Below are 70,608 nucleotides of genomic sequence, written 5' to 3'. Positions count from 1 at the left end.
CAGGCCATAGGCCCATCTAGTCCAGCTTCCTGTATCTCACAGCGGCCCACCAAATGCCCCAGGGAGCACACCAGATAACAAGAGACCTCATCCTGGTGCCCTCTCCTACATCTGGCATTCTGACTTAACCCATTCCTAAAATCAGGAGGTTGCGCACACACATCATGGCTTGTACCCCATAATGGATTTTTCCTCCAGAAACTTGTCCAATCCCCTTTTAAAGTTTTGCTTTCTCTGTGTCTATTCCAGGGCAGTTTCCTCACAGCAGACTCCACCTCGAAAGATGGCCTTTCCTGGTCCCCAAGCCCCAGCTTCCTGCACAGGAACTCACCAAGTGCCAAAAGGCTGGCAAGACTAGGGGAGATTTGCTGGGGTGAACCTTCAGCTCTTAGAGGACTCACAAAGGAATAGACATTCCAGCAAATGTAGCACATCAGTGGTTGTTTCTTCCAGGAGGGAGGGAGGGAGGGGAGCCTTTCAAAGCTGTGGTTGCCCAATCAAGGTGAAGGAGAAGGCAGGGACTGAAGGACAGAACAATGAAGCGAGGACTCTGGGGCTCTAACCATGTCAGGGATTGACCCAGCACAAAGGTGAGACTTTCCCAGTTTGAAGAGACACTTTGCCAACAGACTGAGGCAAAGAGGCAAAGAAGGAAGGCCCATAGCCAGGGAGACAGACCAGGGACAGACTGCACTTGCTCCCAGTGTGGAAGGGATTGGCACTCCCGAATCGGCCTTTTCAGCCACACTAGACGCTGTGCCAGAAGCACCTTTCAGAGCGTGATACCATAGTCTTTCGAGACTGAAGGTTGCCAACAAGAAAGGTGAGACATGATATATTGGCACGTTAGTATTCTTCTCCCTTTCCAAGGAGTTCACCTCTGGACCGTTATCCTTGCAAGAACCCTCTGAGAAAGGTTAGGTGGGGGGGGGGGGGTTGCTCTGGATGAGTATCATGGCTGAATGGGGCATTTGGATTTGTGTAAGACAAAATGGATCTCCCGCGCAAGCTTTGGAAATAGTTTTACAATAGTCAACAACCAGTGAAACACTTTTTCACTGATAAGAAACTGAAAGAGGGAATACATTTTCCAATCACAATCGAATGAAGACAGGACCAAGGCAGATGCACGGGGCTTGCACCGACCTTGGGCAGGCACATTGTTCCACATACAAGTCTTATAAGAAGCGCAGAAATATTTAGATGAATGGACAGACGTGTTTTTCACAATGAGTGTTTGGAAAATGGATTTAAGAGATAGCAAACTAAGGAGCCTGCCAATGGCCAACCAGTGACAGTTCTGGGCGCTCTTTATTCCATAGCAGTGCATGATCATTTGGGGCCAAACTGCACCATATGATAAATCATGTCGTTTGGACCATGTGCTTTTTTTTTTTTTTTTTTAAGATAAAGAGTCACTGCAGAAGTCTCATCTCTGGTGAAGTGGGATGCATGTTAGAAAATGGAATGACAACACACAGAAAACAAAGTGCTCTCAGGCAGGGCGGTCGCCTCTTTTCCACTGCTGGTGATCCAAGGTTTACTGAAAAATTATACTGTGCTTCATGGCTATGATGGATACCTGTGATGGATTTTTCCTCCAGAAACTTGTCCAATCCCCTTTGAAAGGTATCTAGGCCAGATGCTGTGGCAAGGAGTTCTACACGCTGAGTAAAGAAATATTTTCTTTTGTCTGTCCTCACCCTCCCAACACTCAACTTTAGTGGATGTCCCCTGGTTCTGGTGTTGTGTGAGAGGGAAAAGAGCATCTCCCTATCCACTCTGTCCATTCCCTGCATGATTTTGTATGTTTCAATCATGCCCCCCTTAGGTGCCTCTTTTCCAGACTGAAGAAGACCAAAGTCTTTCCTTATAAGACTTAGCCTTTCCTCATAAGGAAGGTGCCCCAGCCCAGTAATCATCTTAGTCGCTCTCTTCTGCACCTTCTCCATCTCCACTATGTCCTTTTTGAGGTGTGGCGACCAGAACTGGACACAATACTCCAGGTGTAGATTTGTACAACAGCATTATAATATTAGCTGTTTTTTCTCAATACCCTTTCTAATTTATTACTTTATTATTAATATTTAATATTAATTAAAATTATAATTAATATTAATAAAAAATTAGACTTATTATTTTAAAGGGTTATTCTTGATGGAGACAGACAGAAGAAAATATTTCTTTACCCAGCATGTAATTAGTTTATGGAACTTTTCGCCACAGGAAGCAGTGATGGCATCTTGCCTCGATGCCTTTAAGAGGGGATTGGACAAATTTCTGGAGGAGAAGTTCATTACAGGTTACAAGTCATAGTAGGTATGTGCAAACTCTTGGTTTTAGAGGCAGGCTGCCTCTGATTGCCAGATGCAGGGGAGGGCACCAGGACGCAGGTTGTGTCTGTTGTCTTGTGTTCTCCCTGGGGCATTTAGTGGGCTACTGTGAGATACAGCCAGCTGGACTAGATGGGCGCTCACAAGTAAACACATGATATGGCTCAGTTTCGCTTTCTATAGGGCTCCAAGCATTTTTTTGTTTCTGGTTTTTTGGCCATAACTTTTGATGGAAAGGCGATATTTCCCTCCAGTTTTTCCAGTGCATTCCACTGGAAATTCCACATCCAACGGCACATAGCATGATGGGGTTACACGTAACCTCTGCGATTTTAGCGATAGGGTTAGGGTTAGCGCGATGTTAGCAATATTGGATCATTTGCGGTGTCACCCCCCCACGCTGGTACCTAGGGTGGATCACCCCCCACCCCTCACTAGCTATGCTGCTGCTGCTGCTAGTGAATGTAGTCCTGCAGGTGTGGTGTCTCCTTCCTAGGCATGAATTTACCTGTTAGCAAAGCAATGCGCTTGGCATTCATAGTTGGCATTCATAACCAACAGAGGGCAGCAGCAGGCTGCTCTGGTAGTCCTCAGAGATATGACCAGCAGGGGTGAGGAAGGGCACCAAAGAGCATATGACAAGAGCAAGCTTCTCTTGCAGGACTCCCTGCACTGCTGACTGATATCCTGTAACCCCCAGACTTGAATTCTGGTGCCAAGTGATGTGCAAATTCTCTCACATTTAAGGACATAAGAACAGCCCCACTGGATCAGGCCATAGGCCCATCTAGTCCAGCTTCCTGTATCTCACAGCAGCCCACCAAATGCCCCAGGGAGCACACCAGATAACAAGAGACCTCATCCTGGTGCCCTCCCCTGCATCTGGCATTCTGACATAGCCCATTTCTAAAATCAGGAGGTTGCACATGTACATCATGGCTTGTAACCCGTAATGGATTTTTCCTACAGAAGCTTGTCCAATCCCCTTTTAAAGGCACCTAGGCCAGATACCATCACCACTTCCTGTGGCAAGGAGTTCCACAGACCAACCACACGCTGAGTAAAGAAATATTTTATTTTGTCTGTTCTAACTCTCCCAACATTCAATTTGAGTGGATGTCCCCTGGTTCTGGTGTTATGTGAGAGTGTAAAGAGCATCTCCCTATCCACTCTGTCCATCCCCTGCATAATTTTGTATGTCTCAATCATGTCCCCCCTCAGGCGTCTCTTTTCTAGGCTGAAGAGGCACAAACATTGGAGCCTTTCCTCATAAGGAAGGTGCCCCAGCCCCGTAATCATCTTAGTCGCTCTCTTTTGCACCTTTTCCATCTCTCCTCCTGGAAACAACAGCTTCTGTTCCTCTCCCCGTATTTCTCTGAAGTCAGCCAGAGAGTAAAGGTGGTGGATGGCCAGAAATGTCTCTCTCTCCCCTCCTCTCTTGCTTGCAGGAGGTCCAAACTCCTATGTTGCACCTAAAGAATTGAGAAGCAAAAGAACAGGGGACTGGACTGGACCATCTGTAGTCAGAGGAGGATGCAAGCCTTTCAGTGACACAACATGTTGTCATCCACACCGACTCACACAGGAGATTGGTATGACCATGAACGAAGACTGATACAATCAAGCGATAACATTTTATGGTGCAATCCTATACTTCTGAAGCACCACTCCAGGTGGCAAAAGATGCACCATACACCCTTGGACACTGGTGCAGTGACAGCCCTGCTGTGTTGCCCCAGGGCAGGGGTCAGCAACCTGCGGCTCTAGAGCCGCATGTGGCTCTTTCAGCCGTCTGCTGTGGCTCCTCCCAGTGAAAGTGGCAAAGGGGGTAACAGGAGGCACCTGTGTTGGGAGGGCAGGCTGCTTCCCTCCGCCCCCTGAGCTCACTGCCCTCCTCTCCCTTCACCCCCACCTGCCCCGCATTGGTTTCCCTTTTCAATTCTGCCCGCTCTGCAGGCTTAAGCCTGTTTTTCCCTTCCCCAACTCTCCAGCAGGACGCCCTCCTCCTCAGCCACTGCAAGCCCTTGCAGCCCGCCTTTCCCTGAGCAGGTCCCCACTCAGTGCAAGGAGAGGCTTTTCCTCCACAGCAGAGGAGACATCCTGTGTGTCTACTCAGTTGTAAGCCCCATTACAGCAGATGAAGCTTACTCCCAGGAAAGGGTGCCTGGGATGGCAGCCCTAGAGCCTGCTCAAGGCCAAGCGCAAGGACGGGTGAGTGGAAGCCTGCGCAGGTCTGTTTGAGAGTAAGCCCTGATGTAGTCCCTGAGCTACTCCCAGGAAGGTGTGGAGGGCTGTAGCCTCAGCCTCCTCCTGTGCAGGTCTACTCACAAGTAAGCCCCGCTGTAGTCAGTGGGGCTTCCTCCCAGGAAGGTGTGAAGGGCTGCAGCCTCAGCCCCCTCCTATGCAGGTCTACTCACAAGTAGTCAGTGAGGCTTCCTCCCAGGAAAGTGTGGAGAGGACTGCAACCTGAGAGCTCCAACCAACTTGTCTGCTCAGAAGTCCCATTGTAGCCAATGAGGCTTACTCCCAGGATAGTGTGGAGAGGGTTGCAGCCTGAGTGAGGGAAGGCAGGCAGGGCAGAAGCTGGCCTGTGGCTGCCCCCCCCCCCAGCTCTGGCTTCTTCTCTTCCCCACCTCTGGAGTCTGTGTCCTTTTTTTCTTCCAGCAGGGTGCCTCTGGAAGGTGGGTGGGGGGAGTTCTTTAGTATCCATGTAAGATAAGCAGATGTCATAACCGCCAGAACAGTGGTTATTCCAACATAATTGGAATCCTGGAAGATCTGGTGAGGAGGTAGATGTGGTGTCAGCAGTGGCCCCTTTAAGGGTAAGGCCTGGGCATCCAGCAGAGTGTGCTGCACAGCTGCAGCCACTTGAAGGCAATAGGGCCCTCAGGGATATAAGGAGCACCTGAGGCAGGAAGGGGGTTCAGGTTGTAGAAGGAGTGCAGGTTGGAGAGGAGACTGACTTGGCTTATTGACTTTGGCTTGGATACTCTGACTGATCTGACTGACTGACTTTGGAATCTGACCTTGGACTGTGACTTGGCTTATTGACTTTGGACTCTGCCCTGGATACTCTGACTGACTTTGTGACTAAGGGACTGCTAGAGACACTGGAGTTTGAAGTGCGGCTGCTGTGCCCAAGACCTGCTGACGATCCAGGGTCTGCTGTAGTGGTGGGAGGCTGCTGGCAGGAGAGAGGACCTCTGCAGGTTGAACAGGTGAGCTACCCTGGAGGTGGGGTCCAGCAGGACTGCAGGGCAGAACCAGGGTCATTTGTTGGGTGAAAGAAGGGGAGCTAATTTGCTTAAAGTGGGCATAATTCTCCAGGCAGAGAATAGCCTTGGAATCAAGCAAAACACCATAGAGGACCAGGCGTCTGAAAACACAGGACAAGAATGAATGACAAAACTAACTAAAAGCTACAAGAGGGGGCTACATTATAAAAATGGGGCCTATAAGAGCATAAAGGTAAAAAAAACTATATATGCAGTATTATCTTCATTTTAGATGTCAAGTGTTTTGTGGCTCCTGAGGGTTTTTTTCCTCTGGAAAATGGGTCCAAATGGCTCTTTGAGTGTTTAAGGTTGCCGACCCCTGCCCCAGGGCCACAGGATAAGCTATGGATGCCAGCACTGTGCTGATGTATTTTGGATGTCAGAGCAACCACTGCCAGGGCAATTCACCAAGCCATATAGAGACAAGAAGTCAACACATTTTGCCAGATTCCCAGTCCAAGTTTCACTTAGAGAATTACACCCACTTTAAGCTAATTAGCTCCCCTTCTTTCCCCAACAATGGCCCTATTTTTGCCCTGCAGCACTGCTGGACCCCACCACCAGGTAGCTCACCTGTTCAACCTGCAAAGGCACTTCTTCCTCCCTTCTCCTGCCAGCAGCACCTTGGTCCTCAGCAGGTCTTGGGCAAGGCAGCCACACAACAATCTCCAGTGTCTCCAAAGTCCATTTACCTATCAGCAGCTCCTCAGTCTCTAGCTTTCCTCCTTTTACTAACCACAAGCACTTCCTGCACCAGGTGCTCCTTATATCCCTAGAGACCTAATTGCCTCTAGTGGCTGCAGCTGTGCAGCACACCCTCTGCTCAAAGCCCAGGCCTTAACCCTTAAAGGGGCCACTGCTGACACCACATCCTATCTCCTTCTCCTAACCCCCTCCAGATGGCAGACATGCCCCAGGCAGCAGCAAAATGCTAAGTCAGTGTCAGAAGGAGAAGAGACCAGGAAATATCCATTCCCCCACCACCACTTAGATCAGTTTTTAAATGTTTTTAAAATGCTGACACCTGCTCAGATGTTGGCACATCAGTGCTTTGCTGATGCTTAAAGCACGTCCATTGTCCAGAGGGGCTTTAGGACACAGCCTGTCATCTTTTTCTCATCCTGCCCATATCCTGTGTCCTCTCTGTGTGAAAATCTGCACTGGCTCGTTGTGCTAGTGTCACAGGTGCAGCATTGTGCTGGCATCTGCCGCACGTCTGTTGACAGAACTGGAGTGACGATGGCAGGACTGCATTGGTTCCAGTGCAGCTGTAGTGCCTGAGACCAGGGGCATGTGTCAAATTCCATGCTGCTCAGGCTGGTGTTTCAGTTTAGGATTGCAGCCTTAGGACCCAACCCTATCCAATTTTCCAGGGGCAGTGGGGCGTGCACTGCATCCTGTGGTGGGGAGGCAGTCACAGAGGCCCCCTCAAGGTATGGGAACATTTGTTCCTTTACCTCGGGACTGCATTGCAGTGCTCGAAAGTTGGATAGGAATGGTCCCTTAGGTGCTGCAGTTGAAAAGGTATTTCTTGGAAGTGTCTGTGCAAGTGTCATGAGGGGAATTGAAGCCTCAGCAGTTTTCAAACACGACCTTGCTATCAACTGTGGGCGCAATCCTAACCCCTTATGTCAGTGCTTTCCAGCACTGGCATAGCGGTGCCAATGGAACGTGTGCTGCATCCTGCAGTTGGGTGTCACTCATGGAGGCCTCCTCAAAGTAAGGGACTGTTTGTTCCCTTACCTCAGAGCTGCATTGCGCTTATGTCAGCGCTGGGAAGCACTGGATTGCACCTTGTGTCGCCTCACCTCACCTCACCACCCCTCTCTCTTGCAACAGCAAACTCCAGTACAGTCCATCAGTCCTGAAGTGACAATCCAATGTCAGTCCAATGTGGGCCTGTCTTTGGCCCAAAGTTGGCTTGCCATGCAAGGCACCAGTCAGTCCAACGTATGCAGCCTCAACACCAGCACCAAGATAAGTGATGTCAGGGTGAACCAAGCACGGGGCAGTGGCAAGCTGAGGTCTGGACCCTGCTTGGACTATGTCACCCCCCCAGGAACGAGTGCTGCAGCAACAGCCACCACTGCCAGCCATGGGAAGGTGCTCCAATGACACCACGCACAAGACAAGGCCACAGCACCCTCACCATTGGCAGGAGCTGCCATGGCACAGATAGCGAGGAGGCCACCGCAGAGAACTGCAAAGAACCCAGCACCTGGGCTGGGGTTCAAGTTTGCTTGCGCCGTGCCACACGCACATCCAAGAAATACCTTTCCAACTGCGGGAGTGCAAAGAGAGAAGGCTCGCTTCCTGCCTGGGAAGAGGGAAGCCATGCAAAATAAGCAGGTGGCTCTTGCTACGGCAAGAGTGAGTCTCTCTAGGGAGCTTTGCCAGCTGGAAGGAACCTTTTTTCTAGGTCCAGGGCTGGGATGCGGCACCAGGACAGCCTCAACAGCGCTCGGGCAAGGCAGGGGGCTGGCTGCCCACTGCACAGAGACACGGGTTGTGAGCCAAGCAGGAGAGGCTCAAACCCAGCAGTGCTTTTACTTTTGGCATGGCTGGCAGAAAGAATCCACACAAGCCAGTCCATATAGAGACCCTCTGGCCACTCAGGCACAGCAGAAGACATGCATCCTCCACATACAAACTATGGAATCCTACAGCACTGCAAACAGGCACAGGGTTGGGAGGCTGTGGGACATGAACCAAGCAGAGGGAGCACTGCATGGCCCAATTACTGGGCCCACATGCGAGGCAGGATTTCTGGGGCAGCAGGCCATTACGCGCACACACAGCCTTTTGTTGGCACCTACTGCACAGGTGCGTGCAGGAGGCCCAGCGTAGCTGTCAGTATGCTGCCATCCCTGCCCCCCCCACAACTGCCTGCCTTATAGACATGGCAGCAGAGAATAGGGGCTTATGATCAATGAGGAACTCCCCCCCCCCACCGATGAAGCCCAAGGAGTGTGAGGATGCTGCAGACCCTGAGCCCTGTGAGCAGACAGGTTGCTCTTCTCTCTCCTGCAGAGTCCCTCCCCTGCCCCCCACCGGCCAGCTAAGGGAAGACACAACTCAGGTGGGAAGGAATGACTCCGGGCTCAAACCTGTCCTATTTTCCAGCCCTGGTGCAACTACAATGCAGCCCCATGGTAAAGGAACAACTGCAAAGGCATTCCTTAAGAAGGCCTCTGTGACTGCCGCCCCACTACAAGATGCAGTGCATGCCCCATTAGCACAGTTGTATCTGCACTGGAAAATTGGATAGGGTTGGGCCCTCCATCGGCTATCAAAATGACAGGTGTGATCAGGGCAAAGTTTGCAGGGCACAGCTGGAAAGATGGAGCAGCCTCTGGAAGAGAAGCACACAAGTGGGGTTGCCAGCAGCCATCTGGTCCCCACAGGGTTCTTGTCCCTTTGCAGTGTATCCAACAGACAGCCACGCAGCAGGGCTCACCCAGGTCTGGTTACACCAGCAGGTTGGCTGGCAGGAGCCTGTCTGGAGCAAGCAGCAGAGGAACGGCTGGGATTCCCGGTCACAGCTGCTGGGCATGCTGCAGGCTTCCCCATGCGCTGCCCTCTTCCCCTGTTGGACAGCTGCCTGGCAAGAGCAAACAAGCACAGAGGCAGCAAGACACAGATGTCTGCATAAGCCACGTGGGGTCTCTGGACTGGCATGCACACTCAGTGTTTGTGAGGAGGAGCTCTGCTGCCTGGGCGCACATGCAGCAGTGCCCTGCTGTGGGGGTCAGCGCAAGCACAGTGGCTCAGAGCATTACCTGTCCCTCTCCTGGGGCGGGGTGATGCAATTGAGCTCTGTGAGAAAGGACTGTTCTCTCCCATGTGGCAAGGCTGTTGTTCTGAAACCCAAAAGCCTTCCAGACGCGTACTTGGCCAGCAGTAGCAGCGGCTGGGGCAGGATGAGAACACTCACTGCTATTTGGGCAAAGGGAAGGATCGGGGAGGCAACACACTGGACAATACAGAACGGCCAGTACTTGGGAGCCGGGACAGAAGACGGATATGCAGCATCCAGTGCTGTGGCACAGGAGTCTCTCCCCTCCGTGGTTCACCAGCCTGGGGTGCATTGTCCTGTTGTGCTGGGGGACTTTGCGCCTGGGTGGTGTGTGTGGAGTCTTCCTGGGGCAGAGTCCCTGCCACCAGAATTCTGCAGTGATGGGTAATGGCCACGTGGCTGGCCATAGATATTGGGAGGGAAGCAGGCTGTCAGTGCCCAGTGTGCCCTAAGCACCCTGCAGTTCCCATCACTACAGCTGTTTCAGGACATGGGGTCAGAGCGATGCCTATGGCTCCAGGCTGCACACATTTCCATCTGGTCTTCCTGGCAGGGGCTTTAGTGCTGGGGTTGATGTGCTCTAACCGGCTGCCAACGGTCACCTGCATCCTAAAGTCTGCATCATCCAGTGCAGGAAATCGGGCAGGGAGAAGGAGTGATGGGAGCAGGGATGCCCTGGTGTTTTCGCCCTTCCCCGTTGTTGCCGTGGCTGCTTCAGGGCCCAATCCTAGCCAGCCTTCCAGCACTGAAATGCAGTCCCAAGGTAAGGGAACCAATGTTTCTGTGACTGCCTCCGCCCCACAGGATGCAGGACATGCCCCACTGGTTAGGCTTGGGCTCCCAGTTCCGACACCAGCTCCGCCATCTGCCCATCCTGGGGGGGGGGGGGCTTAGGGTTCTGTGGGTTCCTCCTGGTCCCTCCACCCTGTTGCAGCTTCCACCAGCTGCGGCTGGGTGGGCATCGGCACTGCGGCTGTGTCCACTGCTGTGACGCCGCGTGGGGCGTGGGGCCTGGAGCTGGAGCGGGGGGGGGCTGTTCTGCTGGGGCGCGAGGACAGGCGCAAGTCCCTGGTTGTACCATAAGCGAGTCATTTCAGAGCGACGTTGAAAGCGGTGCAGGGGCTGCCCGGCTAAGGGCCAGGAGCAAGGGCTTGGCGGCTGATGGAGGGGTGGTGATGCCCCCCGCACCCAGAGAACCGCCTGAAGAGCGGGACCGCGGCGCGGGGGAGGCAGAGCCCCCCACTGGGGTCCTTTGCAAAGCGCCGCCGAAGGACCCCGGTGGGGAGGCTCTGCCCCCCGGTGCTGCGCTGGGTGCCGGCACCAAAGGCCCCCCCCGGAGGGCCAGCGCGGCGCCGGGCCTGCCTGCCTGCCTGCCGAGCGCCTGTGCCGGGCCGCGGATGCCGGGAGGCCCGCGGATGCGCGGGGCGGGCGGCGGCTCCTCCCAGGCCGCGCTCCGGCGCAGCCGCGGGTGGGCGGGCCGGCGGGCGGGCGGCGCGGGGAGCCCGCCGCCCTGGCCGCGTCATCCGGAGCCCTCCCCGCGGCGGGAAGATGGCCGCTCCTGCGCTGGCCGGCAAGGCGGGCTCCGGCGGCGCGCCCTCCGGCCCCGGCCCGGGCTCGGGCCCCGCCGCCGCCTGCCCGGAGCTGGACTTCCGCTCGGGCGCCCGCCTGGAGGAGCTGAACCGGCTGATCCGCGAGTTCGGGCGGCACGAGCAGCGCGACTACGACGACCAGCGCGCGCTGGAGATCCACACCGCCAAGGACTTCGTCTTCTCCGTGCTCGGTGAGCCGCGGGGGGGGCGCCCCTGCCCCGGAGCAGCGCCGCCCGGCCGGCCCTCGAGCGCAGAGGCGGCGGCTCCGGGGGCCGCCCTCCCGCCCCGCGCACTGCCCCGCCGCGCCCGCTCCTCCTCCGGGGCCGCTGCGGCGGGAGACAAAGGCGCGGGGAGGGCTCGGACCGCGCTGGCAGCCGCGGCGGAGCTGCAGGTCCGGGCTGAGCTCCCCCGTGCCCGGCCCGGCCCGGCCGCCCCACCCGCGCTGTCCGCAGCCCGCTGCTGCCCTCCACTCCCTGGGAGCCGGCGGCGGCAGGTGGCTCGCCTGTGCCTGGTCCCGAGCTGCCCGCCTGCCTGCCTGCCGCGCTGCCCCTGGTTTTCCTCCACCTGGGAGGAGAGGCAGAGCCGCCCTGGAGGTGGTCGCCACCTGCCTGCCACTGACGGCTCAGGTCGGGGGCTCCCGGATCCTCTGCTGCTCCGGAGTGTTCAGGGGCGCTTGGGCCGCTGCCTCGGCCGCACAGGAGCCCCTGCTGCCCGCACAGGAGCCCCTGCAGACAGGAGCCCGCCGCTGCCACTCGCCCCTGACAACAGCCAAGGCCACAGTGCGCTCTGCAGGGCTGCTAGTGACAAGCTGGGGAACTGTGTGGCGTCTGGAGGCCACCTGCAGCGTGTGGCTGCAATGGTGGAGTCCGGCAGCTGGTTCTGATTTGGGCTCTGGCTCCGGTGCTCAGCATCAGTGTTGAAGTGGAAAGCCCCTCAGGGTCTTCAGCTGGGAAGGTGGGTCTCACCTTCCCATCTCTTTAAGACAGGCTTAGGAACCTACTGAGGACCTGTAGCGACAGCACCCATCGCCTCTGGGTTCTTTCCGCTGCTGCTGATTACGGGGAGGTAAGAAGCCCTACAAAACCCCTTTTCTTACCTCCCTGTTGGCAGTGGCAGGGAGAACCCAGAATCGATTCTGGCCCACCACTTCCCTTGGTGTGTAATTGGTTCCACTGCCGGACTGCTGTTGGTGTTAAAAGAGGTTTCTGGATATTTGACCAAAGTCTCCCCTCCTGCAGCTTCAGGCCAGTGGATCCTGGCCTATTACTATTCACACACCTGCTGATCACCTTTCAGAGGACTCCTTCCTCCTTAATCCCTGTGATTTTCCAGAGGAAAAAGGCAATGCTTCAGGCTTCAAGAAGTATAAGGTTGCTTAAAGACATATCCCAGGAGCGTTATGCTGCCTGCCGTAGTTTTGTCTAGAGCTGAGGCCTGCCTGAGAGCCGCCTTCAAGGGCCCAGCAGGTGAGAGGAGCAGGCAAGTGAGAGGCGGCCATAGGTTGTGGCAGCAGCTGGCCCTTCTTTCCTTCCAGGTGAGTGGAGGGGGTGAGGGCAGGAGGGCTCTTGCTTCTGATTCCTAGTCCTGGCTCCTGTTCAGGAAGCACAGCCCGAGTCTCCAACCCAAAAACTGCGACCTGCTGATGGTCTGGCTGTGGCCACTTCTGGCTTCTCTCTTGCTGCTTTGGAACGCTTGGATCTGGCACTGGGAACTGGACTGGATGATTCTTCCCCCAAATGCACTCTGAAGCATGCTGGGGGAGTTCCCATGCTGGGCACATGCTCCCAACTCTGCTGCTACTGGGCACTTGCATAGGGGAGCCCTACCTGAGTGGATTATGCACAGTGCAGTCTGCACTGGCCCTTGTCACGTGATCAGCTTTCCCAATGAAATCTGCTGTGGTCCCCGTGCTCTGAGGCTACATATGCAGGCAGCCCCATTGGATCGTCAAGCCCTGTGTGAATGTGCAAATAGCTGGTAGGGTTGGAAACCAGGCAGGCATGTGGGGTGGGAAGAGGGGCAAGGCTTGCTCCTGCTCACTAGGGTTTGTGCCACTTGGTGTGGGAAGCCAGCACGTCACCCCCAGGATGGGATTTCTCCCATGTAGCAGGCAGGGCAGCGCCCTGGTCAATGAGTGTTGCACCATTGCCCACCCTGCTGGTTTATTCATGGTAAAAGCTTTTGATGGAATAGAAATATTCAATGGGGTTTGTTTCATTGCCTGAAATTATACATCAAATGATATATAATATGATGGTATTATTCAAAAATAATAAGATTTAAATTTTTTTTGCCAGTTGTGGTCTCACCCCCATCACCCCCTCCCCATGTGCGTCACCCAGTGTGGCCCGCACCCTCTATCAGTGCCACTACTCCTGCTGCCTGCCACACTTGGGCAGGGATGGGGAAAAACATTTCCTTTCCGGGGGAACTAAAAGCAGGATTGCATTTGAAAACCATCTGGTGGATGTGTCTGCTCCCCAGGTGAGCCATTTGGATGACTGAGAGGGTGCCTTCAGGGTGCAGAAATTCTCCAGCCAGAGCTGAGGGTAGGAGGTTTCCTCTGTGCCCCGCCTTGAGCGGTTTGCTGAGGTTGGGCGTGTGCAGGCTGGGATCCTTCTTTGTGAGCTGTCCTCTTCTAACTCTGGGGGCAGGTCAGGAAAAATGGTTGCGGAGGTAGGCGGTGCTGCCTTGTGCCTGCCCTGTTCTTTCTCCTTCTGTGAGTAAAGAGTTTTTAAAAATGGGGTGTGTATTTGCTTGGGCAAATAATATTTCTGCAAATGGTAACTAGGATACTGTTGATGGTGGTTCTCGCCTCTCCCCTCATCAAGGAACTATCCTGATACACGTGATTTGCGGGAGCCCAGATTCTGCAAGCAGAAGGTGCAATCTGCTCGCTGCTAATGAACTCTGAGCAATTATTTCTTGGAGATCAGTTGTGCAACTTTATCGTAATCAGCTTGCTTGCTCCCTTTCTCTATTTCAATACTATGTTTAAAGGCTGGTTATTACAGACAGCTGTGCATAAGCTGGTATTCTTGCTAGTCTTGGAAGCCCCTCCAAAGAAAATCTGAGCAAGTTTCCTCCCACAGCTTGGGAATTCTGTGTGACCCTTTGGGGATTCTCAAATGTCTCCTGACACTTAGGTATGATTTTGTGTATCGGAAGTCTCCGTCCTCTTCCTCTGGGTTGTTGCCTTTAGTGAGACGAGCAACTTCTCGAACGGTGAATGGCTGAGTGTGAAGAAGAGTGCTTGCAGGGGTGACCTAGTTCTTATGTGATTGCAGAGAATCTGCGTATGCATGTAAGAGGCCACGTCTTTCAGGGATGGCCGGATGACGGGCGTGCCCTGGCTGCCCGTGGCACTGGGCTCAGTTTTGTGCCCTGTTGATCCATCCCAGTTAGACTTCATTGATTCTTCCAGTTGTATCCTGCTGTTCATGTCAGGTTCCAAGGTGATGCAGATCAAGAGTTGTTGATACAGAAAGTCCCTTTGGCTTTCCTGCCTCCTGGGATAATGGAGGCTGACAAGTTGGGTCTTTCTGAGGTGGTGGCACCCATGGTTTCACCTCCGAGGAATAGTGAGTACTCCAGGTGGCACATGTGTGATGAAACACACTGGAATTGTTTCTTTGTCTGGATGGGGTCTGGACAAACAAGGCCGTAGCTTCTCCTTGGCTAAGTTGCCGTGGAAGCCTCTGCTGCTTAGTCCAGTGATGACTTTAATCCTTTGTGACGTGCTGACTGTCAGAGCATCCCTCTCTCATCTCTGTCTGTGGTGCCAGGAACCTGAGCTATGGGGTGTTCTGTCAGAATTGGTAAGTCCTCTTGGGCACTTTGGAATGAATGGGTGGGCGTATCTTTGGACATTTGCTAACATAGCCCCCCGAATGAGCTGCATAAGCCAATCCAGTGCGCTGCTGGACCATGCGCTCTTTCAAGCAAGTAGAGGCAAGAGTGTGATTGCCTGCCAGTCATTCGGGGTTAGGCTTGGGCCATGTTTATTGCCACAAGTCTGCATATATCATGCAGGGTTTCTTGGTGAATGGCAACCTTAGGGTCACTTGATTTCAAGGATCTCTTGACTTGCAAGAGGGGGCTTGCGTAGGGGGCTGGGGACAGCATTAACTCTTCCACTGAGTTACGGAGTATGCATGGAGTGTGGATTCCATGCAGGATGTTGTTCTGTCTTGTAAGCTGAGCAAGGCCAGTTCAGTTCAGTGACTCTCACTTGGCAAAGAAACTGCACAGGGGCTGCCAAGTTGGAACGGAAGCAGGAACTTCTCAGCTCCGTGCAGAGTGGTGATGGCTCTACGGCAGGGCACAAGCTTTGCATTGGGACTGACTGGCTTCCGCCTTTGGCAAGCCTAGCTGAAAGATGCTGGTCCTGCTGCCTAGGAAGGACCTTTCCCCAGAGAGCCTGGATGCCCCTCTGGAATAGCTCAGAGAGTGCTGGACAAGCGAGGGGGCCGGTTGCTCTGCCTTCAGGCAAGGCCTTCTTTGCACCCTTGTGCGGTGCTGATCATCTTGGAGAGCTGGTGCTGGTCCCCCTATTCTTTCTTTCCTCCATGAGCTTAAATCACACAGTCGAGTCTCATGACTGGCATTCTCTTTATCCTTTGGCAGTCAAAGGGACTTAGCCTGCCTTCCAGAACATGTGATTACAAGTGGTCTTTTGATTTTGGTGGTTGGTCCTTCAGTTTCCAGGGTGGACTGCATTAAAAAAAAATCATTCTGTACCTTGGATAGAAGCAACCAAACATCTCTGAACAGAAGCAGGGGAGCCCTGGGTGCAGGCTGGTAAGCCACGTGGCACGGTCTTCACTTAACACTGCAGCCCTGTTGGCTTTGATCTTGCCCCTCCGAATGGCGGGAAATGCACCAGCTTTTAAAAGGCTGCTCCTCAGCAAGGAGCAGGTGTGTGAGGTCTGGATGCAAATGTTCTCGAACTGCTGTTAGTAGTTCCTTCCTGAAGCCAGAACTAGGTTTGCCTCCAGGCCGTGTATAGGAGGCCTCTGTTGCTTTGTCTGTCCTCTGCTGCCTGCAGCAAGCACTCTTGTTTTCACAGCTGGGGTAATAGGGGCGGAGAGCCTGAACTGTGAATTGGGACTCCACTGGTTCTGCCAGGAACTCACTAGGTGGTCTTTGCCAAGCTGCCCCCTCTTAGCCTCAGCTGCATTATGGTGATGATGATACCCACTTTGCACATTTGGGGTCAGGAGCACATCCGGGTGAGGCATGTGACCTGCTTTGCACACTTGGAAAGTGTGGGCCAAGTGCTGAGCAGGTTGACTGTCTTTGCTGAGCCCACAGGGTGCCAACAAATGCCCCAGGCAGGCACTGACGGTGAGCAGCTTCAGTCACAGCAAGGAGCATGTCTGTGTCCTCCCGTGGCCCAGGCACTGATCTCCAGCCCACGATTTCCAACTCAAATGGCTTCTGCCTGGGGAGCCAACACCACGTGGCCTTCTTTGAAGCTATTGCCCTCACTCAGGGCTAGTCTTTGTCAAGAAGTCCACTGGTGGGCTTCAGGCCAGCTACTCTTGCCCAGCTGCAGCTGCAATTTGTGGAATGAGATGTCAGGCAAGTGCGGGCAGAAGAAAGGATAACATACAGGTTGTGTTTTTTGCTCTCAGACAGGACAGGCAGATGTTTAAGTGCAGCAGTGGCATTTTTCTGGCCAGCTGAGGGGATGAAACAACAGAAACCACCCATGAGTGTGGCAGTGAAGAAGGAGTGGGTGCAGTTTGTTCCCAAGGACAGTGGCCAGTTATACAAGCACTTGCTGAGTCCATGCTTGATCTCCTGGGTGGTAGGCGCTGGACTCCTCCATGGTACCTGCAGACTTTGCAGCTCCCACAAACCTGCCCATCACTGCTTGAAATAACCATTTATTTGCCCCAAAGCAGGTTGCAGCCCTGGAAGGAAATGAGAGGAACCCCCCGCCCCAGCAGAGTGGCCGCTGCAGTGATTCTTGCAGCTGCGTGTGGGAGGGTGTTGCATCGGGGGAGAGACTTGGCTGGACGTGCCTGGCCTGGCTCGCCTCTTTCACACCTGCCTTCCACTGTTGACACCACTCCAGCAGAAGCGATAACCTTCTAGATGCTGCTGAGTGGAGGCACTTCAGTCCGGGAGGCAGTCCAGTCCTGGCTCCTTGGCGGGCTGGCAGGGCGACTGAACCAAAGACACGCAGTGGGGTTGGGTTTTCCTTTCCATTCCTCAGAAGGCTCCAGACTGGCCCTTGGTCTCTGGAACACCCTCCCAGTGAGGAGGAGGCCCCTGCCGGCATTTCAGAGCGTTTTGACTTTTCTTTTCCCCACCGGCTTTTGTCTGAGATTTTTGGTCTTGTTGTGTTTGTGACATTTTGCTTTTAATTGCTTTTCATGTTGATTTATTTGCTTCTGAATTGTGAGCTGCCTTGAACTTTCCTTTTCTCATTTGAAAGATGGAATAGAAATCCTTTAATAAAAGAAATGGTGGGAACTGTGGAAATGGGAATTGTTGGCAACCTTCAGTCTCGAAAGACTCTGGTATCGCGCTCTGAAAGGTGGTTCTAGAACAGTGTCTAGTGTGGCTGAAAAGGCCGATTCGGGAGTGACTATCCCTTCCACACTGGGAGCAAGTGCAGTCTGTCCCTGCTCTGTCTCCCTGGCTATGGGCCTTCCTTCTTTGCCTCTTTGCCTCAGACTGTTGGCCAAGTGTCTCTTCAAACTGGGAAAGGCCATGCTGCACAGCCTGCCTCCAAGCGGGCCGCTCAGAGGCCAGGGTTTCCCACTTGTTGAGGTCCATTCCTAAGGCCTTCAGATCCCTCTTGCAGATGTCCTTGTATCGCAGCTGTGGTCTACCTGTAGGGCGCTTTCCTTGCACGAGTTCTCCATAGAGGAGATCCTTTGGGATCCGGCCATCATCCATTCTCACAACATGACCGAGCCAACGCAGGCGTCTCTGTTTCAGCAGTGCATACATGCGAGGGATTCCAGCACGTTCCAGGACTGTGTTGTTAGGAACTTTGTCCTGCCAGGTGATGCCGAGAATGCGTCGGAGGCAGCGCATGTGGAAAGCGTTCGGTTTCCTCTCCTGTTGTGAGCGGAGAGTCCATGACTCGCTGCAGTACAGAAGTGTACTCAGGACACAAGCTCTGTAGACCTGGATCTTGGTACGTTCCGTCACCTTCTTGTTGGACCAGACTCTCTTTGTGAGTCTGGAAAACGTGGTATTTTTCGTTGTTTGGAAATGGGAATTAACTTGCTGGGAAAGTTGCTTCTTTTAATCAGTTTAATGTTAGTGTTTTGTGGGAAATAATATTTCCAAAGTGTCCCTGCAGTTTCCCTCTCCTTAGCTCTTTGCCTTCCGCTGCACACTGGAGGGGGTGAAATTTTTATTTATACTTATTTATACAGGTATTTGTATACCGCCTTTCTTTGGTCGTCAGATTTCTCCTCGGACTTTAATCCAAGGCGGTTTACATAGGCAGGCTGCTCTAAACCCCTGTAGGGATTTTTACAATTAAATAGTTCTCGTCTTTCATAGAACTCCTCGTTCCAGCTGGATTCCTTCCTGGTCTGGCCTCTCTCTGGCCCTTCGCCTCCCACGCTCCACTTGACGGCAACTCCTCTCTGCCACCGAGGGTCAGCGCATCAGTATATCAATGTGTCGTCAGTTCTCAGGTACTTCCAGTTGTTTCGAACTGGCAGCCTCAGATCTTCAGGCATACAAGGCGGCCGCTCTACCGACTGAGCCAGACCTCCTGGGTCTGAGATGTCCGTCTGAGCTTCCAGCTTGCTTCTGCCTAGAAAGGCTGGACTTCATTTGTGTGTTGGGACTCCTGGTGCATCCGCAAACCTGAATGGCTGCAAGCCATCCCCGTCTGTGGCTGCTGCATCACTGCTGCAGCCTTTGCTCCTGCAGCTCCGCCCCCTCAGTCGTGCGAAGGTTCCCTGCTGTCTCAGACAACTGCAACTTCTTGCTGCCCTTTTGACCAGAACGTCACCTATAACTAAGCCTAAAGTCTGTGTAAAGGAAATAAGTGCGTATCCTTCCTCTGTTTACTCCCTCCTCAGTCTCCCCTGTATTGAATCTTGGATTATAAACTCTGTGGAGCAGGACCTGGGACCTGTCCCAGATTGCTTTAGACGGCACTGTGCACTCCGATGGCACCACACAAATTAGACGAGAATTTCTTAAGGGTAAGAGAAGTTCCTGTCGGTTGAAGAAGGTGGCAGGAGAGTTTGCAGGGTTGCCTGTGTTGGAGGAGGTCAAGGAAGGGCCTAATGATATTTCTGATCCTTTCTGAAGTCAGACGTTTGGGCTTAGTGATCAGACACCTGCCATTCAGCTATGTGGTTCTACTTTTTGACTTTAAAGCACAGGTAAAGGGAGACTAGAAGTGGCACTCTGGACTGTATGTGTGTGTCTCCCTCCCCCCCCCCCCAAAAAGCTCCACAGAAGGTTCATTTTTGGCTTTGCTTCGTCTTATGGATTTGGCCCAGTGTAGGGCAAATTCTTCTTCCACCTGCTGTATTTGTTCTGCTCTGTTCCCCAAAGACCCCGAATCTCTTCCCTCTGCTTTGGCAACTTAGTTTATGTGAAGAGGTGATGAAATCCAGCAGTCCTGGTAGGCAGAGGGAGGTCTTGACCAACATCCTGCCTCCAGCTCTTGGTTGCTAATAGCAATGAAGGGAAACCATCTCCATGAACAAAGATAGGGTGGCCCATCTTGATCCTGCTGTGGCTGGCTAGGAGAGTGTGCAAGCCTGTGGCTGCCTCGATCCTCTCTAAGTGCTTTTTGGTAATACCTTTTTGGTATTCTGTGATTTGGGCTGCCTGCAAGGGTCAGCTGTCACCCCCCCCCCCCCGGTGCACTATTGGGGCATTTCTTGTGCATGTCCAGTGATTAAAGGACAGCTTAACCATCCATGGCCCTGTTCTCCTGGGGCAGGGATCAGGCACAGAAATGATAATCCCAAAATGCTTGACTGCAGCAATGCTAGCAAAATACTGGGAGTCCTAAGAGATGCTTTCAGTTTGACAACAGATTTGCACATTAGTCTGTTTAAAATGAGCATGTTGAATTCCGGGAAAGAAGGCCACAGGCCTGCAGATATGTCTAAAACTCTGTGAGAAGCATTATGAATTGATGCAACATGGGTGGTTAATGTGCAGGGTGTCTTGAAGTGTTCACACATTTGAGTGAGTTCTTAATTCATGCTTCATTGTAGAAAAGGTGCAAGACTTGAACGTCGAAGGGAAGCAGTTGAGGAGCTGTGCAGAACCATCGCAGTGCACACGTTGCTGGGTGTCTGCCGATCCCTTAGTCAGAGTGGTCAGCAGTGTAGGCACCAGAGGGGAACCTTTTGAGCACTTGGTCTGATTCATGAACTGGTTAACTGGGTCAAGGCAGCCGCTTCTGTGTGCACCACATGCAGTGTGTGTGTGAGTGATGGCATCATGGAAGGAGGAGGATCAGGTCACAGATGGATGCCTGGCCTCCCCTCACCGAATCCAGCAGTTAGGAGAACTGATATTCCTAAGGAAACGCCCCTGTTTCCTCTGGTCACATCAGACCACTTGCTGCATGGCCCTGTCTTCCCTTGGCACATCATGTGCATGATTTTCAAGGACTTGCCAAGAACCTCTCAGGGGTGAGAGAGAGAGAGAGAGAGAGAGAAATTGATTTCGGGAGCCGTTCTGTATCCTGCTGAGGGGGAACCAGTGATATATCGTCAGAAGAGAGGCGGGGCGGAGGTGGGTGTATTGTTGGAACTGGTGACCCTCTTTTCTTTGTCCTGTAGCAAATGCAACTCCCACCCCAGGCAGCGGTGCTGGTTGAATTCCTGCTTGGTTCCTTTGATTTTCTCATCCCTTTCTGGGCGCATGTTGAAATGTCTAGACAAAGATGTGCAAAGTCTCCCCTCAGCAGTCTGCCTGGAGCTGTGTGAGCAGCACACCAGATAGTGCCCAAAGAAGTTGTGTGCCCCAAGCCCCAGGGCTCGCAGAGGGCCTGCTGCATTTGTATTGACCGTGACCTTTTTGTGTTCCTTGCCTCTTGTGGGACACCTGCCCACAAGCATAGAGACTTGGCTCCAGGTTCCCGTGGGCCTCAGGCAAGGGGTTGTTAGGTCTCCCAAACAGGATTAGTGTCGCCCTCCAGCGGCCTTGGCACTACTCCCCCCAACTGTGGTGGGGACGGGCGCATTCATCCTTGGGTAGTTGGGCCCAGCTATGGGGTGCTGCTGCTGCTGCTTCAGTGATAATGTCTCTCAGCCACCTGCTTCCATGCACTTGACTTGGTTATGAAAATTAGGGTAGGGGTGGGGGCAGCCCCTGGTCTAGCTGTGTGCCAGTTGCTTCTTGCAAATCCTTCTTCTCAGGTTATATACAATAATGCCTCCAGTAATCTTCTTCCTTAAGCACTGATTTGTCCTGCTGTGATTGACCACTGTTATAGCCAATGGGAGCAGTGCATTCTGGGAACCATGGGGCCAGAGAGCACAAGTCTTCTGCCCTTCCTGGCTTCACCACAGAAGACAGTGCCGGACAGACGTCCAGGCCTGGACAGTGTTTACTCAAGGAGGGTCTGACAAACTAAGTCAAACCGAAGGGTCATGAGATGTGTCGTGGTATACAACACATTCTGACACATTAAAAACTGAACAGTCTTTTGGCCTTATGTCATCCAGACCGGGTGTTGAAGGAGCTTTAGCCCTAGGTCCAAACGAGGTCTCCTCAGTGTTAAAGGGAAAAACCAACAAGAACGAAGTGTACATGCAAGTCTTCTGCAACTACTCCATATATTCTTAAAGTGTGAGGCTATCTGAGTCGGTGTGTGGAATGTCAAGGGTTCTCCCCCTATATCTAGTGAAACAACCTCTGTGTATATATTCCCATAGATTGGGGGGTGTATGTTCACTTCTACCCCATATGAATTACTACAAAAACTTTAAAAAAAAACACAAAGAAAAATGCACTTCAGGCAGTGCTGAATTAAAAGTGGCCTTACAAATGCTGTTTCATGTAAGTGATGCTTAGGCAGAACCAGCCTGCGGCAGCAGTGAAAACAACAAGCACCATCCTGGGCTCATTAGGAAATGAGTCACACACCGGCGAGAAAGTTTCTTTCCTCACTAGCAGTGCTGGAACTCAGAGTTGCTCAGTTAAACTGAGTGGCCAGTACATCAAGAGGTGCCTGATCAAGGTCAGGCTGGGCGGGGGTCCCCTGTGGCCCAGCGGCCCTCCAGGGCGCCAGACTTTGGGTCATTCTTATGGCTTTGTCACCCCAAAGTCCAGTTGTTTTCTTGCTTCTGTTTGAAAACATTTTTATTACATTAAATATTTGGGACAATATAATTCTCCCATCTCCAATATGGTGGAATCCAGTGGGATCATGGGACAAGCTCAGCCCTTCTGTGACTGTCTCCGAGCGTCAGTCCGAACAATCCTCTCTTCATGTGTCTCTGATAACAAAGAACCCGGAGCCCAGTCCTATCCAGTTTTCCAGGGCAGGTGCAGCCATGTCAGTGGGGCATGCGCTGCATCCTGTGGTGGGGGGACAGTCACAGAGGCCTCCTCAAAGTATGGGAGCATTTGTTCCCTTACCTCAGGGCTACATTGCGACTGCACTGGTGCTGGAAAATTAGATAGGATTGGGCCCTTCGTTGGTATTTGCCCTGTCCCAAATGACAAGTGGGTGATGGAGACTGCTAGCTAGGAAAATGGCTAGCTATGAACACCTCTGCTCTTCCGCTTGCGGCAAAGGCAACCTGCCTCTGACTGAAACCCCCCCTCTCCTTTCTGTACCCCACCACTGAAGCACAAACAGAGGCACTCACTTTGGAGAGTCGACTGTTCCGTTACCAAATATGATCGTTTCTCTCCCTTGTCTCTCTCTCAGCTTATTAGGTTTTTGTGACCAGCAACATCCCGCCAGCTGGTGCACTTGCAGGGGGAGGTGGATTAGTGCGGGAGGAGAGCAGCCTGGCAGGACTTGGTGGCTCCTTTCCCGGCTGAGGTTGGGGTGGGGAGCTGGCCTTCTCTCCTGGAGCCCATTTTGCAAGGGGGCAGCATGGCTGCACCTTGGGAGTATCTGGCAGCCGACGGGGGGGGGGGTATTTGTGGAGCAGTGCAAGTGTGGCAGGGAAGATGGAAGCATCTTCCTCTTGAGTGTGTCTCCCTTTTCCAGTGTCTGAGAAGGAAGGTCAGACATTTTGGTTAATGTTGAAATACGTTTGCAGTGTCTGAATAAGAGCCCAGCACAAATGCAGAGGGTATTTTGGGACAGGGTGTAGACCAGCCGTCTGGTTCTGGAGCAGGGATGATGGAACCTCCAGTGTGCACTCAGGTATGTTAGAGAAAGTGAACAAATGTGGAGGAGGCATCGGAGCAGCATTCTTTTCCCAACAGGTGCAGAGCGGGGGATCGGCACACCACCCTTTCCTTTCTGAGCCGCTAATAGGAGTCTTCTTGTCGTCCTGATTTCTCAAGTCCTTGGGGTGCCCTGATGTGACTCTTTCCCTGGACTTATCAAGCAGATGGAAATGAAGGGCCTGTTCCTGGTGGGACTGGGAAAGGGGTGCTCGGGCTGTGAGCTTCTGCGCATTCTCTCACCCCTTGATTGGGTCATTCTGTCAAGTTTGGTGCCTTGTGTAACCAGCCTCCAAAACAGCAGCACAAAATGAATGGTGGTGTGAGAGCTGGGTGGGCGGATGAGGGTGCGTGTTTAGGGGTGCCTTATTGTGCACCCAGACCTTGTGGCGGGAAGGACAGCGGGCCTGTAGCTCAGGCAGCTTTGCTTTGTGAGTATGCAGGTGATCAGTGGAAGTGCAAATCTGCTTGGCTTGTCCGTCTTGGCGTTCCTGTCCAGCCCTCTCTGATCCACTCTCAAGCCCAGCACTGTGCAGGAGCAGCCTGGGAATTACGACTGGTGGGCGGGGCAGCGGCAGGAGCACTTTTCTGCCCTGATATTTCAACCAGCAAGAACATGCCTGGCACGTGCCTGGGGGGTGGGAGGCAGCAGAATGCAGCTGGCAGAGGTTTGCATAACTCCTCCAGCATGGAATGTTTCTGCAGCATTTTGGGCCTCCTCAGGGCCTGTCTGGCTTCATCCTTAAACGCATCGCCTCCTTACAGACCTAAGTTTGTGCCCCTCCCAGTGAGGGGGACATTCACCTGCCCCCATGCAGTGAAAGTCAGGCACCAAGCAGGCACAGCAGGGCCTACGTGTGGCCCTGCTGGCGAGGAGACAGCTCAAAGCATCCCAGAGTGGAGAGGGCAGCACTCATGCAGGGTCTGTGTTGGGGGGGGGGTGCACGCACGGTTCTGGGTGAGAGAATGTCTGCTGATTGGGTTGGACTGTGCTTTGCTGGATTGATGCTCTCTGCAAGGCAGCATCTTCCAGGAGAAGTCTTAACCCGGTGTGGAGTGTGTGCTGTTCGTGCAAAAGGTCTTGGGGGGATAAGAGGGTGTCCGGTGGCAGAACTGGCTGGGTAGGACTAGGATAACTGCTGCCCCTCAGTCCTGAGCTGAGTGGGCCAGGCAGCTTCCTGTGGTGAGGGGCTTCTCCTCCCACTGCCATTGAGCTGGAGTCTTTCACTGCAGTTCCTAATATGCAACTTCATGTAGAAGCCGTAATAGCTGCTGTCGCTGGCTCCCCTCCCCCCTTTGCATGGATATCTGATGTTTAGTGGAGGGGATATTTCCGTGTTCATGGCAGCATACAGAATGTGGACACGTCTGTCCTGTGCAATTCTGTCTCAGGCAAGGTGCGGGAACTTCAAGATGAGCCAAGACAGAAGGAGGATCTACATGGCCTGAGCTAGGCAGATAGCAGCATGTGGCACCGTAGGCTGCAGTGGGGCTATCCTCTCATAAGGACATAAGAACAGCCCCACTGGATCAGGCCGTAGGCCCATCCAGTCCAGCTTCCTTTATCTCACAGCAGCCCACCAACTGCTCCAGGGAGCACACCAGGCAACAAGAGACCTGCAAGGCATTCTGGGAATTGTAGTTAAGAACATAAGAACAGCCCCACTGAATCAGGCCGTAGGCCCATCCAGTCCAGCTTCCTTTATCTCACAACAGCCCACCAACTGCTCCAGGGAGCACACAAGACAACAAGAGACCTGCATCCTGGTGCCCTCCCTTGCATTGGCATTCTGACATAACCCATTTCTAAAATCAGGAGGTTGCGCATACACATCATGGCTTGTACCCCGTAATGCATTTTTCCTCCAGAAACTTGTCCAATCCCCTTTTAAAGGCATCCAGGCCAGATGCCGTCACCACATCCTATGGCAAGGAGTTCCACAGATCAACCACACGCTGAGTAAAGAAATATTTTCTTTTGTCTGTCCTAACTTTCCCAACACTCAATTTTAGTGGATGTCCCCTAGTTCTGGTGTTATGTGAGAGTGTAAAGAGCATCTCTATCCACTTTATCCTTCCCATGCATAACTCTCCTGCCCTCTTCCCTGCACCCATTGTGGGGAAGCATTCAGACTGTTCTCTGCAAAGCAGAGAAGGAGCCCAGCTGGGAGTCCGTCCAGCAGGCTCCCTGTGGTGCTAGTTTTCTTCCTGCAGGGCAGTGTTTCTCAAGCAGTCATATGGGTACTACCAGTGGTACTTGAGGTGGTGTCTGATTGTACTAGCAGGACCCCTGAACACCTGCTGCCCAGCAGCGAAACTAGGAACATGACACAACTAACAGAGGTGGGAGGCTCAGCTCGGTGGGCAGAGCTCCAAAGTATGCTTTTTCGCAAGCAGAAAAACCCTCCCATCCACCCTGATTGGTTTGTCACATCGCATCTGGCCTGCAAACCCAGAAGTAACTGGCAATGATGTCACCACCATTTTCTTTCAGTGGTACTTTGGATAGGTGGACCTTGTGAAGTGGTGCTGCGGGGGCCAAACACTGCTGTAGGGAGTTCTCTGTGTGAGCAAACGTTCAAAATCCTTACCTCCACCCTGCCCTGTGTGCACTTGGAAGTCATGCAGCCCATTCCGCTGCCTTGTTCTCCCTTGTTCTGGTGCATGAGACCAGGCCTTTCTCACAAGGAAAAGCAACTGGTTTTCTGATCTGTTAACAAGTGTGCTTTTGGAACATGTGCATGTGGGGGAATCTGTGTGTTGTGGTCCAGCTGGGATTCAGTGGGAAGGAAGACGGGGAATGTCTAGAACAAGGGCTTCGTCATGGGGATCCTTATATAATTTTAGGGAAGGGAAACAGAAAACAATCAGTTTCAGTAAAGCAAACTACTGTACGGCTTCTGGGTGTGCATTCGCAGGGAAGGCAAAGGAACTAAACTTGTTGTCAGCTTGTCTGCAGGTGTGATCAAGGACGAGTGAGGGGGCTTGCTGGGTTGAGGGGGAGGTTGCATCAAGGAGCGGGTTTTGCCGTTCTTGTCTGCTGCCGTGTGTGCAGAGTGTTTCAGGTGCCCTGGGCTGAGGATGCCATTCCCAAACAGTCTCCTGGGTTGAAAGTGGGCTGCAAAAAAGACAGGAGGGGCCTTGCAACAGACCTGGGGACTCGGCTGCAGCTGCTGTTGGGCGGCGGGTGGGGCAAGGAACCACAGCTACTTTGCTTGGGGAAGGGGCTTGCTGCCAGGTGCCCTGCAAAGGACAGCCATCCAGCCCTCAGTGGTACTTGAGGAAGAGAAAAGGGCTGGGAAGAGAAGGGAGCAGTAGGTCACCAGCCTTGGCAGAGTGGCTCTTGGGCAGCGGCTGGAGGGGGGGGGGGGTGCTTCCTGCAGCATTGGTGGCTGAGGTGAATTGAGGGGAATTGGTGGCCCCCCATTCCTTGGGGGGCTGGGGATAAGAACAGGCCCTCGATTTGGCTGTACTTGTCGTAAAAGGCGACTAAACAGCCACCAGGTAGGTGGGACTCCTCAGCCTGGGAAGGCAGCTCATCTGAGAGAAGGAGAACTCTGATCCCAAACCTCCACTGCCTTGTGGCTACATCCAGCTATGGAAGAGGCTTCAGGAGTCAACCTCGAGGCAAAATCCGGAGCCGGAGTCCCTGAGGCAGTTCGTGGCTGAACACAGTCATGTTCTGGCAACTCCTGCGACGCCGCTGGAACCAACTGTATTGGCCTCTGCCTTTCCATTGGACCATTTCAGCGACGTGGAGAGGGGGGATTTGCTGCATGGGCAACAGTCTATCCCCCATATCTACCTTACCCAGGCTTCGCACACTGAAGAGGACACTGTTCCAGAACCACCATTCAGAGCGCGATACCGTGGTCTTCGAGACTGAAGGATGCCAACAACGGTGGCTGAGTGAGCCACAACCCCTAAGTGGGATGAGGAGTGAAGGGTCCTGGGCCCCACCTTGTGGTGCCTTTTCCACCCATAGAAACACCTGGGGGTTTGTTGAGGTGAACTCATCAGGAGACCCTCTTTTGTGATTGGTGACCTTGGTTGCTCACCCCCAGCCCCAAATTGGCGCTGCTACAGTATTGTTTTGCACTTCACCAAGGGTGCCACAAAACCTGTGCCCAGCTTGGGAGGGGCCAGTCACTGGAGTTTGGACTCCTGGCTGGAGTTTGTCCATGGAGCTGGTGAGCACAGCCAGGCCTGGAGACTCTTCTTTGGGTTGTTAATGGCTTTGTGGACCATGTTGGGATGTTCTTGGGACATTGCAGTCCTTCACAGGCGTAAGGTCTGTGCACGCAAGGCTCTGGCACCCATGGGATGTTTCAAGGATAAGAGTCCGGCGAGGTTCCATCCAAGTTCGTCTGCCTGTGGTGTGTGTGTGTGTGTGTGGGGAGGGATTTCTTTGGCCTTCTGTGGGCCTGGGGGATCAGAGACTTCTTGTGCCGCATACGCATGGAAATCTGCTGTTGGGCTTCACACATTCAGGCAAAAGGGTTTGTCCGATACCAGTCGTCTTGCCTTCAGAATGCCTGACAGTGTATCTCTCTCTTTGGTGTGCTAGAAACTGTGATGTCTTCTGGTTCACTTTTTCCTGCAGCATTCATCATGAAAGGCCAGATCCTTTGCAGAGGTTGCTCCCCTCAGAACAGGCTGTACCTGCAGTTCCGCTTGCTCCCCGTCTATCCCTGCATTTCACACACTCCAGTCCATGCTGGCGTGAAATGGTGGTCTGGCACATCACCATGTGCAGCTGAACGCAGAGGCACAAGGGAGTTCTTGCCTCTTTGGCTTCTGTTCCTCTTAGTTGGGTGTCTTGGTTCTGTTAAGACAAAACTGGGTCATTGCACTAATTTAAAGGACAAACAGGGACCAATGTGTACACCTGGGGGCTGGGCAGAAATGGATTAAAAACAAGCATCCTGGTTGGCAATAGGTTGGCAACCTTTAGTCTCGAAAGACTCTGGTATCGCGCTCTGAAAGGTGGTTCTGGCACAGCGTCTAGTGTGGCTGAAAAGGCCAATCCGGGAGTGACAATCCCTTCCACACCGGGAGCAAGTGCAGTCTGTCCCTGGTCTGTCTCCCTGGCTATGGGCCTTCCTTCTTTGCCTCTTAGCCTCAGACTGTTGGCCAAGTGTCTCTTCAAACTGGGAAAGGCCATGCTGCACAGCCTGCCTCCAAGTGGGCTGCTCAGAGGCCAGGGTTTCCCACTTGTTGAGGTCCACTCCAAAGGCCTTCAGATCCCTCTTGCAGATGTCCTTGTATCGCATCCTGACAATGGTGTCAAATGGTTCTTGCTGCACTAGGTGTGGGGGGGGGTCAGAAGAGGAGGGATTGATCACAAAGCAGTCGTTGGCCGGCAAAGTACTTTAAGCAGGCTGCGGAGAGAAGCCTCCAGGGGTGTTTCTTTGGGGAGCACCTCCCCTTCACCTTAGCAGGTGACTGCTCTTGGCTGCACCTACTCAAGTGGAGGAGCCCATCAGACCTTTCGTTTTTCCCAAATGACCAGCAGGTGTTTGTGTCAACAGATAAACTGAGTAAAATTATTTGCTCTGTTTTTCTTTTGATTGACTGACTTGTTTTATTTATTTGTGGTGCTATTAGTTGCCTTGGAACAGTGATTAGAAAGGTGGAATATCAGGTTTCTATAAATAAATGAACAAATGCCAAAGTCAGCCTATTAACTTATGTGGTGCTAACCTGCGAGGGGCATCTTCCCTGGCTGGAAAGGCCACCCCTCCCCCCCCGCACCCCTCTCATCTGAACGCCACAGTTTTGTCTTTAGCTTCCTGTAGCTCATGAGAATGTTGTGACTTAAACAGAGAGAGGCTTCTTGTGGATGGTGTCGCTTTTAGAAGTCAACACACAGCTAAGGATACTGTTGTCCTGTTGTAATGTCCATGGCGGGCGGAGGCCCCGCCCCTTGGGGTGCAACCAAGTGCGGGGGGCTTACCCTGTCGATGAGACTTGGTCAGCAGCGGAAAGAAGGACAAGGACGGGAGGCAGACACAGCTGTTTTGCACAGACGGTTTACTCGCGTCAAACTCTTGACATTCATGGGGCCTGTTACGTCACAGGCCCCTCTGCCTTACACAGACTCGTGGCGTCGGCGCGCAAAAGGCTCGTTCCCGACCCCTTGAGGTTTCAGGCAGAGCTCTGCGGCTGATGCCTGTCGGCCAGGGGTATGGGTTCCTGAGGGCTCTAGTGCTGTTGTCCGGGGTCAGCTTAGCTTTCCTCAGGAGGGCCCCCGGTACCTCAGGGCTTGTCCCTCGATCAGCTGGCCTCCAATGGAGGTAGTTGGTACCGGGTCCTTGGTTCTGCAACCTCGCCTCTCCTGCTGCCCCCCCGGGGGCCAAGCAGGCCTATGATTAGGGAGTTCCCAGCCCCCTGCGAGGTATGCAAAGTTCCCTTCGGGGCCTGGATCATCTGAATAAGGCCAGGGTGGCTACCCCCTCTGGCCTTCCCTTCGACCCTGCTCCCAACTGGAGAAGAGCAGCCTCTCTCTAGGCTGCCCAGCCTCCTTATGAAGCCAACCCCCCAGGCTGGGCCAGCCCCACCCCTTTTGCCCATATGGCTGCTGGCTGCTCCCGGGAGTCACTAGGTCCTTCTCCCAGGGAGGTGTCTTGCCTGGGACCCCAGTCCTGACAGTGCTTAGGTCTTACTCCCGAGGAGGCCCCTACCCCTGAGGAGACCCCTGCTCCTGGGGAATTCCAGGCCGCCTGGGCTGAGCCTAGGTGACACCCGTGTAGGAAGATGCTGTGCTGGCTTTCTGTAATGCGCAATGGGCTGAACATGCAAAAAGAAACTGCTTCTGGAGGCCACAACTGGCCTGTGGGCCTTTGACACCCCTGGCCTAGGATATTCCTGTTCCCCCTGCCAGGTAGGATGATAAACTGCTTGGAACATTCCTGTTTGAAGATCTGATTCTGTGTGAGTCCAGCTTCTGCTGTAACTCCTAGACTGCATTTGGCTCCTTTCATCCACTTGTGGTGCACTACACAATGCTCCTAGAAAGTGTGAGAGGCGGAGTGTTTGTTGCTTCCTGTTGTTGTCGCCATCAGGTATATTTATGGGAGTGCCCCTTCCCTCCGCAGGGTAGCTCTTACTGCAAAATGTTGCTCTTTTCAGACTAGTGGTGCTTTTTTGTCAGTATACCAATGTGTTTAGGGATAGATGCAGAAATCTGCCCCCAAAGCCACAACAGGTCACTGCAGAAAGACACCATAAACTGACAGGGGGACAGTATGGATTGCCCTTGGTCTCGGTAGAGCTGCTCTTGAATACTTATATAAAATACTTGGCATTGATGTAGCAGCCCCTGTGGGTTCAAAGCACACACATGTGCATCACTGAGCCACCATCAACACCCCAAATCTCAGCAAACAGATATGTTCATGGGGCAGAGGGCACCCCTCAAGGATTGATAACAAGCCCTAAGGGTAATGACCAGCTCCAGGCATTGGACCTAGAAACATGAGAAACCAGCAAGGTTCCTGCAGATAGACTCTCCTTCTTGTCCCTATTGGCAATCTGACCATAGTTTCCAAGCAGTCTTCAAGTCTTCAATACTGCCGTAGTATTGCTGAGATGCGATTTGGCCTGGACGACTGTGGCCAGGCCTGTTCTGATTGACGCATCCAGGTGACATCAGTCAGATGAAGATGTCAAACACACATCTTGCCTCCGGTGCCAGCTCCTCCCTCTGGAAGCAGAACCAGGTCCAGAAGCACCCCCCCCCCCAGCTGTGCACCTGCTCCTCCCAAGGGATGGCTGCCCCGAACCCCTAGCTCACACTTGGCTATCTGCCATCCTGCCTGGATCGGGCTTCAACTCCTTAGACCACATCCAAGCTGTTGCTGCCTGCAGGCGCCTGTCTAGAACGGAACCAACTCATATTCTCATATTGCGAACAGGATGCTGCCAGTTAGAGAGGGTGGTTTGGCAAAAGTTGCCTGGTGAGCGAAGGGCAGAGATGATGTCCAGAGGGGGACTGCCAGACTTGCACCACCATCCCGTAGCTGCTGCCCAGTTTCCACGCTTGTAACCTCAGAGCACACGGAGGTTTCCTGGCAGAGCCGTGATGGAGCCAGAGGGGACTTGGCTTGCAGCACCCAGACTGAAGAATTCGGAGTTCCTGTGCTATGAAGGAGCTGACAGACCTGTGAAGATGAGTTGCGTGTGTGCTCCGGGCAGAGGGTCCTGCTGTGGAAGGTGCCGGGGGGGAGGCTTTCTAGGGAGTGTGGGTCTTTAGGCTGGCTGTTGTCACCTGGCCTGAGGCCCTCGTTTGCTTAGATATAGTCATACTTTAAAAATGGCTGGGTGGGGAGGCTAAACCTGCCATTTTACTGCCTTGGCGGGGCTGGAAGCCACGTGCTCTTCTGTCCAGAAGATGCCTGAAGAGTGTGCCTGGAGTGCGCCTTTGAGATGTGTGGAGCTTTGTGCCTCTTCTCCCCACCCCTCCCCCGTGTTGCATGGACTGGGTTCTCGCTCTGCTTGTGCTCTGCCTGTGCCCGAAGGCGCCTCCTTCCCTCCAGTGTTGCTGCTGCCGCTGTGAGTGTTGCGGACTGGCCTGGGAGCCGCAGGAAGCCAGAGGGCCCTCCTGCTCTTCCCTCTCTGTTGCCTGCACCAGAAGTATAGATTTCCTGTCTGCTGGGCACTCCGGGCGAGAGGTGTCAGCGGCGACTGCTCTCTGGCCTCCCTTCCCTCCTTCTCTTCTGCAATTGCTGTAGAAAAGATGCTTTTCCAGGTCATGTAACTGGAACAGATGGTGGCTTCTATTGTGCCGGATGAGTCAGCTAAATCTGCTGCGTCCCAGAATATCTGTCAACTGCCAGCAAACAAGGAAACTGCAAGTGCAGGACGGTCCTTGCAATGAACACGTGTGAACCACTTTAAAGGAAATGGGACACGTGGAAATGGTTAGAACCACAGTGGCCGAATCCCAGCTAAGCAGGGAAGACACCCCCTTAGCCAGGAGGAGGCCAGCATGGCTCAAGAGTGGAGTCCAAGGCAAAGCAGCTTCCTTCAGAAAGGGGAGGTCTCCTCCCACTGAGGAAAGGGGGACAAAGGAGCACGCGCTCTGGCAAATGTCTCGCTGACTTTGGAGGGTGGAGGTGGCCCCCTTGACATTGTATCCTTGGCCCTTCAACAAGCTTTCACCCAAGTTAAATTGGCCATCTGAACTAGTGGCATTGGGGCAGGCTGCAGGTTCATGTTCACCTCTGGGACCCGAGGGGTGTGTCAGCAAGAGCAGTTAACTTGGCAGTTGTTCGACTGTAACACCTGACCTCTCCTAACCAACCACTGCCTTTAACGGGGTGTAGGGGAACAACTTCTTTCTCACTGGCTAGCCCAGAGGAGGGGAAACCCCTCCCCTTCCTCCCCTGGCCAAGGAATAGGCATGCCTGGATTCCAGTGGGGTGTTCCTGGTGTCATCCTGGCCCTGTGTTTGCAAGGATGTGGGTGCAGCTGGCTATGTAGGTTTGCAGCTATTCTCTCCTGTCAGGCAGCCTGAAGGCATTGGCCGGACTTCCTGGCCTGACCCAGGCTGTGTGGCTGAGCGGGGTGCTGAGTTCCTGATGGCTGAGCCACACACTCACTGCTTAGTCAGGCCAGCTCCATTTTAAACACAAAGGCTTTTCCAGGAGGGGGAAGAGCTCAAATTCACTCCTGTGAAACCTGAACTGCTCTCTCAGGCGCATGGTGGGGGCGAAGCTGGGATCCTCCCTCGCAAATCAGCCGGGTTTTCTTCCAGCTTCTGTTCAGAAGAACTTGCTTCCTGAATGTGCTTTTCTTTTAGTCAACGTGGAAGTCTTCCAGAGAGCTCCTCTCCACCCAGGCACTTGCAGAAGGTGGTGCACACACTGGTCCTTGTGGGGGAGGACGGAGGGTGTACAGCACAGAAAGATCTGTTCCTCTGAGCCTGTCAGGGTAGCTCTTCCCTGGTTTTTATGGATGCCGTTAGAAACAGAGGGAACTTTAGACCCTGGGGTTAAACATTGACTGCAGTTGGACTAGCCGCTCTCCTTCACTGCCTCCAGGAAACCAGCGTGAAGCAGTCAAGTCTGGTTGCTGGAGCTGTTGTGGGCTTGACTTCCTTTTGAACCCAGGAGCCAGTGCCCAGGACCAGCCTTCTGCGCTTAAGTGCAGGGCCTCTGTGCATGGGCAGAGGGCCCTGCAGGAAGGCGATGGTGGCCTGGGGGCTGGAGGCCTCCAGGACTGTCTCTGCCAGTTCAGAGCTGCCTGGGTGCTCCGCTCAGACCTTCTCAGCTGTGTGGCCTTGTTTGTGGGATGATGCCCTTGCCTAAGAGGCTTGCCTTGTTCACCTTGCCCTTTGGTTTGTTGGTGAAGGCCTGGTGATGGCATCCAGCCGAGATGCCTTTAAAAGGGGACTGGACAGATTTCTGGAGGAACAGTTCATCACAGAAATGGTACAAGCCATGATGGGTCTGTACAGTCTGAGATTAGCTGGTTGCTCATGATGAGGGCCAGGTAGGAATTCTTTTCAGTCATCTGAATTGGTTGTGGACCGCAGGTTTTTGTTTGTTTGTTTGTTTTTTGGCCTACCTCCGACTAGCAAGGGAGGCAAGGTGTGTTGAGTAGGTTTCATGCATTAAAATTGGTCACTGTATTTAATAAAGTAGCACAAGTCAAACCCAGTTGTCATCTGGTGTCTTCGCTGGGGGTTGTGAATGGAAATAGAATGCCAGGTGCAGGGGAGTAGCAGCGAGATGCAAGTGTCTTGTCATCTGTGCGCTCCCTGAGGCATATGATGATGATGATGATAGTAATAGTAATAATAACTCAGTATTTATATACCACCTTTCTGATCATCAGATTACTCCTCTGACTTTATTCAAGGCGGTTTACATAGGCAGGCATTTCTAAACCCCTCAAGGGGATTTTACAATCATAGAGGTTCTCTCTTTCAAGAACCAACAACATTTCAGGTGGATCTTCCTGGTTTGGTCTCACGTCTGGCCTCCAGTTCTCCCAGCAGGCTGACAAGCAGCTCCATCTCTCACATGGAGGGCAGCCAAGACGCTTCTTGCTCACACGAAGAGCAGGTGGAATCACTTGTCAGCTGCTTCAAGGTCTCACCATTCTCAGCCGTTCAGGGAGCTGCCAGTGTCCTCGAACTGGCAACCTTCTGATGTTATCTTCGGGCTAACGGAGGCTCTACCCTCTAGAGCAGACCTCCTGGTGGGCCACTATGAGATGCAGGAAGCTGGACTAGATGGACTCTGGGCTGATCCAGCAGAGCTGTTTTTATGTTCTCATGACTTGGCTTCTGAGGAAAGCCTTTGGGCTGGGCAGGGTCTGCACAGTAACAGACTTCAACCCCTGAAAAACTGGAGGGAAAACCAGAATCCCTGCTGGTCAAATGAGTAGCGGGGAAACCGTCCTGGGCTGTACTGAAGATGGGTGGAGTTGAGCATATTGACTCTTGCTGTGCACACTTGCTCTGCCTTGGTCCTTTAGTTGTAAAAGGGAGAGGAGGAGAATGATTACTGTTGTTCTTGGAGTTTTTATCTTGCTTTTCTGCTTCAGGGAGGCCATGACTAATACAAATCATTAACAAAACCATTACAAAAATTCAGTAACGCAGTAATAAACACAGTGTGTGATTAATCTGAAGAACTCCTTGCCACAGGATGTGGTAATGGCATCTGGCCTAGATGTCTTTCAAAGGGGATTGGACAGATTTCTGAAGGAAAGTCCATCATAGGTTACAAGTGATGGGTATGTGCAGCCTATTGGTTCTTGAAATAGGCCATCTTTGAATGCCAGGTGCAAGGGAGTGGCACCAGGATGCAGGTCTCTTGTTGTCCTGTGTTTCCTTGAGGCGTCTGGAAGGCTACCATGAGATCCAGGAAGCTGGACTAGATGGGCCCTGGGTGTAGTCCAGCGGGTCTTTTCTGATGTTCTTATATTATCCTCATCACTGATTGTATGCCCTGCTGAATGGGCAAAGTCAGAACCGATCTGGGACAGGCACATGGAGGCAGTCACAGTGTGGTTGACTGGGGTCCCTCTGCCTATCTATCTGTGCCCCTCCAGCACCTCCAGTTTGCCCTGTGAGGCAGTTGCAGCCAGGGTATATGCTGCAAGCATGTGCTGGGTGGAGGCTTGAACCCCCTCCCCAGTCTTAAGACCAGTGCTCTGCCAGGTATTGAATAGGCTCTTGCTCAGACTCGTTTTTGTAGAAATTAGAGAGGGGGAGCAAAGTTGACTGCGAAACCTGTTGAGGCAAGCAAGGCCTCAACACCTGGCTTCCTGGCACCACCCAGAGCCTGGGCACAGCATGTCTCTACGTTGGGTGAAAGACCCAGTGCCTCGGTGGTGGGAGAGAGCTGCACTGCACCTGGTCCTCCGCCTCCACTTCCCAGCCCCATCCATAATCCCCTTCTCTGCCTTAGTCATGGTGCTGTCTACTCTAAAGGGCTTAAAGAGGCCCAGCTTCTCCTGGGGAGTGGTGGTTGCGTGCTCTGCAGGGGGCTGAGTGTGTGAGGGCTGCTTGGCAGGGTTGGGTTGTGGGGCCCATGGAGATGCTGGGCTTTGCCATGTTCCTTGGACACCCTGGGCGAGAGGGAGAACAAGCCTGCATGCTCTTCTGGGAAGGCAAAGGTGCACAGGATTCCCTTCTGCACAAAACTTCTCCTTCTCCCCCCCCCCCATGCCAGTCAGAAAATTCAGAAAGTGCTCCAGAAGACCCAGGTTCAGCCAGCAGGCCTGCAGGGTGCCTCTGCTGTGTTCATGGTGAGTTTAAAGGCCCCATAACTCAGGAGGGGCTGCTTCTCTAGAGCTGTGAAGCTTTATCCCCACTCATCTCTCTCTCTGGTCTGGCTGTCTGGTGAAGCCTGAGGCTGCTGAGATCTGTAGAAAGTTTGGACTGCAGTGTTTCTTTGTGACTTGTCTCTGTGGGTGAATTATTGCCAAAACTGGTACAGTGGTATCAAAGTATGTCAATAATGCCAAATGTAGCTGCACCCAGCCTTTTGGGTATTGGCTTTCCTGACACGTTGCTCTTGGGCAAGGTGTGTGCCTGCTGGGATGGATGGCATTTCTTCTACCCCTTTGGGACAGCAGACCCTCCTGCAGTGTCCCCTCCCTTCCAGAAGTGACTGGCCAGGGGTATGGGGGGGACACCTCTATGCGTTCATGTCCTGTGAAATTGGAACCTGCCTGTTGCCTCACAGGCATGGAGCACATGGTGTGTTCTTTAGGTTCCAATCTGTATATTAATTAAATGAGTTCTTTGCATCTGTCTTCCCTGCAGAAGGTCTTGGGCAGATACCACTTCTTGAATGGCCCCTCCTGACTAAGGAATTAAGTTGGATACAGGTTAAAAGAGAAGACATTTTAGACTTAATTGACCTAATTGACAAATTAAAGATCAATAAGTAACCCAACCCAGATGGCATCCACCCAAGAGTGATTAAGGAATTGAAGAATGAAGTTGCTGATCTCTTGACTAAAATATGCAACTTGTCCCTTGCAACTGCCACGGTGCCAGAGGATTGGCAGATAGCAAATGTCACACCGATCTTTAAAAAGGGAAAGAAGGGGGACCTGGGAAACTATAGGCCGGTCAGCCTAACATCTATACCGGGTAAGATGGTGGAATGCCTCATCAAAGATAGGATCTCAAAACACATAGATGAACAGGCCTTGCTGAGGGAGAGTCAGCCTGGCTTCTGTAAGGGTAAGTCTTGCCTCACAAACCTTATAGAAGTCTTTGAAAAGGTCAACAGGCATGTGGATTTGGGAGAACCCGTGGACATTATATATCTGGACTTTCAGAAGGCGTTCGACACGGTCCCTCACCAAAGGCTGCTGAGAAACTCCACAGTCAGGGAATTAGAGGGCAGGTCCTCTCCTGGATTAGGAACTGGTTCCACACCCACACAATGAAGTCGCTGTACAGTTATTTACTTAGCCTTGAAAACCATTTTTTGAATTCCTTTTTGATGAAAAGTGATGTGTGACTCTTCTTACTGCTGCAGCTGCTCCTTCCCCTTGGCTTAGGAGGACCTTGCGCCAGGCCTGTGTTGGGAGCCCACCCCCCACCCCCGGTCGCGTGTCAAGCCAGAGTTGCCAGCCAGCATGCCACAGGAGGTCTGCACCCCAGAGCAGCACACCTGGGGCGTCCCTCTTCCCAGGAGGTTTGCAGCCAGGCTGCTCAGCCACCTCTGCCACTGGGGGCAGCTGCTGTGAGGCAGGAAGGTGGGACTGAAGCTCCTCCACCCACCAGGCAGGGGCACTGGTGACAGGTTCACATTTAAGCAGGTGACCCTGTAGAGCAGCTGTGGGAGCGAAAAGCTCTTTCTGCTGTCTGGGGTCAGCAGGGGCTGGCCAGGATGCCCATTTCAGGGTTGTTGTTTTTTAACTTGGCACTGAGAGAGCAAAGATGTCAGCAGTGGGATATGATGGCTGTCGCTCTGGTTAGACAAGGGTGCCAGTTAGGCTGGGAATGAATAGCTGTGTGTCCACATAACAGCAGGCCACTGTCTGCTGAGGCAGAGACGAGACTGCGATGGTGGCGGCAGGAGCTGGCCGATGGGACAGAGAACTGGCATTGAGCTGCCAAGTGGCACTGCAGGCATGGGTCCAAGCTGCAGGGAGAGTGCCTGCCTGTGTCCCAGTTTGGCAGCGGAGCTGGGAGTGGGGGGGCTGGAAGAGGGCAAAAGGCCCGCAACAGGGCCTTCCACGTATGATTTTTGGTGTTCAGGGTGCCATGCGCTGCAGGTAAAATGCATCTGCTGCGCACCAAAGAATTCGCAGAGCAAAACAGGTTCAGGCTGCTCCAGCAAGTGAACCAAGCGTCGAGTTACAGGTCAGGAACGCAATGAGGACCTTCAGCCCATTGTAATAGCCGGGAAGTGAAAGTGTCTCCCCAGTGGTGGTCTGAGTGCAGATCTCGTTCAGAGTAAGAACAAATAACCTAGAATTTTAATCGTGTTTTGTGAATCCTGCATTTAAAAAAAATCCTCCCTTGCTCACTGTAAGGTTTGACAAGCATGCCTTTGAAAGGGGGTGGGATGTAAGATCACCCACCTATCCATCACAAGGGATGGATAGAGTGAATAGAGAGACGTTCTTTTCCCTCTCACACAACACCAGAACCAGGGGACAGCCGCTAAAATTTAGTATTGGGAGAGTTAGGACAGATAAAAGAAAATATTTCTTTACTCAACGTGTAGTTAGTCTGTGGAACTCCATGCTACAGGATGTCGTGATGACATCCAGCGTGTCATGCCTTTAAAAGGGGATTCAACAGATTTCTAGAGGAAAAGTCCATCATGGCTTACAACCATCATGTGTAATGTGCAACCTCCTGATTTTAGAAGTGGTTACCTCAGAATGACAGATGAAAGGGAGGGAACTGGAATGCGGATCTCTTGTTGTCTTGTGTGCTCCCTGAGGCATTTGGTGGGCTACTGTGAGACATAAGAACAGCCCCACTGGATCAGGCCATAGGCCCATCTAGTCCAGCTTCCTGTATCTCACAGCGGCCCACCAAATGCCCAAGGGAGCACACCAGATACAAGAGACCTGCATCCTAGTGCCATCCCTTGCATCTGGCATTCTGACGTAGCCCATTTCTAAAATCAGGTGGTTGCACATACACATCATGGCTTGTAACCCAGAATGGATTTTTCCTCCAGAAACTTGCCCAATCTCCTTTTAAAGGCATCTAGGCCAGATGCCGTCACCACATCCTGTGGCAAGGAGTTCCACAGACCAACCACACACTGAGTAAAGAAATATTTTCTTTTGTCTGTCCTAACTCTCCCAACACTCAATTTTAGTGGATGTCTCCTGGTTCTGGTGTTATGTGAGAGTGTAAAGAGCATCTCTCTATTCACTTTATCTTTCCCGTGTGTAATTTTGTATGTCTCAATCATGCCCTCCCTCAGACGCCTCTTTTCTAGGCTGAAGAGGCCCAAACACCGTAGCCTTTCTTCATAAGGAAGGTGCCCCAGCCCAGTATTATTATTAACAGTATTTATTATTAATCATCTTAGTCACTCTCTTTTGCACATTTTCCATTTCCACTATGTCCTTTTTGAGATGTGGCGACCAGAACTGGACACAATACTCCAGGTGTGGCCTTACCATCAATTTGTACAACAGTATTACAATATTAGCTGTTTTGTTCTCAATACTTTTTCTAATGAGACACAGGAAGCTGAACTAGATGGGCCTATGGCCTGACCCAGTGGTGCTGTTCTTATTTTATTTGATTGATTGATTGATTGATTGATTGATTGATTGATTGATTGATTGATTGATTGGATTTGTATTCCGCCTTTCTCCCCAAAGGGCACCCAAGGCGGCTAACAATCAAGTTAAAAAAATACAGATAAACATTAAAAATACAAAACACTTAAAAACAATTAAAACAAGATAAAATACATAGCAGCAGACTGAAAGCACGCAGTAAAAGACATAAGTTATAAATGTATAAAAACAGCCCCTATTGTGCCTCGAAGGCTTTCCTGAATAAAAAAGTCTTCAGGCCCCACCCGAACGTTAATAATGAGGAAGCTGCTCTCAATTCAAAGGGGAGGGAATTCCATAGTGCATCTTCTTCCCTTCATAAGGGAATTCTTATGTTCACCCTCCCCTTGCAGAGTCAGAATCCTTGACAGCAACACAGGCGGTGCTCTTGGAGTTCTGTAGGGTGTCAGGCTTCAACACCAGTCCATCACTGCAGCCCAAGTTGTACTGCAAACCAAGTTTCAGTGTAGCTTATACCTAGGCATTTCCTGCATTTCAAATCTGCAGACTGCTAATTATATTTTATTTGGAAACATTCAGACTAACTTTTCGGTTAAGTTAAATCTACTTTGGTTGTACAGCATTAATCCCGTTGGAATTGTGTGTGTGCATTTCCTTCAAAAGGAATTCTAAGAATTTTAAACCCTGCTTTCTTGGATCCTTTCCCATTATGCTTATAGGATGGCAGTGATAACTTAAGGAACTTATCCGGTACAACAAACCCTTGAATAGCATCACAAAAGCTGTGGGTGCCCCTTGAAACTAGTGAAGGGCGCAGGTATTGGCAACCTTCAGTCTCGAAAGACTATGGTATCACGCTCTGAAAGGTGGTTCTGGCACAGCGTCTAGTGTGGCTGAAAAGGCCAATCTGGGAGTGACAATCCCTTCCACACCGGGAGCAAGTGCAGTCTGTCCCTGGTCTGTCTCCCTGGCTATGGGCCTTCCTTCTTTGCCTCTTAGCCTCAGACTGTTGGCAAAGTGTCTCTTCAAACTGGGAAAGGCCATGCTGCACAGCCTGCCTCCAAGCGGGCCGCTCAGAGGCCAGGGTTTCCCACTTGTTGAGGTCCATCCCTAAGGCCTTCAGATCCCTCTTGCAGATGTCCTTGTATCGCAGCTGTGGTCTACCTGTAGGGCGCTTTCCTTGCACGAGTTCTCCATAGAGGAGATCCTTTGGGATCCGGCCATCATCCATTCTCACGACATGACCAAGCCAACGCAGGCGTCTCTGTTTCAGCAGTGAATACATGCTAGGGATTCCAGCACATTCCAGGACTGTGTTGTTTGGAACTTTGTCCTGCCAGGTGATGCCGAGGATGCGTCGGAGGCAGCGCATGTGGAAAGCGCTCAGTTTCCTCTCCTGTTGTGAGCGAAGAGTCCATGACTCGCTGCAGTACAGAAGTGTACTCAGGACGCAAGCTCTGTAGACCTGGATCTTGGTATGTTCCGTCAGCTTCTTGTTGGACCAGACTCTCTTTGTGAGTCTGGAAAACGTGGTAGCTGCTTTACCGATGCGCTTGTTTAGCTCGGTATCGAGAGAATGTGTGTCGGAGATCGTTGAGCCAAGGTACACAAAGTCATGGACAACCTCCAGTTCATGCTCAGAGATTGTAATGCAGGGAGGTGAGTCCACATCCTGAACCATGACCTGTGTTTTCTTCAGGCTGATTGTCAGTCCAAAATCTTGGCAGGCCTTGCTAAAATGATCCATGAGCTGCTGGAGATCTTTGGCAGAGTGGGTAGTGACAGCTGCATCGTCGGCAAAGAGGAAGTCACGCAGACATTTCAGCTGGACTTTGGATTTTGCTCTCAGTCTGGAGAGGTTGAAGAGCTTTCCGTCTGATCTGGTCCGGAGATAGATGCCTTCTGTTGCAGTTCCAAAGGCCTGCTTCAGCAGGACAGCGAAGAAAATCCCAAACAAGGTTGGTGCAAGAACACAGCCCTGCTTCACTCCGCTTCGGATGTCAAAAGGGTCTGATGTGGAGCCATCGAAGACAACAGTGCCCTTCATGTCCTTGTGGAAAGATCTGATGATGCTGAGGAGCCTGGGTGGACATCCAATCTTGGGGAGAATCTTGAAGAGGCCGTCTCTGCTGACCAGGTCGAAAGCCTTTGTGAGATCTATGAAGGCTATAAAGAGTGGCTGTCGTTGTTCCCTGCATTTCTCCTGCAGTTGTCTAAGGGAGAATACCATATCAGTGGTGGACCTGTTGGCTCGGAATCCACACTGCGATTCTGGATAGACGCTCTCTGCAAGTACCTGGACGCAGTACAAGTACAAGGGCGCAGGAATAGAATAGCAAGTACAAGGGCGCAGGAATAGAATATATATTTGCAGAAGGGGCAGAAGAGTTACACTAGAACAGTGTTTCTTAACCGGTGGTGCCTGGAGGTACTTGCTGGACCCCCCAGACAGCTGCTGCCTGGCAGCAAGACCAGCAGTGCAACACAACAAGCAGCAGCTCGACCGGCAGAGTTCTAGCGTGCGCTTTGCACACCCTCTGAAAAGCCCCCCATCCACCCTGATCCTCTTACGGGTGTTTGTCGAGTTGTGCCTGGCTTTCCAATCTGGACTTAACTGGCAATGAGTTCCATTGGGTGGACCATGCGAAATGGTACAGTGGGAGACAAGTGCTGAGAAGAATGGGGTGGATGAATGGGAGGCATATCCAGTTTTTGTAAGTCGAACAGTTTCTCTGGCTCTCCTTGAAGATATTTATTTAGTGATTGATATCTAGCCTCTCTCCTAATAATCGGAACACTCAAGGCAGTGTACAAGAGATGCCTTTAAGAGGGGATTGGACACATTTCTGGAGGAAAAGTCCATCATCGGTCACAAGTCATAATAGTTATGTGCAAGAAGTCATGATAGTTATGTGCAAGCAATAGGATGTGCCATGCAGCAGGAAGACACATCATTGGTGCAGAAGTTGCACATTTTCTTGGTTCAGGCTGGGGAAGGCCTCTGGTGGTCATAGTGTTGATGCTCACAGATGGAAAGTGCCAAGTTTAGTCCCCAGCATCTCCAATGGGGAAAAAGTGTCCAGTGAGACCTGGCACTGTGGTTTCCAGTCAGGCTGATAGGCCAGTGGGCTGAGCTGGCAGAAGGTTCTTCATATGGTCACCTCTGGCTTGAGTGAGCTCCGTGGTGACGTTTCTTATTAGCTACTTAGCAGAGGCTGGAGATCTCCAGCATCCAAAGCTGTCTGGCACCCTCTCATGTGGTTCCTGGGCTGGGGTGGAGGCCACCTGGTCATGTGGCTCTGCCTTTTAGCAGCATCCCCAGGTTGGGCCGACCAGACTCATGCAGAAGGTCCTCCAGTATCTGTGCCCTGAAGCGGTTGGGATGAGGCTTCCCCAGCCGTCTGCTCAGATTGTAAACCCCACAAAGATCCCCTTGAGCAGGGGGTGTCCAAACTTTTTGGCAGGAGGGCCACATCATTTCTCTGACACTGTGTCGGAGGGCCAGGGGAAAAAAGAATTAATTTACATTTCAGTTTTGAATAAATTTACATAAATGAATATATTAGAGATGCAACTTATACGAATGAATGAAGGTCTTGCAATAGCTCAAGGTCTATAAAAGGCCTTGCACAAAGCAAGGCCAGCCTTTCCTTTGCTGCCGCTGCTGCATCGCAGATGTGAAACAGCAAGCAGTGGAAGGAGCCCTCGTCCCACCGCTCACGTGAGAGGTCGAACAGTTGGCTGTCATGCTGAGAGCAGTTGCATCAGGCCAGTGCGGCTCCAGCAAGTCTGCAGAGGGCCAGAGGCTCATTGGAAACTGGAGGCTCCCTGAGGGCCGGATTGGGAGCCCTCGAGGGCCACAAGTGGCCCCAGGGCCGGGGTTTGGGCACCCCTGCTCTTGAGGTTGGCAGCAAACAAGTGGGTGCTTGGCTCCCCCAGAGTGGAGTGTCCCTGCCTGGTAATGCTACATTTCTGCCTCTCTCCCCACCTCCTTCTGTGCCTGCCAAGGTATTTGCTTAGATCCAGGCTGGCAGCAACAGCCTGGCCTGCCTGGAGGATGTGGCTCTCGCTCTTTGCCAAAGGGAAACTGTGTCAGCCCCCTCGATCTCTGCAGGGCCAAGACAGTCTGGTGATGCTAGAGGGATTGCTTGCTGCTGGTTGAGGGGGTCTGAGAAGGGCCTCTTACAACAAGGGGGCCAGGAAGAGCTCTGCGGGGACTCCCACTCCCGGCAGTGGTGCTACAGCATTTTTAGCCTGTGAGAATTGTGAATTATACGGACATTCATCAGGTGTGAGGGCAAAAGAATGGATAGCGCCAGCTGTTGTCCCCGCCCTGCTTCATGGGGTCCAACCCTCAGCAGGAGGAAGGGGGCCCAGCTATTGTACAAGCCGGGCTGGCAAAGGGGCCCTGCTGACCTTGCTGGATCCGGCTGACTCTGGTGCCTTGGCCTCTGTGTGACCTTTTCTCGGAAGGGCCATTCAGCCCCCCATTCCTGGGGCGCAGCCTCCTTTCTGGTGGTGGTTGTGAAGGACCGCTGGTCCAGGGGTGCGAGAGAAGGTCCACAAAGGCCCAGCTCGCTTGGGTCATTCACCAGGAACATCCGGTGCTCAGAGGTGCATCACTTCGGAATGTGGAGGGTTCTGTTTCCCGGGGACCAGCCCTTTGAAGACTTCAGGCCCTGGGTTTGTGTAGCAGCCTGTCCTGATTGTGCTCGGAGCAGGATGGGAGGCACGCTCCGAGTCCGCGGGTGTCTTTGAAGGCAAAAGGCAGCTGGCCTTCTGGGAAGTTGCTCTGTGTGACATCTCTGAATGCCTTCTTTTATCAAAAAAACTGAGGAGGCTGCTTCATTACAAATATTGATGCATGTCTTGGAATGTAGGGGGGAAATGGCCCCCTTTCACAGGGTGACCAGATACAGTGGAGGATACAGGGCCTATACCTTTAACCATTGCATAGAAGAGGGAATTTTGGCAGGTGCAGCTCTTTAAACCCTTCCACTTGAGCTGCACCTGCCAAAATTCCCTCTTCTATACAATGGTTAAAGGTATAGGCTTGCTGTCCTTCATAGGATGGGGTCATCCTGCCCTTTCATGGCTGTGGCAGTTGCTCTGTGGAAGACCAAGAGTTAGGCTGGCATAGGACTTTGGCTGCAGCTGGGCTGAGGGATGAGCAAGGAATAGAGCCAAACTGTTGGGCTGGGGGGGGGTGGATTTGGGCTTCAGCCATGTGTGACTAGGGGCGAGGGGAATTTGTGCAGGGGAGGGGAGGGGATTTGGGCAGCAGCAACAGCCCCCTCCCTTAAGTATAGCGAAAGGATGGGGGATTTGATGTGCACTAACTGGGCTGCAGAGTCAGAAGACCCTTGACCCCCCCCCTTTCTTTTTTCTCCTAAAGGCTTCTGGTCTTTGATTTGTTTGTAAACCTGTGGTCCAGTCCTGTTCTACTTTTAATGCTTAAAACAAAGGAACAAAAAACCTTACCCACCCACCCCCCACACAGTGTATAGGTGGCTTAGCAACTTTATGCATAATTGTAAATAAGTTTAAACACACACATACACAGAAATGTTGAATTGATGCAAAACTTGCTCTTCTTAGCAAGTATATTTAGTAAATGGCAACACATTTTCTGTTAGTCTTTTATTTCAAGGGGAACAGGAAGGAAAAGCACCCCTGCCGCACATTCACAAATGCAAAAGGAGTTTTTCTGATCCTGAGAGGGGCCTGCCCTCTGGTGGCAGCCCCTGGCCCTGCACGCTCTTCTTTTCTCTGCTATGTCTGGGTCTAGGTTTTGAATCAGCCAAACAGTGCCCGAGTTAGGCCACCATGCATCTGAATGCATTGGACTGCAGGCCGTGAATGCTTCAGCAAAAATAAATGTTTTCCAGCAGGGGAGGGAAGAGGCCATGCTTAGAGGCTGTGCACTGATGTAGCAGTGCCAGTGTAGCGCAAGGTGCATGGGGGAGGACATCAAGGAGGCATCCTCAAGGCAGGGGCAACTACTCAGATCTGGGCCAATACTATGGCTGGTGCAAGTTGAAGTGGACCTGGGGAGATTGGTCAAGGTAATGTAGGGAGTGGTTCTCTTCAGCTGCCGGGGGTGGGGGTGGGGGGGACGGACGACCCTGTCCCTCTTCATCAGCATTCAGCAGAGGAGTGTCTTTTCCAGGGGCTGTTTCTGGTGTCCCTTTTGCATCTTTTTTTCTGTCTGAGAGCCCACTGGGACAGGTAGCCCTTTCTGCAGTCCTCATTGCTGTCTAAGTCATGTTGTGAACTTCTTTTATTGCAGAGTAGGATTAAAATATGTGTTGTCATCCACCTCAGGTGACAAGCCCTGTGTGGTGAGGTGGGACTGGCTCCTCCCACCCAGGGCTCCAGCACACTGGAAGGTGGTTTTGTTGCCACAGGGCCTCCCCAGCCTGCCACAACTGGCCATCTTGTGCTGCACTGGGTTTTGGAGTGTGATTTCTCCCCCCCCCCTTCCACTGGGGCTTCTCCTGTTGCCACCACTTGTGTTCTGTTGAGTCACCTGGATGTCAGTGCCATTTCCCAGAGAGCCGATGGCAATCCCCTGTCTGTGGCTGCTTCTGCTTGGCAGCTGCCTTCAAAACCTCTTTGTCTGGTGCTGCCCTGCCTGTCGCCAAACATAGTGCAGCCACGGAATGGTTTGCCCCTGCAGCTCTCAGAGCCTCCCTCCAGGAGTCGGTCAGCATTCAAGTGTCTGTCTACCCTTTTCTGCCTTAGAGCAATTGCCAAGTTTGGCGTGTGCTTCATTACACAACTGGTCCTGAGTGAATGGGGCTTTGATTTAATTGCAGACAGGAAGTGGGAGGGGGTTGCCAAACCTGTTGAAAGCAGGGGGTTGGGGGGAAGGTTGAACGGCTTGCCCTATCCCAGGTTTAGTCCCAGTTGTGCTTCTGAGCTTGCCCTCCCCCACCTGTCATATTTAAAGGGAAGAAAACTCTGCATCTGACAGAATAGGGGGAAAAAACACTCTTTGGGGCTCCACTAATTCCAGAGTAAGTTCCTTGCACCATGTGATGCGTGAACAATAAGCCCTGATCATTCAACCAGAAAAACACATGTCCTGCCTTTCTTGCCCCCGATGGGTAACCTAAAGCAGCTCACAAAAAATTAAAAATTAAAATTGATACTTCAATATAATTTGCAACAATGCAATGCATCTACATTAGGTCACCAGTTTAAAAACGAAACAACTGACAAAGGCACCAAGGCAAAAACAACTGACAGTCCACCAAGAACCATCATACAGGTGGCAACCAATGATGGCTGCAAACAACCTGGGGAAGGCCACAAGATCTCACTCATAAAACCTAGTGGGAATAAATATTTTACCCTCCCCACCCCACCCCACCCCCCTGCCAGAACCCATCACAGAAGAGGCAGTTTGTGGATCTTCAGAAGGGAGTTCCACAGCAACCTTTGCTGTGGAAGGGCCTCGCTGAGTAGCAAGTGTGGGTAAGTTCATTCCCCCAACTATGTGATGGCCTAGAACAGGGGTGTCCAGACTTTCTGGCAGGAGGGCCACATAATCTCTGTCACTGTGTTGGGAGCCGAAAAAAATAATTTACATATTGAATTTGAATAAATTTACATAAATGAATACATTAGAGATGGAACTTATAGGAATGAATGACAGTCTTGCGATAGCTCAAGGCCTATAAAAGGCCTTGCACAAAGCAAGGCCAGCCTTTCCTTTGCTGCCATTGCTGCATCACACATGTGAAACAGCAAGCAGTGGAGGGAGCCCTTGGCTTGCAGCTCACGCAAGAGGTTGAACAGTCACCTCACACTGACAGCAGTTGTGTCGGTCCAGCAGGGGCTCCAGCAAGTATCTGGAGGGCCAGAGGCTCATTGGAAACTGGAGGCTCCCCGCGAGCCAGATTGGGAGGCTGTGAGGGCTGCAATTGGCCCTCGGGCCGGGGTTTGGGCACCCCGGTCTAGAACAAAAGTAACCCCTGTAGCAGTGAGAAGTAGGAAGCCAGCTGTGGACTTGAAGGGATGCATAGAACAATCCCCTCCAGGGGGTGCAGTTGAGTGCAAAGAGTGGAGGTTCAGGCATCGCCCCCTCCCTCTAGTCTGCTTCTTGCGGATCCAGCCGCAGGACTTTGTGGGAATCCTTCGTTTGGAATTCCTTGGCGGCTGCTGGGCACATTCGCTATCCCAAGATGCAGACAGGATTGGATGAAAAGTGGGAAAAGAACATGGATGGGGCTGTCAGGGGCTTGTGCTGTGGTCAGGAATGAGCTGCCTGAGCACAGCTTTGCATTGATTGGAGCAACCTATTTAATGAGCCTTCATGAAGTTTTGAGGTTTCTTTTTTTAAGGTAGACCTCAGGCAGCTTTGCTATTTCTGGAACAGATCAGTGCAAAACTGCTGACCTCCCCCAATGGAATGATTTGGCAGAGGTGGAGCCGGCAGCCTGCTGGTCGCATTTTTTTCTTCCCCCAAGATGTTACTACTCCTTTTATTGCATCTCAGAATATCTAAAAGAGAGCAGTGCATCACGTTCGCACGGCATGTGATTTTAAAAATAGTTTCCCAAAAATAACTTCCAACCATCCCATTGGGCTTCCTTTGAGAGGCCTGTATATTTAACAAAGAGAGAAAATGATGGCAGCACTTTCAGGAGCCAGAAGGGGATCCTTGAAGCCCCCCCCCCCCAAGGATGGGTGTCCCAGAAGGGTTTTAGCCCCTTTCTTTGGTTTTAAATTCCAGGCAAGGCTTCTTCGGTTCCCAATCAGGTGGCAGTTGCTGATCTACTGGTGCCAGAGAATAACAGGCTAGATGTCCGAGTTGGGGGAGCAGGTGGGAGGGGGCTGCATTTGCTTTGGGCCTCCCCCATCACGTATTCCAAGGCTCCAGGATTGGGAAAGTGCAAGGAGGGAGCCCAAGCTCAGTGCGCTGGTCTACCCCCACCCTATGCAGTAGAAGGGGAGAGTAGAGGAGGCTCCCCCACTCACCGTTGGTAGAGGTGAGCGCCTTGGGGTGCCCATCCAGTTTCTGAATCTCTGACTCTGCAAGTGGAGGTCAGACTTCTTGATGTTCTTGCAAGTTACAGCCCCATGAACATGGTGACTTCCCCCCTTCCCCCCGGGAGGGGGTGAGCGTAGAGACGACAGTCATGCAGTGGCATCCTGTAGCAGAATTTTCTGCAGAAAAGAGCTCAGCTTAATGGATTTAGAGGGAGAGTTTTAAAATCAGGCGCCTTCAATCAGTTTCGGGGCACCAAGACGCTAATTGCTCTGGTGTGGAAGATAGTATTCTCTGCAAATTAAAAAAGCACGAGGGAAAGCTTCCAAGATGATGATGACGGAAGCACTGGATCTCAGTGTGGGTTTCTTGCCAGAGACATTGCAGGCCTTCCTTTCACATCTGTGACCATCAGTACTGTGTTTGTTGTTGGAGAGTGTGGTACACAGGATATGAGGCTGGCACAAGGGGCCCTTGTGGTGCTGCCGTTGCTGTGTGGCAAACCTGCTGTCTCTGGGTGTCATCTGGGTTTGGTTTGAGCTGGTGTAGGGTGTGCTCTTCTGTTCTGCCTGGACCGCTGTCCGTGAGACATCCAGTGATTTTGCAGGATTGGACTTGGTGTCCAATCAGCATCAGCAGAAGCCGACAATTAAGAGGCTGAGAGAAAATGATTTAAAAGAGAGAATATACTGGAAGGGATTTTAGCTCCTGCATCTTAGCGGAGTTTGGAATGTGTCGTGTTGTCCATTGATGGGCACAGGCATTTCAGGAAACTAGTTCAAAAATGTGTGTATGAAAAGAAGCCAAACAGAGATGGCTCTAGGAATCAATCTTGTATTTGATCAATCAGGTCTGATTTCTTGTGCTGCTTTGGCAAGAGAAAAAAGCCGTGGAAATAGAGAAAAGAAGCCTGAACTCTTGTGCTGGGCGCCTGCCTCGTGTTGGCACTGGGTCCCTTACTCTTGCACTCAGTCATTGTGGCCAGCTCCTGTGCCCCCTTGTCTTTCTCCTTCTTTTCCAAGTCAACACAATTTGCAGTTACATAGATCTGCTCCTCAGTCCTTGCTGGGTGGTGTCGTGGAGATTCAGCGAAAACACATTAGCTAGGGTAGGGAAAACCTTCCAGGTGCCTGCTGGAGAGCAACAGGCCAGGGAAGAGAGCAGAGCCTGTAGTTTTGCCCCAGCTGAAGACTTAATCAGGAAAGAACTGGCATTTGGGGAGGGAGAGGTCAGGTGCAACTCTTGGATTACATGGGCTGTGGTGTAAGGGACCCTTGCACCCTAAGGAGGAAGTTCAGTCTGCATATAATATGACATGGTTTACTTCTAACTTGCTGGTCCACAAAAAAAGATTTGACCTGTGTGCATTGACAGCACTGTGGCTGACACCCAACCCAGGTAGAATGGAGGGGGGGCCACTGGCACCCCACTGAGTGGCAGTTGTGGAGCGACTGCTCAGAGAACCGGACTGGGTTTCCTGCTGTTGAAGAACAAAAGGGCTTCCCTAAGCCCTGTAAAAAGAGGAGGCCTGCATTGAGGTGGCACCTGGTATTCCATCCCTGTGCACAGCTGCCATGTCCCTCCAGGCCCAGGTAGTGAACCACACACCTATGTTTAGGTTGAGGAAAAACACTCTGAGTAGTGTTCCCGAATGGGTGCAGTACATGATGGATGACGGAGAGGCAAACAAACAGAACAGGAGAATTCAGAGGCCTTCGGAAAAAGCTTTTACTGCGTTTGCAAACAGGCTCACTCTTCTGTGCAAGTGAGCAACTAAGACCAGAATTGGGTACATCTTTATAGCATAGTTTCAACAGGGGAGGGGAGAGGGGAACTGAGTAAATGATCTATAGGAACTTGCATCATGCTTACGTAATGAACTTGGTGTTTTCTAAAGTACATTCTTTGGTCAAAATGTTTCAGTTCTTTATGTGCAAGGTTAGAGCAACTTGTTCTATAGGGGTGGTTATGCAAAGCTTGTTCTGCAAGCTCTGTAGATAGTGGCATTATTTTGTTCATCCTTTGGACTTCCTTGGGGTCCGTAGTGCTTACCTTTGTATAACAAACATGCTGTCCTAAGCTGATGGTCAGAGGCCGCTTTTCAGGTTTGAGTCACAGGGCCTGCCTCCAGCTTTGGACTAATGTACTGTGGTTCTCTGCTTGGGGGGTTTTCGGTAGGGGGTTTTCGGGTACAGTAGCCAGCATTTGGATTTGGTTTCCTTTGCTTCTAATTTCAGGAGCCTGTTTCTGAATGTCTGAACCTGGCTTAATTTCCCACTTTTCCTTCCAGTAAACTCTCTCCACCCTGTTTCTGTGAGACCAGAGAAGAGAGCTATTTGCCTCTCACTCTCCGAGGTTACTCAAAGTGAGGTGAGCCACCGTGAAGGAGCCAATAGAAAGGCAGGGCATAGATTCTTCTGAGAAGTATAAATATAGGGCCTACATGTCTTCTGGTCCACTAACCTCATGGCCACCTCTCAAGCTTGAATTTCATGGCCTGCTAGCTGGGTTCTTCCTCCCCAGTTCTGGCGGTCCTAGGCAGGTAGTAAGCAACAGGTGGTGTGGTGCTGTCCATGTTGGTGGCTGGTCAGCCCCATTTTTGCCTCCAAGTTGTCCTGCTCTGCTCAACTATGCGATGTGTCTTCAGATACTTGCTTGTGACAGAGCTGATAAATTCTCCCCCCACACTGCTTTTGCTGCCTGTTGCTGTGCAGTTGGTCCCCCAGGAGTGGCATATGCACCAGTCCCATTTTTTTGGCAAAAGCTCTTGCTACGCTTCTCTGTGGCCAAGTCAAGTCACACCCTTGTGCTATGGATCCATTTGAGTTTCACCTGTGCTGGGAGTGCTGCTGCAGTGGGGATTTGAAGTGCCCCAGGGACTTCCACTAGAAGGGAAGGCATGTGCTGCCTCTCAGGCATGGAAGCCTGATACAGTAGAGACCCCCGGCTGTGGGCCTACCAGCTGTATTTGTAGCGGAATGTCCTGTGCCTCTCGGTTCCTTCCTTAGTGGCCAACTGTGAAGGGCTGTTGAGGTTCAGCCATGGTGGTGCTGTTCACTTCCTGCTTCCTAACCCTGTTGCCCTCTCTCTTTCTCCAGGCATGGTCCAGAAACTAGACCAAAAACTCCCTGTAGCCAACGAGTACCTGCTGCTTTCTGGAGGTGTCCGGGAAGGGGTGGTAGACCTTGATCTTGACGAACTGAACATCTACGCCCGCGGGACAGACTACGACATGGATTTCACTCTCCTTGTGCCAGCCCTGAAGCTCCATGACAGAAACCAGCCGGTCACCCTGGACATGCGCCACTCAGCCCTGTGCCACTCATGGCTGAGCCTGCGCCTGTTTGATGAAGGGACGATCAGCAAATGGAAGGACTGCTGCACCATTGTGGACCACATCAACGGGGCCACCAATTATTTCTTTTCCCCAACCAAAGTGGCCGACTGGTTCTATGACTCCATCAGCATCGTCCTCTCTGAGATCCAGAAGAAGCCCCAGAGGGGCATGCCCAAGGTGGAGAAGGTGGAGCGGAACGGGACTATCATCTCCATCATCCTGGGGGTGGGCAGCAGCCGCATGCTGTACGACATCGTGCCCGTGGTCTCCTTCAAAGGCTGGCCAGCGGTGGCCCAGAGCTGGCTGATGGAGAACCACTTCTGGGATGGGAAGATCACTGAGGAAGAGGTCATCAGTGGGTTCTACCTGGTGCCCGCCTGTTCCTACAAGGGCAGGAAGGACAATGAGTGGCGCCTCTCCTTTGCCCGGAGCGAGGTCCAGCTGAAGAAGTGCATCTCTGGCAGCCTCATGCAAGCCTACCAGGCCTGCAAGGCCATCATCATCAAGCTGCTCTCGCGCCCCAAGGCCATCAGCCCCTACCACCTGCGCAGCATGATGCTCTGGGCCTGCGACCGACTGCCGGCCAGCTACCTGGCGCAAGACGACTACGCCGCCCACTTCCTGCTGGGCCTCATTGACGACTTGCAGCACTGCCTAGTGAACAAGATGTGTCCCAACTACTTCATCCCCCAGTGCAACATGCTGGAGCACCTCTCCGAGGAGACTGTCATGCTGCACGCGCGGAAGCTCTCCTCGGTGCGCTCGGATCCCACTGAGCACCTCCGGACAGCCATTGAGCACGTCAAGGCAGCCAACCGGCTGACACTAGAACTCCAGCGGAGAGGCAGCACCACCAGCATTCCTTCTCCACAGTCAGACGGAGGCGACGCCAATCAGCCCGACGACCGGTTAGCCAAAAAACTGCAGCAGCTAGTGACTGAGAACCCGGGGAAGTCCATCTCCGTCTTCATTAACCCTGATGATGTCACCCGGCCTCACTTCAGAATTGATGACAAATTCTTCTGAGAGGTGCCCCATCTCTTCTCTCTCCCCCCCCCCACTCAGACTTGACCAGTGGTTCCCCCTTCCCTTTTCTGCTATGTGTGTGTGGTTTTTTTGTTTTTGTTAACATATCCAGCTTGGGTGGGATTTGCTGAGAACCACACACATGACCTTCTGGTTCTGCAGAATGGTGCAGGCTTTGAAACAGAACAGTACTATTTCATTTGCTGCATTCCCCCCTAATGCCTATCTTTCTGTTAGTCATTTTTAAAGAAGAAAGTGATGCGTGCACATGCTTCCCCCCCGCCCCGTTTTGCACTACTTGTCCTACCCTCCTCCCTTTCTCGCTCCTCCTCTGCTGTCAAAACTGGTTGCCTTGCTTTTCCAGGGCAGCTGTTCTAAGAAATCCCAGACAGGACCTTTGGGTGCATTTCCAGCTCTTTAGTGAAGATCCCATTTTATTTGCTCTTCTCATCCAGCAGGAACAAGCTGACTTTAAAAACTATGATGCAACAAACTTCTTACATCTAGGGGTGTTTTTTTCTTTCCCCTCAGCCACCTCTTCTTGAATGTAGTTGCACAGGATCCAATTTTGTACAGTGCGGAGGAAGCTGTTTCTGCCATCCTTCCGTGCAGAGTAAGGTTCTGGAATGTTAGTTTTTAGTGTGTGTAATTATTCAAAGCCTTATTTAAATGCTATTAAAGAACATACCATGATAAATGTTAAGCGGCACTCACGAAATGGTCTGCCTGCCACTGCTGGGGCTCCTCTGGCTTTTTACCTCTTCTAAGGATTAGTAGCATTTATTGTGAAGCTTTGGACCGCCAGGTTCGTAGGAGGTTCCTGCCTGTGGGGACTTCCTCCTGTTGCATGCCATGGGTTACAAGGGGTCACATAGTGGTTGGGGGCCTCCAATAAACCATCTCCATCACATTCCACTTGCTTTTGTTTCCTGCTTTTATAAGATGCAGCTGTTCAAATGGCATCAGTTGGCAATGTCAGGAAATCTGTGGCTGGAGAGTCCACTTGTGGGTCTTTTGCTCATGCCCTATAACACTTGTGGACCTGAAGACTTTTCTATGGAATCCTGGGTGCTCCACCCTCATCAGCGGCTGGGCTGTGTATCACACCATCCTGCAGAGAGTCAGCTGGTGTAGTCTAACCTTGAAGCTTCAAAGGAGGAGGAAGGAAAGAGAAAAGTGCCCAGCCACTCCCCTTCCCTGCTGTCCAACAGTCTTGATCTGCACACACTTTCTAAAAAATTCAGTAGGGATCAGCTAAGGAGCACCTCTGCTGACATTGCTAAGAGAAGTGATACTCTTGTATAAACCCTACCAAGGAGGATGCTCTTCAGCTCCGCACTTTGACTCTCCTTGTTTATTAACACTGATAATGCAACGTTTGGACAGGACAAGGATAAGTGTACAGTGGTTCACATGCATGACCTTGATGTGGGCCTTCTAACAGCCCTGTAAGGCATGTGGTATTATCCCCCATATTGCAGCTGAGGCTGAAAGGGAGGGGCTTGCCTAAGGCTTTGTGGCAGGTTGCTGGTAGGGCAGCTCAGTCTCTATGCTATATCAGCTCAGACTTGGCAGCCAATCTCTGTGTCCATCCAGCCCGACAGCTTTCACTTGCACCTGGGGCCACATAGTGTGGCCACCTTGCAAGGGTATCCTTGCAAGGCTCCACAACCCTTTGCGTGGATCAAAAAAATTGATTCGGTATCACAAAAAACAAGTAGAGTATTAGAAGAGTATCCAGATCCTGAGCTCCGCTATAGCCTGAACTTCTTGTCAGGCTGGAAGGCCCAACACAAGTCTCTCAAGTCTGCGCCGGCAAAATAGCCGGTGCGAACTTGAGAAGTCCCATTACGGGGCTTGGGGCTTCCCCTGAGGAGAGCTCCAGTGGCCTCAGCAGTGCTGCTGGATGCGGTGGTAGCCGTTTTGTCACTGCTGGACCCGGCGAACCCACTGGCTTAAGGACTGGGCTGCCCATCAACACTGGCATCTTGAGTTGCCCCCACTAAGCACAGTGGCAACTGGTGGAGCAAACCAAACAGGCAGGTTGTCCTCCCATTGCCTCATGCTAGCCAACAGTTACGCAGCAGTGTTCCAAACTATGTTTGAAGGCAGCCTCCGCTGAAGTTTGGCTGGCAAGTTTAGCAAGAAGGTGACTAATCGTGCTGTCAACAGTTGAGGCCTATGAGATCAGACAGTGGCTAGCGAATAGCTTCCCCAGCCATAGTGTTAGGAGGCGAGGGTCACCCAGTGAAATTGTTTGGCGAAAGACTTAAAACGGGCCCTGGAGAATCCTGCCTGCCATGTATATGTAATCCTGCCCACCATGCCTAAGGAGCTGATGACCACAGTGATGGCAGCTAGGGTGGTAGATTTAAAAGGTTGTCGTGGCAGAGAGGTCTGTCGATGGCCACTGACTGTCCTGACAGCCTCAGGGTAAGAGGCAGCCCTGCCATTGACCCGCAGGAGAGGGCAAGGGAGGACTTCCTCCCTGATGGTGGGCTTCCCAGAAACTTCTGACTGCCCCCATTGGGAAATAGGATAGGTCTGACCCAGCAGTAAATTCTGATGTTTGAGTAAAATCCTTATGAACTCTGTCCATGGGCCTCATTCAGCAGAGATGGGTGCCCTGTGCTCCCCAGCGCCACTGCGCAGGACTCTGCCCCGATTGCAATGTGGCTGGCTGCTGAGGCTCTTCTGACCCAGCTCTTTCTGCTTTCTCTCAAGGTGATGTGGGAAGAGAAAAGGCTCAGGTGCACACCGGCAGCCCTGGCTGCGCAGTGTGCCATGTGGTGGGGGGGGGCATGTGTGTAGACCAGTGGTTCTCAAACTGGTGGGCCGCGACCCACCAGTTTGTGTAACACTTCCCCGTCCCTTTAAGGGGCGGGAGGCAGCAACGCGATCCCCAGGAGCGCGTCGCGAGGGGGGGGGGGGTGCTTGTGCCTTACTTTGCATGATGCTAGGCTGCAGCAGCCCTGCACAGCGCTCTCCGACGCTTGGATCCTGCAAAAGAAGCGGGCGCAAAGCATTTCCGTTTTGCAGGAGATGATGATGATGATGATGATGATTAACAGTATTTATATACCGCTTTTCAACAAAACGTTCCCAAAGCGGTTTACAGAGAAAAATCAAATAACTAATGCTTTGCGCCCACTACTTTTGCAGGTTTCAAGCATGTGCAGGGCTGCCTGCACCTCCTGCAGCCTGGCATCGTGCAAAGTAAGGCACAAGCACCCTGATCTGGGGATAGCGTTGCTGCCCTGGCCCCTCCCACACAAGAACTTACTGAGGGAGTTAAGCTCCCTCAAAGTTTGAGAAACCCTGGTGTAGACACTTGTCTGACAGTGTAAAGGACACTTCATCTATGTCTGAACAGCAGTTGCTGGGGGGGGGCACACAGTGGGGAAAAGCTGCTGCTTTCAGGCTCTGCTCAAGAGATTTCTCCAGAGCTTTCTGGCTGGCCAGTGGTGTGCAGGGTGGGGTTGCCCTGCACTGACCCCGCAGATTCCTCTTTCTACTCTCATTCAGGCCACATGTTTGTCCTCGGCTACAGGGGTATGTTAGTAATCTGAAACCTAGGAAGGGGCTGTGTTTGTTTGTTTTTAATAAAGGGAGGACTGTATGTTGTCACTGACTTGTGACCAGATGGCTTTGGCCTGTCAAGTGCTCTGCTTTGCAAGGGCATAAAAAAGAGGTAAGCCAGGCTGCTCAGAACAGCAGGTGTTCCTGCTCTTCATAGTGGTGTATTTCAGCATCTCGTGCATTCTAAAAAGAAGTAAGGGGGAACAACAGGTTACAATTCATACAAAATTAAAAAGCAATTTTTAAAAGCTCCAAATGGCACAAGGGTGGGTAAGAGACCAGAAGTCTATGTCATCACAAGTACTAGCCCATCAGTACTTCGGAAGCTCCTGCAACTATCCCTGACTGCAGTTACCCAAAATAACTGAAAAAAGCAAGAACATTTCTATTAAAAGAGCTGGGATGCTGTCATTTCTTTACATAAAGAAAAATAAGATCTAAAACGGTGATGCTCCCTTTTCAGGGCTAGTGTACGCAAACTCCTGGTTTTTGCTTGTATCTTAAAGAGAATTGGGGAACTCGTAATTTCCTGAAGCCCTTTCCTTGCAGAAAGTTGGGTGAGCCTGTATCCATTCCATGGAGATGGTGCATGTGTCTGATCCTGGCATCCAACTCAAGGCTCATCTGGGGTCCCCACTAAGGGAAGCGAGTTGAAGCATTGAAGGTCCTTGCCCTGCCTGAACATCCCTCAAAGAAATGGGGCCCTCTCTCAATCCCCCCCCCCCCCCGGCTAGGCCAGTCTCCCTGTGTGTTCCCTCCTGTTGTGTCACATTCCTAGCAGGCAGTGCCTAAGGGCCAGCTCAAAGCAGTGTTGTTGAAAAGCAGCCAGGTGGACGGCTGGGTATGAAAGGGCCATAGAGAGAAATAGCAGAGCAATCTCAGAGACTCTGTTGGCCTCTGGGCTTTCAAACCTCTGCCCCTTATCATGTCCAGCTTGGAATTTCTCAGCCCACTCAAGTGCCAGAAGGCTGAACAGGCCTGGCCTGTGCCTTGGGTGCCAGGCAATAGACTTGCTTGTGTCTGAGAGACCAGCACCCTTCTGGGGTGGCCTTTGATGCAGGATGCGAAAAGCCAGGAAAGCAGGGATGAAAGTAAGAATTTATTTAAGTGCAAAACTCTTTTCTCCTTGGCTCCCTACTCCAAACACATCAGTGTGCAGAGAACAAACTGGGATGAACATTTTAGAATTCTTTGAAAAGATCAACAGGCGTGTGGATGCAGGAGAACCCATGGACATTATATATCTGGACTTTCAGAAGACGTTTGACACAGCCCCTCACCAAAGGCTGCTAAGAAAACTTCACAGTCAGGGAATAAGAGAGCAGGTCCTTTTGGATTTAGGAACTAGCTGAGGACCAGGAAGCAGAGAATGGGTCTCAGTGGGCAATTTTCACAATGGAGAGAGGTGAAAAGTGGTGTGCCCCAAGGATCTGCCCTGGGACTGGTGCTTTTCAACCTGTTCATAAATGACCTGGACACAGGGTTGAGCAGTGAGGTGGCTAAGTTTGCAGACGACACCAAACCTTTCTGAGTGGTGTAGACCAGAAGCGATTGTGAGGAAGCACGCAGAAGCAGAACCTCTCTGCAGAAGCGTGTGTGGCCTCTGGGGAACCAAGTGCCAGGTGAGGCACAGCAAGTTTAGCCTCTGTGCGAGGAGAAGGCAGGTGGACCTCTGAGTTTTGGAGAAGGAGAGGGAGGACTCTCTTGAGTTGTGAAGAGGAGAGGAGGAGGAGGAGGTAAGTGTACTCTTTCTAACTCTTAGCCTTTCTAACTCTTTGTCTTCTAACCTTAAATCAACATTGAAATTTAGCTTTACCTTTAGTTTAGCTTTACCTAAGCTTTACCTAAGTTAGTACCTAATCTAACCAGAGGGAGGGAGTCTAAGGTCCAGCAAGTTGGGGCACAGGAGCTAGGTGAGGGCAATAAAAATAAATACGTGTGTACATAGGTCTACTCGGAGCAGGAGCAGAGTCCTACTCATGAGTAAGGGCCCAAGGTACAGGCACTTGAAAAAGTAAATTAAACAGAGGAGGATAAAGTGGAATGCAAGTTTTTCTACTTTGTTTAAATTAACCCTATACTTAACCCAGGTTAAACTTAATCTACGTTAGAACATAAACTAAAGGTTCATTAAACTGGGACACAGGATCTAGGTGAGAGCAATAAATAAATAAATAAAAATAAATAAATAAATAAAGGTGCACACTTAATAAAAGCAGGAGGTATAATTTAGGTAGGGAGCTAGAGCCCAAACTAAACAAAGAAGAGGGTAATGGGGGGGGAAGCACACTTGGTGTCTATTTTATAAACGGCAAAACAGGATTTAAACCTTAGTGTGTAAGTTCTGCCAAGCCCCCAAAACTCTTCAACCAGTGCAGTTTAAACTCAAATAAAAAGCAGCTTGAGGTTAAAAAAACAGTCCAGCCTAAGAGAACTGGATTAGGAGGGTAAGAACCTAGGAAGGGCCAGTTCCCAACCAGACAGGGCAATTTAGCATAGTGGTTGTCCTTTAGGAGTTGATAAGAGCCCCATCAGGCAAATCCAAGCACCCCATTCAGGAGCCTGCAGAGTGGATTAAGCCCCTCAGCAGCCTACTGTCTTACTGATCTTTTGTAATCTCTCCTGGGAAGACCAGCCCCCTTTCATTCTGCAAGGAGGGAGGGAGGAGGAGCCAGCTAGGGGTAAAAAGCTAGTGCCTGCCACCATGTGACCTCTGTGTGAGTTCAGCAGCAGGGCATGGAAGCCAGGGCCCCAGACACTGCCCTTCTCTTCCCTTGAGAAGAGGGCAGCAAATCAGTGAAGGGTTTTTTTTTTAAGTACCCCTAAACAAACAAACAAAACTATGCAGTCAGAAAGCCAGCAGCAGGGTGGGGGCTATCCAGTGTTTTGCATCAAGTGCCACATGTATGACTATATGCCTCTGGGACATAAGTCATGGGTGTGTCCTCAGTGCAAGGAGCTCCAGGGACTCAGGGAACATGTCAACTCCCTTGAAGCCTTGGTGGCCAATCTGGAGAAGCAGAGGCAGGCAGAGAAGGACCGTGGGGGGACTTCCAGGGACAATCAGGCTTCGTCCCAACCTCAGGCGTGCAGCTCCTCAGTTGCCCAGGTGGGAAGTCTCGGGGCTGGAGGACATCATCCTGGAGAGGAGGGAAACAATCCCCTAGAGGGGACCCCTTCTCCAGGGGACGGGCCCGTATCTGAACGCACTCAGGATACTCCTAAGCTGGAGGGGGGTCGGGGGCTTCTTGTAGTGGGGGATTCGATTATTAGAAACATAGAGAGGGGGGTTTGCGACGGATGTGAGGACCGCATGGCGATTTGCCTGCCTGCTGTGAACGTTGCGGACATCACTTCTCGTCTAGACAGGCTGGTAGACAGTGCTGGGGAGGAGGTAGCGATTGTGGTGCATGTCGGCACCAACGACATGGGCAAGTGTAGCTGGGAGGTCCTGGAGGCCAAATTTAGGCTATTAGGAAGGAAGCTGAAAGCCAGGACCTCAACAGTAGCGTTCTCAACAGAAGTGCTGCCTGTTCCATGCACCAGGCCAGCTAGGCAGGCGGAGATCAGGGGTCTCAATGTGTGGATGAGATGGTGGTGTAGGGAGGAGGGGTTAGATTAGTTAGGCACTGGGGAACGCTTTGGGACAAGTGGGGCCTGTCCAAGTGGGACGGGCTTCACTTGAACCAGAATGGAACCAGACTGCTGGCGCATAACATTAAAAAGGTGGCAGAGCAGCTTTTAAACTGATCCCTAGGGGAAGCCCGACAGGAGCAGAGGGGCATCCAGTTCGGGACACCTGATCCATATGGGACAAGGATGGGGAGGTTAGAAAACAAGGTAAAGACCGAGTAGGAGAAGAAATTGGGAATGGTAGCATGATGGGATGTGATAGACAGTTTGGCACAGTGAGAGGATGTGGGGACAAAGGAGTGAATAAGCAGTCCATCCTGGGGCATTCCATGTACAAATGCTTTTATGCAAATGCCCGAAGTCTCTGAGCAAAGTTGGGAGAACCGTAATGTCTGGTGACAAAGGAAAACATTGACATAGTGGGCATAATGGAAACCTGGTGGAATGTGGAGAACCAGTGGGATACTGCAATCCTGGGCTATAAACTCTACAGCAGGGACAGGGAGGGGCGTGTTGGAGGTGGGGTGGCTGTTTACGTTAAGGAAGTTGCATATTTTAGTCAAGAGATCAGCAACTTCATTCTTCAATTCCTTAATAACTCTTGGGTGGATGCCATCAGGGCCCGGTGACTTATTGATCATTAATTTATCAATGAGGTCTGAAACATCTTCTCTTTTAACCTCTATCTGACTTAATTCCTCGGTCAGGAGGGGCCACCTCCTGTCACTGGGCCCTGATGGCATCCACCCAATTAAATGAGTTCTTTGCATCTGTTTTAACGGCAGAAGACCTCAGGCAGATACCGCTGCCCAAACGGCCCCTCCTGACTAAGGAATCAATCAAGGCATCCACCCAAGAGTTATTAAGGAATTGAAGAATGAAGTTACTGATCTCTTGACTAAAATATGCAATGTCCCCCAAAACGACCATGGTGCCAGAGGATTGGAGGATAGCAAATGTCACGCCGAACTTTAAAAAGGGAAAGAGGGGGGACCTGGGAAACTATAGGCCAGTCAGACTAACATCTATACCGGGTAAGATGGTAGAATGCCTCATCAAAGATAGAGCCATTTAGTTATTTGATTTTTCTCTGTAAACTGCTTTGTGAACTTTTAGTTGAAAAGCGGTATATAAATACTGTTAATAATAATAATAAATAAATAATCTCAAAACACATATGAACAAGCCTTGCTGAGGGAGAATCAGCATGGCTTCTCTAAGGGTACGTCTTGCCTCACGAACCTTTTAGAATTATTTGAAAAGGTCAACAGGCATGTGGATGTGCGAGAACCCGTGGACATTATATATCTGAACTTTCAGAAGGCGTTTGACATGGTCCCTCACCAAAGGCTACTAAAAAAACTCCAGAGTCAGGGAATTAAAGGGCAGGTCCTCTCCTGGATTGAGACCTGGTTGAAGACCAGGAAACAGAGTGGGTGTCAATGGGCAATTTTCACAATGGAAAGAGGTGAAAAACGGTGTGCCCCAAGGATCTGTCCTGGGATCGGGCTTTTCAACCTCTTCATAAACAGCCTGGAGACAGGGTTGAGCAGTGAGGTTGCAAAGTTTGCAGATGACACCAAACTTTTCCGAGTGGTGAAGACCAGAAGTGATTGTGAGGAGCTCCAGAAGGATCTCTCCAGACTGGCGGAATGGGCAGCAAAATGGCAGATGCGTTTCAATGTAAGTAAGTGTAAAGTCATAAACAATGGGGCAAAAAATCAAAACTTCACATATAGGCTGATGGGTTCTGAGCTGTCTGTGACAGTTCAGGAGAGAGATCTTGGTGTAGCAGTGGACAGGTTGATGAAAGTGTCGACCCAATGTGCAGCAGCAGTGAAAAACAATTCTATGCTTGGGATCATTAGAAAAGGTATTGAGAACAAAACAGCTAAAATTATAATGCCGTTGTACAAATCGATGGTCAGGCCACACCTGGAGTATTGTGCCCAGTTCTGGTCGCCACATCTCAAAAAAGACATAGTGGAAATGTGAAGGGTGTAAAAGAGAGCGACTAAGATGATTACTGGGCTGGGGCACCTTCCTTATGAGGAAAGGGTACGGCGTTTGGGCCTCTTCAGCCTAGAAAAGAGGCGCCTGAGGGGGGACATGATTGGGACATACAAAATTATGCAGGAAATAGACAGAGTGGATAGAGAGATGCTCTTTACACTCTTAAATAACACCATGGACATCCGCTAAAATTGAGTGTTGGGAGAGTTAGAACAGACAAAAGAAAATATTTCTTTACTCAGCATGGTTGGTCTGTGGAACTCCTTGCCACAGGATGTAGTGATGGCGTCTGGCTTGGATACCTTTAAAAGGGGATTGGACAAGTTTCTGGAGGAAAAATCCATTACGGGTTACAAGCCATGATGTGTATGTGCAACCTCCTGATTTTAGAACTGGGTTATGTCATATGCAAGGGAGGGCACCAGGGTGTAGGTCTCTTGTTATCTGGTGTGCTCCCTGGGGCATTTGGTGGGCTGCTGTGAGATACAGGAAGCTGGACTAGATGGGCCTATGGCCTGATCCAGTGGGGCTGTTCTTATGTTCTTATGTTCTTAATCAGGGTGAAGTCTCATTCTGACTGTTGTTGTGATGTAGATCACCCAAGCACCTGTCGCAGAGGGGCTCAGCTTTCTTCTTAGAACCAATCCACAAATTGTTTCTCCCTACCTGATAACTTCACAGCTGCGGGACTAGTGGTTCTACACATCTGGAAAAAATATACATGGTGAACTGACATAATCTAGAATTCACTAGTAGTGAGATCCTTAACTTCTTACTACTCATCTTCCATCCATTTATTCATTTATCTTACTACAGAAACTGCTTTGTGAACTACTCCTGTTGAAAAGCGAATATAGATATTTTTATTCATCATCATGTGTTGTTTTCCCCAAGCACAGTGATGCACAGCAAGTCTTCAGCATGCGCAATAGCCATCAAAAGACAGTGTGCAATTCTTCAGTCAGGCACTGTCATTCTAACTTTAAGAGCTCCAAAAATAAGCCATTTTTTCAGCTTTTTAAAATTAGAATTTTAGAGCCTGAACTGGAAAAGCTCTAAGGCTAACTGGGCTTTACTTTTTTACTTGGGGAATAAATAAACAGGATTTTATGTCCCTTTAAGAGCTGCTTCTCCAAACAGAGTGCAGAAGTGAAAGGGGGAGGGAGAGCCTCTCCTGCTCAGGTCAAGGACCTGGTGCTTGAGATTTTAGGGAGATTGAGTTTATATATAGCACACCCAGGCTGGTGGGGACAGAACATCACCTGGAGCCTGCCTGAGCCTTTTCAATGTGCTTGGCAGTGGTGATTCAAAGCCCTGCCACCACTCTTCCCATTGTGGGCCTCTGTCATTTACTAGCTGTTCTTTGAGGGCTGCTTGGAACATCTTGTGCAGAGATTTCATTCCAGGCTCACGCAACAAAGAAACAGTGGGTAGGGCTGGTTTTTTTTTGGGGGGGGGGAGGGCGGGGGGGGGGGCTCTGACTCCTTGCCCTTCTGGCAGCTCTTCCCTTCTCATAAGAACATAAGAAAAGCCTGGCTGGATAAAGCCAAAAGCCCATCTAGTCCAGGCTTCTGTCTCTCACAGTGGCCCACCAGATGCCTCAGGGAGCACACAAAACAACAGGAAACCTGAACCCTGGTGCCCTCTCTTGCACCTGGCATTCTGAGGTAGCATACTTATAAAATTAGGAGGTTGCACATACCCATCACGGCTTATAACCTGTGATGGACTTTTACTTCAGAAATTTGTCCAGTCCCCTTTTAAAGGCATCCAGGCTGGATGTCATGACCATATCCTGTGGCAAGGAGTTCCACAGACTAATTACATGCTGGGTTAAGAAATATTTTCTTTTGTCTGTCCTAACTCTCCCAACACTGAATTTTAGTGGATGTCCCCTGGTTCAGGTGTTGTGTGACAGGGAAAAGAACATCCCTGTATCCAATTTATCCACCCCCTGCATAATTTTCCACATCTTAATCATGTCCTCCCTCACGTGCCTATTTTTCCTAGACCAGGGGTGTCCAAACCCCAGCCCAGGAGCCACTTGTGGCCCTCAGAGGTTTCCAAACTGGCCCTTGGGGAGCCCCCAGTCTCCAATGAACCTCTGGTCCTCCAGAGTTTTGCTGGAGCCCATGCTGGCCCAAAGCAACTGCTCTCAGCATGAGGACGACTGTTCGACCTCTCACCTGAGCTGTGAGACAAGGGCTCCCTCCACTACTTGCTGTTTCATGTCTGTGATGCAGCAGTGGCAGTGAAGAAAAGGCTGGCCTTGCTTTGTGTAAGGCCTTTTATATGCCTTGAGCTACTGCAAGACCTTAATTCATTCATACAAGTTCCATCTCTAATAAATTCATTCATGTAAATATATTCAAATTTTAAATGTAAAAATTTATCTACCGCACAATATTAAATCCAGAGTCACCTGTCCTCTGGTGGGCTCCAAGACTAGCTGCTCTAAGGCACAGTCATTTAACATGCCAAGGAATCCGGTCTCCTTTTCGTGACGAGAACACAAATTGACTCAGTCTATATGAGGATAATTGAAATCCCCCATGATTACAACACTGTCCCTCCTTGTCACCTCCCTGACCTGTTTCCTCATTTCAAGGTCCCCATCCGATTTCTGGTCTGGAGGATGATAGTACGCCCCCAGTATTACATCGCTCCTCAGGCCTGATAATTTAACCCATAGAGATTCTATGGAGTCAGACCCACCTTCAATCTCTACTTTGCTGGATTCTATCCCTTCCTTAACATAAAGGGCCACCCCACTTCCAACACGCCCCTCCCTGTAGAGTTTATAGCCCAGGATCAGTATCCCACTGATTTTCTGCATTCCACCAGGTTTCCGTTATGTCCACTATGTCAATGTTTTCCCTTGTCACCAGACATTCCAGTTCTCCCATCTTTGCTTGGAGACTTCGGGCATTCGCATAAAAGCATTTATACATGGAATGCTGCAGAATGGGCTGCTTATTAGCTCCTTTATCCCTGCATCCTCTCATTGTGCCAAACCGTCTATCACATCCCATCATGCTACCATTCCCAATTTCTTCTCCTACTCTGCCTTTACCTTGTTGTTCTCTAACCTCCCCATCCTCATCCCATAGGGATGAGGAGTCCCGAACCGGATGCCCCTCTGCTCCTGTTGGCTTTCCCCCAGGGATCAGGGGAAGGGAATGGGGTCTTTTGCTTGCTGCAATGAGGCTCCTTGCAAAACTTAGTGCTTTGCACACCCTCTAGCTATGCCACTGGGCAGGGCTGCAATCTGTAGGGCCTGAAGCACTTTTGCAGAGGCAGGGCCACAACCTTCTGCTTGCATCTCTACCCTTCAGAATTACTGTGTGTGCAGCCCTGTGGGAAGGCAGTGTGGAGCACCCAGTTCTGCAGTCCTGAGATGCTGAGACTCCAGAATGCCTCCCCTTTGGGTAAGGGAGCCTGCTTATATATTTTGGAGCTGGAATATTCAGTTACTTAATTGGATAGATAGCCTTGTGAAAAAAAAAACCTTTTGTTGCCTGTCATGAATATGTACAGTCTAGGCCTAGTAGCACGTAGGCCTAGTAGCACGTAAAGCTTGAACCAAGCTAAACCAGTAACAGAGAAGTAGCTTGCAGTTCCTAGCTGCAAGGAACTTACAATTCAATTGAAGGTGATAATGTAGCACCTACACAGACAGAAAGGCCTATCAAGGATGGAATGCAGCTGTGGACCTCCAGTGGGGAGGGGAGAACTGAGAGGGCTAGCATCCAGCCTCACTTCCGGAAGATTCTGGCCCCAAGGGTCTCTGATTGGACAGTTTAAATGAGTACAGTCACCTCCGACCTGTTAGTATGAGAAGTATAAGAACAAAGCCCAAGGGTGTGTCTTTGTTGTTTTGGTGGGAAAAGGTTGTGGGTGCAACATCCTGAGGGAGAGCCTGCTCCACAGGGCCATGTGGCCTCTTAGGTAAACTGGCTGAAAGAGCTACAAAGGAAAGCTGACCCAGGTGAGAGTTAGGGAATAATAGAGATAACCAGTTAGCTTTGTTATTTTAACGCTGATATGTATACTAGATGTTTTATGCCTCTAGCATTTGCTGCCTTTTGTAACTTTATGTAACCCTATGTACTTAATGAAGTAAAAATCCTTTTACTAAGTTGTTTCATTGTCTGTTGGGGACAAAGGTTCAGAATCCTGCCTAGCGTTCAGCAAGCTACCAAATACTCATTGAGGACTAGTAACTTGAGAACTGAGGCTTTAATTAAAGAAAGTGCTCAGTGCCTGCAAGGGATAGAATTAAGCCTAGAGGGTCTCAGTGTCCCTGGACTGAGACACTGGCACATACAGGGTGGTGGCAGTACTACCGAACAGGCGTCCTTGAGGGCTCTAGGGTTCAAGAACCAAGAATTCTGAGCGCCCCAAAACCCTGGGAGTGTACGAAGTGTACAACATGGTGGTAGCGGTCCTAACCACACTTTCCTGAGAGTAAGCCCCATTGAACACTATAGGACTTACTTCTGAATAGACCTGGTTAGGATTGTGCCCTAAATCATTTGGGCCCAGGGTGTAAAAAAGACTGCTTCTTCCTATATGAACCTGCTCCCTCCAACACCTTCATCTGCAGGAGAGTAAGACAAGGCCTTCTCAGTGGTGATTCCCAGTATGTGGGAATCAGTTCATATCAATGTACATTTAGGTATCAGATAAAAACATTTGTGTTTCTATGTGCATTTTGGTGTACTGGCCTTTCTAGGCACTCAGGCATCAGATGAAATAGTCTTGCCTTATTCCGCAACCGGGAGTATCACACGCTGCCTTCATGGGCAAGGATGACAGGAGGGAAGGCCGACAGGAGCCGAGGGGCATCCGGTTCGGGACTCCTCATCCCTATGGGATGAGGATGGGGAGGTTAGAGAACAACAAGACAAAGGCAGGGTAGGAGAAGAAATTGGGAAAGGTAGGGTGATGGGATGTGATAGACGGTTTGGCACAATGAGAGAATGCGGGGACAAAGGAGCGAATAAGCAGCCCATCCTGGGGCATTCCGTGTATAAATGCTTTTATGCGAATGCCCGAAGTCTACGAGCAAAGGTGGGAGAACTGGAATGTCTGGTGAGAAGGGAAAATATTGACATAGTGGGCATAACGGAAACCTGGTGGAATGCGGAGAATCAGTGGGATACCGCAATCCCGGGCTATAAACTCTACAGGAGGGACAGGCAGGGGCGTGTTGGAGGTGGGGTGGCCCTTTATGTTAAGGAAGGGATAGAATCCAGCAAAGTAGAGATTGAAGGTGGGTCCGACTCCACCGTAGAATCTCTGTGGGTTAAATTACCAGGCTTGTGCAGCGATGTAATACTGGGGGCGTGCTATCGTCCTCCAGACCAGAAATCGGATGGGGACCTTGAAATGAGGAAACAGATCAGGAAGGTGACAAGGAGGGACAGGGTTGTAATCATGGGGGACTTCAATTATCCTCATATTGACTGGGTCAATTTGTGTTCTGGTCACGATAAGGAAACCGGATTTCTTGACGTGCTAAATGACTGTGGCTTAGATCAGCTAGTCACGGAGCCCACCAGAGGACAGGTGACTCTGGATTTAATATTGTGCGGTACGCAGGACCTGGTTAGAGATGTAAACGTTACTGAGACATTGGGGAACAATGATCATGCTGCGATCCGTTTTGACGTGCACGTTGGGGGAAGAATACCAGGCAAATCTCTAACAAAAACCCTTGACTTCCGACGGGCGGACTTCCCTCAAATGAGGAGGCTGGTTAGAAGGAGGTTGAAAGGGAGGGTAAAAAGAGTCCAATCTCTCCAGAGTGCATGGAGGCTGCTTAAAACAACAGTAATAGAGGCCCAGCAGAGGTGTATACCGCAAAGAAAGAAGGGTTCCACTAAATCCAGGAGGGTGCCCGCATGGCTAACCAGCCAAGTTAGAGAGGCTGTGAAGGGCAAGGAAGCTTCCTTCCGTAAATGGAAGTCTTGCCCTAATGAGGAGAATAAAAAGGAACATAAACTGTGGCAAAAGAAATGTAAGAAGGTGATACGGGAGGCCAAGCGAGACTATGAGGAACGCATGGCCAGCAACATTAAGGAAAATAATGAAAGCTTCTTCAAATATGTTAGAAGCAGGAAACCCGCCAGAGAAGCGGTTGGCCCTCTGGATGGTGAGGGAGGGAAAGGGGAGATAAAAGGAGACTTAGAGATGGCAGAGAAATTAAATGAGTTCTTTGCATCTGTCTTCATGGCAGAAGACCTCGGGCAGATACCGCTGCCCAAACGGCCCCTCCTGACCGAGGAGTTAAGTCAGAGGTTAAAAGAGAAGATGTTTCAGACCTCATTGATAAATTAAAGATCAATAAGTCACCGGGCCCTGATGGCATCCACCCAAGGGTTATTAAGGAATTGAAGAATGAAGTTGCAGATCTCTTGACTAAGGTATGCAACTTGTCCCTCAAAACGGCCACGGTGCCAGAAGATTGGAGGATAGCAAATGTCATGCCTATTTTTAAAAAGGGAAAGAGGGGGGACCCGGGAAACTATAGGCCTGTCAGCCTAACATCCATACCGGGTAAGACGAACAGGCCTTGCTGAGGGAGAGTCAGCATGGCTTCTGTAAGGGTAAGTCTTGCCTCACAAACCTTATAGAATTCTTTGAAAAGGTCAACAGGCATGTGGATGCGGGAGAACCCGTGGACATTATATATCTGGACTTTCAGAAGGCGTTTGACACGGTCCCTCACCAAAGGCTACTGAAAAAACTCCACAGTCAGGGAATTAGAGGACAGGTCCTCTCGTGGATTGAGAACTGGTTGGAGGCCAGGAAGCAGAGAGTAGGTGTCAATGGGCAATTTTCACAATGGAGAGAGGTGAAAAGCGATGTGCCCCAAGGATCTGTCCTGGGACCGGTGCTTTTCAACCTCTTCATAAATGACCTGGAGACAGGGTTGAGCAGTGAAGTGGCTAAGTTTGCAGACGACACCAAACTTTTCCGAGTGGTAAAGACCAGAAGTGATTGTGAGGAGCTCCAGAAGGATCTCTCCAGACTGGCAGAATGGGCAGCAAAATGGCAGATGCGCTTCAATGTCAGTAAGTGTAAAGTCATGCACATTGGGGCAAAAAATCAAAACTTTAGATATAGGCTGATGGGTTCTGAGCTGTCTGTGACAGATCAGGAAAGAGATCTTGGGGTGGTGGTGGACAGGTCGATGAAAGTGTCGACCCAATGTGCGGCGGCAGCGAAGAAGGCCAATTCTATGCTTGGGATCATTAGGAAGGGTATTGAGAACAAAACGGTTAGTATTATAATGCCGTTGTACAAATCTATGGTAAGGCCACACCTGGAGTATTGTGTCCAGTTCTGGTCGCCGCATCTCAAAAAAGACATAGCGGAAATGGAAAAGGTGCAAAAGAGAGCGACTAAGATGATTACGGGGCTGGGGCACCTTCCTTATGAGGAAAGGCTACGGCGTTTGGGCCTCTTCAGCCTAGAAAAGAGACGCTTGAGGGGGGACATGATTGAGACATACAAAATTATGCAGGGGATGGACAGAGTGGATAGGGAGATGCTCTTTACACTCTCACATAATACCAGAACCAGGGGACATCCACTAAAATTGAGTGTTGGGCGGGTTAGGACAGACAAAAGAAAATATTTCTTTACTCAGCGTGTGGTCGGTCTGTGGAACTCCTTGCCACAGGATGTGGTGCTGGCGTCTAGCCTAGACGCCTTTAAAAGGGGATTGGACAAGTTTCTGGAGGAAAAATCCATTATGGGGTACAAGCCATGATGTGTATGCGCAACCTCCTGATTTTAGGAATGGGTTAAGTCAGAATGCCAGATGTAGGGGAGAGCACCAGGATGAGGTCTCTTGTTATCTGGTGTGCTCCCTGGGGCATTTGGTGGGCCTCTGTGAGATACAGGAAGCTGGACTAGATGGGCCTATGGCCTGATCCAGTGGGGCTGTTCTTATGTTCTTATGTTCTTAAGATGGTGGAATGCCTCATCAAAGATAGGATCTCAAAACACATAGACGAACAGGCCTTGCTGAGGGAGAGTCAGCATGGCTTTTGTAAGGGTAAGTCTTGCCTCACGAACCTTATAGAATTCTTTGAAATGGTCAACAGGCATGTGGATGCGGGAGAACCTGTGGACATTATATATCTGGACTTTCAGAAGGCGTTTGACACAGTCCCTTACCAAAGGCTACTGAAAAAACTCCACAGTCAGGGAATTAGAGGACAGGTCCTCTCGTGGATTGAGAACTGGTTGGAGGCCAGGAAGCAGAGAGTGGGTGTCAATGGGCAATTTTCACAATGGAGAGAGGTGAAAAGCGGTGTGCCCCAAGGATCTGTCCTGGGACCAGTGCTTTTCAACCTCTTCATAAATGACCTGGAGACAGGGTTGAGCAGTGAAGTGGCTAAGTTTGCAGAC

At 51.2% G+C, this 70,608-nt stretch overlaps 1 protein-coding gene across 1 annotated transcript; it reads left to right on the top strand.

Moving 5' to 3' along the window:
- Positions 1-11,021: 11,021 nt before the first annotated feature.
- On the top strand, positions 11,022-53,860 carry MB21D2 (Mab-21 domain containing 2). The gene is made up of 2 exons (XM_066621740.1): positions 11,022-11,184; positions 51,695-53,860. Exon 2 carries the CDS (start codon positions 51,697-51,699, stop codon positions 52,957-52,959), a length of 1,263 nt encoding a protein of 420 aa, XP_066477837.1. The 5' UTR covers positions 11,022-11,184; positions 51,695-51,696; the 3' UTR covers positions 52,960-53,860.
- Positions 53,861-70,608: the final 16,748 nt, after the last annotated feature.

This window comes from Tiliqua scincoides, chromosome 3 (genome assembly GCF_035046505.1).
Source record: "Tiliqua scincoides isolate rTilSci1 chromosome 3, rTilSci1.hap2, whole genome shotgun sequence".
NCBI classification, from domain to species: domain Eukaryota; kingdom Metazoa; phylum Chordata; class Lepidosauria; order Squamata; family Scincidae; genus Tiliqua; species Tiliqua scincoides.
Note: the sequence above shows the minus strand (reverse complement) of the source record. Positions and strands in the feature narration are given on the sequence as shown.

Coding starts and splice junctions, on each gene's coding strand:
- MB21D2 (XM_066621740.1), top strand. CDS start 51,697: ATGGTCCAGAAACTAGACCAAAAACTCCCTGTAGCCAACGAGTACCTG.